Below are 72,089 nucleotides of genomic sequence, written 5' to 3'. Positions count from 1 at the left end.
ACTCAAATACAAGCACTTCAGAGGGATGTAGTGTGCAAGTACAGTTGGTGGCACAGGGTGAACATCACTACACCTGAGTGCAGGAGGAGGTATCAGAGTCAGGGACATCGGTGCATAGTCCCAGTCAGAGGTGAGGGGGAAAATCACGATGATGCTCCAGTGGGTAGGAACTTGGAGCTTTGAGAATCACCTTATGGGGCACAATTCTTGGATAATCAGCTGCAGATTTGTGGACATCGGGCAGAGTTCCCTGACACAGTGGGAGCTCTTAGACTGCGAATGGAAGAGTCCAATACAGTCACGAGCTCCGTTTTGTCCCAGGGGCTCTGACCATGACAGGTTGATCAATCTCATGGAGAGACATATGCAGCAGCACTCAAAGTGGATGCAAGAGCAGTGTCCCAGCCATGAGAGTTCAAGCCTCCCTCAGTAGCCTGGATCACTCCGCTCAGAGTATAAGCGCAGACATCAATGGAGCTGCTTACACTTAACAGGATGGTAACACTGTTGGCACTGCTGTGCACCAGCAGCCAGCCCCATCAATCCTACTTGAAGGCCAATCAATGGCTGTGAAGGTTACTGAGGAGGGTAAAGGTACCAACCAAAAACTCAACACCCTCATCTCCTTCCACCTCCCCAACCCCTCCACCAGAGCCCTCTTCTGCTGCACATGTGCCAGTGACCACGACTGCACATGCAGAGATGCAGAGGCCGCAGTCTGAAGGAAGGCCCCTATGGGTGCCTGCACAACAGGGCAGGCCATCATGTTCCTCACTGCAATTTGGACAGTGAAGTAAGCAGCCTGCATCCACCTGCTCCAAGGCAACACAGGGGGAGCTTTGTAAGAGTGTGTGAGAGTGAAGGGTGCAGTCTTGCTTAGAGTATTAATGGGTTCACCGTGGTTACACGTCTTTTCATTGTGTAGAGCATATTTAAGCACTTTAATATATTTACTTACACTTGTGCATGACTTGGTGTGTGTTTTCTTATGAACAGGAGAGATAGGTAAACTGAACTTCTTTCCTCTCACCAACTTCCTGCAAGCAGAAGGTGTTTTGAATTATTTTTTTAAAAATATGCTCTGGAGTATTGTCCTAAACCCTCAGTTTGTGTGATCCAATTTACCAATAACTTCTAGAAAACTCATGTTATGTTAATTCAATAGGTTAGTTTATTCACATTCAAAACCCAGAGGAGGAGTGTTCTCAACATCCCACTCCACCACAAACACACACAGACGCGCGCACACAACACACAAAGGGGGATATAAACAAGCAAAGTTTTACAATTATGGATAGTAACAGTAAAAAAACCAGAGAAATAAATATTAGTTCACATGATTATCAGCGTCCAGAGTCAGAGTCCAATGAGGAGTTCCTTCACGTAAGAGCTCATGTTCAGCTGGCTGAAGACCGGAGTTGTAAAGTTCTCTTTACAGTTGGTGCAGATACCGTAAGATGAAGTTGGTACACAGAGACTGGTTCAATTCTGCAGCGATGGTAGGAAATCTTCCAACAGGGACAGGCTTTGAGGAGCAGGCTGTTGTTCAGCCTGGAGTTCTGCTTCTTGGTGTTCACCGGTTGGATGTTAAACAGCAGACTGACGATTTCTCAGTTCTCAAAGGAATATAGAGATTTCAAAACGGTCACGAGTCATGTGACCTTCTTTCTCTACAATGACTGTAAAAGGGATGTTTATTCTGCTTCTGGAACTGGTTTTGATCTCAGGACTGATAATGTCCCAGCCATTAGCTTTTGAAAGAGTTAACATCCATATTGAGATTCTTGTGCCAGGAAGCTATAGTCTAGGCAGACCCTCTGACCCCGCTAGAGGGATAAGCTTATCAAGATGCAAATAACGTCAATTATCCCTCCAACAGTCCCCTTTTGAAATGGGCCTGGACAATCCCAGGTGTGATATGAGTCTGTTAACAGTTCAGCAGGCATAAAGAGTTTCGATCTGCGAGTCTCCTAGTTTTTTGATTACAACATCCTTACGACTAGGTGTGAGATTCCAAAATGATGAGAGTAGGACTATTTTGTTCTTGTAACTCCTGTCGGTAGCTTCCAAAACAAAAGGGCCAATCCTGTGGTCATGTGATGTGTAGCAGCCATCTTTTGTGGTTCAGCAGAAGTCCACTTTAAAATAGCAGAAAGAATAAAGTTTTGATATTTCCAGTTTTGGATTTCTTTTCATGTCATAATGACACAACAGTTTGTACACTAAAAGCTCACAAAGAATGGTAAAATTATGAAGACAATTCTTAGGTTTTCTGAGGGCAGCATACTGAGGTCTATCCTGATGTACCATTAACAGGATGAAGGTTGTCAGCTGATTTGTGATGCTTCGGATAACTTTTTCCTTTTCTGCTGTATCACAAGATTCCAGTGTTCAAAGGCTCAAGCATTGAGATGTTCCTTTCATCTTTCATTATCCATCCAAGCTTGACTTTAAGGTTGGCTCAATGATCAGACTTCATGAACAGATGCTGGACCGCAAGTGAATCTCAAGCATGTGTGCTGAGTGCAAGTGATCCATTTGCACATTGCCCTAGGCATAGGCATTGCAGCTTGGGAGGCCATGTATCATGCAAGTAATATTGGTCATCCGTTGTGCCCACTATTTTGGTTAAATTTGCAGTGCAGATGTCACAGGATGTACTTTGTGCAGTAAGCAGAGGTATACAGAAGACTGAAATGTGGCATGTGACACCCAGTTCAGAAATTGGACCTTTGCCCAGAATAGATGGTACACAAGTTCTTTTGAAAAGCTGTTGTTGCAGAGTTATCTGCTTTTCATGTGCGTGATGCCTTATCTGCATGTATGCTACAACATACAATCCTACCAGATGTATAGGGTTTGAATTCTAATGCTATCCCACTCTCAGCATTGTAGGCATGGTTCAATTATTGACAATTTAGGCCCCTCACTCACAGTCATTGGTGTCCATGTGAGAAGCCAGGCTGTGAATAACTTATTCCCAGTAATATTTAAAATATAATGAGGTCCATGGGTTATGATGATGATGGTTTCAGCTATATGAATGTGACTGAGTCCAACTCATTGATGTTTATTGTCTCTTTTGTGGGTAATCGTGCAGTCAATGTACAAAGTTCTTTAGGTGGAAGTATGTCAACAGGGACTGGCTGATGGCAACTGTGATTTCAGAGGACCTTATGGGAATCTATTTTGCAGAAGGATCTGTCTGCCGATGATCCCCTCCTGCAAAGAGTCGGTCCCGGCTACATGGCTATGCCTCCCAACTGCTCTGCCATTGCTGGCCTCCTCAGCCTTATCTGTTTCGGAATTTTCAGAATGGACAAGGGCTTCCTTCTCCTTCTCACCCTCCGAAGTTGGAGTTCTGCCCATGGCGTCATCGTCATCAATTTGTATGCCCCTCCACTGTGTAATGTTGAGCAGCATGCAGCACATCACTACTATTCTTGATACCCTTCCTGGGCATATTGCAGAGCTTCACCTGCGCAATCGAGGCACCTGAAACACATCTTTAAAATGCCAATTGCATGCTCGGTGGTACTCCTGGTGATGACATAGCTGCTGTTGTAGTTGTGCTTTGTCTCCATTAGTGGGCTGCTAAAGGAGGTCATTATCCAAATTCTTAAGGGGTAGCCCTCGTCTCCTAGAAGCCAACTATACATCTTCGTTGGTGGCTGAAATAGCTGAGGGAGTTAACAACTCTTTAGTATGAAAGAGTTATGGTAGCTGCCACGGAACCTTACACATACATGAAGGAAAGGAGCTATATATTGAGTGGAAGGACTGTAAGACCCCCTACCTGGTCTAAAAGTTCTTGCTTTCACTGGATATCAATGGCACACAACAACTTGAATATTGTACACCTTTATTAAACTACTAAGCAATCGAACATCCTTACAACACAGGTTGCTTAGTTTTCCTAGGAGCCAGGGTCCATCTTGGTGGCCAATTTGCTATCGAGCCCTCCGTGTGTGACTTCGGAGGGACTGACCAAATCGCTCTAATCCACTACAGCAAAGATGTTTCTGTGGGCTCTTTCTTAATACCTTTTTTTGCTATAGCCCTGTGCCATATAAGTAAAGCCTGCTTTTAATCCATTAAATTGGTTTTCAATTACATCACTGTCCATCTCAATGCTTTCGATAGATGTCTCCTGGTCACACTTGAGGTACCATAGCTAGCAAAGCTTTGTTGTCTCTAACACTATTGTTAATCTCCAAAGCTGGAAGAAGGAAGGAGGAGGCACAGTTATTGTCCCTTAACAAAACACAGTCTGTTTTATCTTCCCTTGTACGAACACTCTCACAGTTTTGCAGAACTTGCTAATTCTAGCAAGGCTTTGTCTTGGCTACATTAATTATCCTGCTTTATGTCTTCAAGCCCACAGTGCAGTTCAGTACAGTTCTTTAGATATCTTCGGTCTAGGTTCTCCTTTCGCCTCGACGTTCCATGTTATCACCTTGAGATTGACTACACAGAGTGTTACACCACAACCAGTCTACATTTATCAATATAAAAGAAGTAAAGAAACTATTACATGGTTAGAAAGTGATTGTACGTTAAAAAGATAAATGATACATTGTGACAGAAGTCCTGTAAACCAAAGGTGTCCACAATTTGAGTTGGGGCCGTTATGGCAAAATGGGTGCAATCAAAAACACCCTGCAACTGAGGGAAGCCTGCTAGTTGGGCAAAGGCCACTGCTGTCTACGTCTGAGATGTCAAATCTATAGGGAAATTAATGTGATCTCCCACACGAGCAAACAGAGCATTAGTTACAGCTTTGATACGGCTGTGTGCTGCTGACTGGGAAATACCAGACAGATCTCCTGATGATCCCTGGAAAGATCCCGAGGCAAAGAAGTTGACAGCAACAGTTATCATCACAGTCACTAGCAAACCACACATTGAGGGATTATGGCTCAAATTACTGCTGGATCATGTGACATATGTCTGTCACCACCTCATGGCTTAGCCTCAGTTGCCTTCATCACTGGTTCTCTGTCTTGTTGAGGTTGTGCTAGGTCTGTTTACACTTCCCACAGGGTAATACCTGGTTGCCCTCTGCCTCTCCAACTACTCCTGATTTGCATGCAGTCATCTGCCCCTCCTGGTCTTCTGCTCTCCCTCTGGCCTCCAGTTGCTCACAGTGACTGGCTCCTATGGCCTCTGTGTCCTAGAGTGCCATGTCCATCTTCTATGTTGCTCTGCATGAAACACTATCTGCCCTTCTCCAGCACAAATTCCTCCTGGCATCTGGGTGCATGAGTCAGTAGGGGCAAAAATAAGTGACCTGCAAGACCAGGAGCCCCACCCTCCTACTCCCTCGTGTTAAGGGAAGACAGTTGGAATTTGTTTTGTGCCACTTCTTGGGGCTGTGAATAGAATTTTAAGGCAAATTCCACAAGGGTACACTACCTCTCCAAAGGGGTCCCCTTGCTATCCAAAGAAAGACACCAAGTTCAGACTTGCTTCTAACAGGTCTTCTTTGCACACTCTGGGATCCACACTCCTCGGCTATCAAGATCAGATTAGAGTGGAGGCAGCTGCTGATTTACATGGCCAGCTGTTCCATAAAATGAACATGGATGAATCGCATCCCATCCCTATTTCTGCTCTCGCGAAACGGGAAGTGCCATGTTCAGGATTGGAGCTTACGATTTTTGGACAATTCCACTATTTTTCCACAACGGAGAGGCTCTCCATCATGGTGAAAATCTGGGCCTTTGAAATAGCACCGATCGTAGCAATATTGGTATAGAGTGCCCTCCTAACCAACAGAAGCACGGTGTAAGGTACCCTATTATATACATAGGATTAGGATTTGGCTTAATCTCATATGATTAATACTTTTCTTTTCTATTTCATTTAAGTGGCTTGTGGATTTGCGCTGTAGCCAGAAATAATAAAATGTCTGTTTGCTCATTCCAAGAATGCTTCAGGGTATGGGTGAACTTTGGCAAGAAAAATTTCTGTCAGCAAGCAGAGGTCTTTTGTTAGTAAGGAATGCTTAAACAAGGGGTCAATGGTCTTCCAGAAGTATATCACTGACATCACAATGAATCAACAGATTATTTAGAAAAAGCGAAAAATAGCTAAACTGTAAAATAACCCATATCATACATAATAAATCATCAAGTTTACAAGGGTGGCTGTTATGGTAAATGCTGAGCTGTTCAAATCCCAGAGGGAAACTTAAAACAACTGCCACAACTATTTTACAATTTGTATGTATTTCGAGAGGCATGCCTGGAATTCAGTAGTAATAAGACCACAGATGCTTATAGGTTTCTTACAAAACTAAATTAAACTTTTATTAATAAAAAAAAGTTTTTGAGCACATACATAGGTTTACAAAGTACTACTATGATAGCTCCTAGCTCCCCTAGTTAATCTAACTCCCAGTTATAGCTCCGTTAAAGCAGCAGTAAAACACAGATTTTAAAAGACCCAAGCAAAGTAACATGATACCCTGAACAGTCGAATTCAAAGTGTGTTTTCTTCACTTCAGTTTGTGTAGACAGCAACTTGGGGCTTTGAGGCTGGAGGCTTTTCACACTTGTTAGATCTTGGAATTCCTTCTTTCCTTATACATAACCTCATCTCCTTTATACATGTTTCTCCCTTTTTAATGTAAATCCCATTGTCTCAGTATGTCTTTTCAACTCTACTTTTCTAATAATAAAAATCTTTCATAGTACTAATTTTATCAGTAAGCTTTGGGAAAAATAAACACACTGGGTAGAATTTTACATTCGGCGTGCAGGTGGGCGCCCGACATGCCAGAACGTAAAATGACGTGCAATGATGTCGGGCATGCATCCTGACGTCATTCTAAACTCGCACGATATTTCGTTCAGTGGGTGCATGCCAGAGTCGGCTGCGTGGCCGCCGATAATTGAAAAGCCTAGTAAGGCATTAACAAGGTAATTAACTTGAATTTTACGCCAAGTGGCCTTTACGAGCGGGTTGAGGTTTCCTAAAGTATTACAAATTAAATAAAAACTTTCCTTTGAAATTAAAAACATGTCCCATCTCATGTGGCACAGCTCTGTGTCTCAGGGAGACTGAAGCGCTCTCTCGCTTGCATGCACGAACTGCATGTGAGGCCCGGCTCTCCCTCCTCCCATCGCCCGCACAGGTTGCGCTCAGCGCTACCGCTCACAATCCACACTGGGCAGGCCTTAATTGACCCGCCTGCAAGAAATCGCGCTGCGGAGCCGATCGCAGGTGGCAGTCGTCTCTGTGACAGCCCCTGTCCACTCCCGCCGAGCCAGCCTGATGACTGGAAAATCCTAGCCACTGTTTGGCTTCTTTTGGCTAATTGTGACATTTCACCCTCTCTTTGAAACTCACGACCACCCTGGTTTATCTTGAAATGCAAATTTTCCTTTTACACCTCACATCCTGCAACTTCAACCATGTTTACTTATTTAGCACTTCAAACCTAGCTTCCCTTCTGACAAAGTCTTCAGATCAGCTGTCTTTAATTCAGTTAAGTCCCATACACACACACACACACACACACACGACACACACTATTCCTACCTTACAATAAATTCCAATAACATTATGAAAATTATTATATTTTCCTGACAATGGCTATAAATGACTAGAAGCCCTATAAAATTCACAAGCTTTGTAAAGACAAGAGCAAAAGAATCATTAATGGTAACATTACTACCCAGAGCAAAAGCAGATAATTGTGTTTATTTTTCTACATGACTATTGCTTAAGGCTGCAAGTGTCTTAACACTCAGTCAAAAAGATGGTGTCAAGACCAAGAACCTTAAAACAGTTAATCACCAACAGCCTATATGTAACTGGTAGTAATAGGTGTAATTCAAGCAGATTCAATAGCAACTTTCAAAATGAAATTGGTTAAATACTTGAAGGAAAAACAAATTTGCAGGGGAAGTGAGACTTGTTGGATAGTTCTACCAAAGAACCGGCACAACTGGTAGTAATAGGTGTAATTCATTAATATCCTACTTCAGTGACCCTAGAATCATAGAATGATACGTCACAGAAGGAGTCCATTTGGCCAATGGTGCTTGTGCCAGTTCTTTGGTATAACTATCCAACAAGTCTCACTTCCCCTGCAAATTTGTTTTTCCTTCAAGTATTTAACCAATTTCACTTTGAAAGTTGCTATTGAATCTGCTTCCACTACACTTTCAGGCGAAGTATTCATAATCACAACTCACTGTGTAAAAACTGTTTCCTCAAGCAGAGCAGGGTGTGATTGGGGAACAGATGGTTTGCAAACTGAGTGCTAAAGTTCAGAATTTGTCTGAGGGAAGGAGATGCTGCTTTTTATGCTTTTTGTTTTACCACCAGTAACTGCTGAGTGTTCTTTTGTCTCCAAGCTTGGAGACTATAACTTACTATTATTTTAACTTACTACATTAGTAACTTATTAACTAATCAAATAAATAATTAAGGATAGACAGACATGGCAGGCATGTGAAGTGCTGTGACTGCAACAAGTGGGAGTTTGTGGAAAGTTTTGCAATCCCAGACAACCATATCTGCAGTCAGTGTCTGCGATTAGAAGAACTTTAGCTCAGACTTGCTGAGCTGGAGTCCAAACTACAGATATCACAGGGCACCAGAGAGGGAGAGAGTAAGTTGGACACTATATTCCAGGAGGCAGTCACATCATTAGGTTAAGTAGAGCTTTACAGTTGGTCAAGTCAGGAGTGGGAGAGAGTGATTGAGAGTCAGGTAGGTATAGGGATCCAGGATGCTGTGAAGGAGGAGCCTCAACCTTTGACTTTGAATGACGGGTGCAAGGTGCTCCCTACCTACATAGATGAGAACAATTACTGCAAGGTGGATATACAAACTGACCATAGCACATAGTGCAGGAGGCCATTTGGGGCTGGGGATGGGTGGTGAGGGAGGGCGTAAGGAGTGAATAGGAATGTGGTTGTGATAGGGGACAGTATAGTCAGGGAGATAGATACTTTCTCTGCAGCCATAATTTAAGAGTTCCAAAGGTTGCAATGCCTGCCCGGATCCAGGGTAAGAAACATCTCCTCATGGCTGTGGATGAACTTGGAGTGGGAGAGGGAGGATCTAGTTGTTGTGGTCCATGTCGTAATCAATGACAAAGGTAGAAGGAATGATATTCTGCTAGGAGAGTTTGAGGAGTTAACATCCAAATTAAAACATAGATCCTCAAAGATTATCATTTCTGGATTGCTACCTGAGCCACGTGGTAATTGGCATGGGGTAAAGAAGATTAGGGAATTCAATGTGTGGCTCAAAGAATGATGTGAGAAAAAGGGTTTTGATTCATGGTGCATCAGTATTAGAAAAAGAGGGAGCTGTTCCATTGCAATGTGCTCCACTTAAAAGGGGCTAGGACCAATAGCCTGGTGAATCATGCAACTATGGCAGTGGATAAGGCTTTAAATAAAAAGGTGGGGAGGGATTAGGTGCAGATTTCAAAATCTCAGCAGAAAAATCTGGCAATAGAGAGGTCTGACAATTTGAGTAATGACAAGCAGGGTGTGACAAGAAGGAACAGAGAGTTTAAATGCATCAGTGAAAAAGGTCAATGCAAAGAATATTCTAAAAAGATAAAATTAAAGGCTGTTTATCTGAATACATGAAGCATTCAAAATAATGCAGATGTTCTAGCAAAGAATAGTAGTAAAAAGATGGAATTAAAGGCTCTTTATCTGAATGTAGATAGGTAAACCAGGGAGACAAATAGAGATAAATTGTTTAGATCTAATTGCCATTAGAGAGACAAGGTTACAAGGTGACAGAGGTTGGAAAATAAATATTTCAGGGTACACATTTCAAAAAGACGGACAGACTATAGAAAAGGAGAAGGATAGCCTTGATAGTAAAATATGACATAAAGGACATAGTGAGAAAGGATCTTTGTTCAGAAGATCAGGAAGGGTGGAGATTAGAAATAACGAGGGTCAGAAAATGCTGGTGTGAGTAACTTATAGACCCCCCTAATGGTAATTTTACTGCTTGACAGAGCATTAAGCAAGAAACAGTTGGAACTTGTAGCAAAGGCAATGTAATAATCATGAAGGAATTTAATCTTTATATAGACTGGACTAATCAAATTGGCAAAGGTTGGCTGTAAAATGAATTTGTAGAATGCTTTTACAACAGTTTCCTGCAACAATATATACCAAAACCAACTAGGGACTAAAGCGGAAACAAAAACAAAAATACCTGGAAAAACTCAGCAGGTCTGACACCATCTGCAGAGAGGAACACAGTTAACGTTTCGAGTCCGTGTGACTTTTCAACAGAACTAAGGAAAAATAGAAAAGAGGTGAAATATAAGCTGGTTTGGGGGGGGTGGTGATGACTGAGACAGGTAGAGCTGGATAGAGGGCCAGTGATAGGTGGAGATAACCAAAAGGTGTCATAGACAAAAGGACAGAGGTGTTGAAGATATTATCTAAGGAATGAGATAATAAAGGTACAGATAGCCCGAGTGGGGGTGGGGTAAGGGGAAGGGATCGAAATAGGCTAAAAGGCAGAGATAAAACAATGGATGGAAATACATTTAAAAATAATGGAAATAGGTGGGAAAAGAAAAATCTATATAAATTATTGGGAAAAAGGGGGATCAGAAAGGGGATGGGGATGGAGGAGAGAATTCATGATCTAAATTTGTTGAATTCAATATTCAGTCCAGAAGGCTGTAAAGTGCCTAGGCGGAAGATGAGGTGCTGTTCCTCCAGTTTTGCATTGATCTTCACTGGAACAATGCAGCCGGCCAAGGATGAACATGTGGGCATGAGGGCAGGGTGGTGTGTTGAAATGGCGAGTGACAGGAAGGTCTGGGTCATGTTTGCGGACAGACCGAAGGTGTTCCGCAAAACGGTCACCCAGTCTGTGTTTGGTCTCTCCAATGTAGAGGAAACCACATTGGGAGCAGCGATTGCAGCAGACTATATTGAGGGAAGTACAAGTGAAATGCTGCTTCACTTGAAAGGAGTGTTTGGGCCCTTGGATGGTGAGGAAGGCGGAAGTAAAGGGGCAGGTGTTGCACCTTCTGCGGTTGCAATAGAAGGTGCTGTGGGAGAGGTTGAGGTGTAGGGGGTGATGAAGGAGTGGACCAGGGAGTCCCGGAGGGAACGATCCCTGCGGAATGCCGCTGGGGGGGGGGGGGTGTGAGAAGGGAAGATGTGTTTGGTGGTGGCATCATGCTGGAGTTGGCGGGAATGGCGGAGGATGATCCTTTGAATGCGGAGACTGGTGGGGTGATAAGTGAGGACAAGGGGGACCCTATCATGGTTCTGGGAGGGAGAGGAAGGTGAGGGCAGATGCGCGGGAGATGGGCCGGACACGGTTAAGGGCCCTGTCAACCATCATGGGTGGAAAACCTCAGTTATGGAAGAAGGAAGACATGTCAAAGGAACTGTTTTTGAAAGTAGCATCGTCAGAACAGATGCTACGGAGGTGAAGGAACTGAGAATGGGATGTAGTCCTTACAGGAAGCGGGGTGTGAGGAGCTGTATATAGACAATCCATCAATATTCATTACAAGCCTACCGACTCCCACAGCTACCTCGACCTGCTTCCTTGCTCTACTGGTGATGGAGATCACGGTGCTGTAGGTCAGACCTGCCTTTGGACAGAGAACTGTTGAACGCCCAGGGAACACTTTGGGCCAACTGCTTTGGCTTTTTCTAAAAAGCTGTGAATTCACATTGCACCTTAGTTCTAAGCTTTTCAAGTACAGTACTATCAGAGAAAAGTAACCTGTGCTTCCATAAGATAAATTCCAACCCTATCTCACACTAGTAGCACGTACATTTTGCTCCCTCCTTCTTTCTCCTCATCTGGAACTGCATTGCAGCAGTCTAATGTGATTCAAAAGAAACTTTTTCCCCCTACCCCCACTCTTCAATCACGTAGAGAAAGACTGTAAAAATTGTTCCTTATTACAACATTAACACATGCCTTTCATAAAAGAAAGCTGTGGAAAAACACAAGTCCTTCATTTATTTTTAATATCCTTTATTAACTCCAGAGTAAACAGTCACCTCAGCTTGTCACCCCTTCCACTTGCAGCCTTGCATATAATTTGATGGTGTTAAGAAATGCATATTGGTGAGTGTTTTTTCTGCTTCATTCATTTGAACTACACCAAAGATCATATTGCTCAAACTGGCAAGATCATAAACCCATATATTTCAAAGATTCCCTTCTATTCACTCTATGCCATCAAGTAAAAATACAAAGATCTTCCATTAAAGAATGCAATTCCAATTCAATCATTCTTTGGCTGTTTTTTTCGCCCTGTTCAGGATTCAGTGTCTCAGAAAACCATATTTTACTAAATGATGCAGAAGATACACCCTCATCTATAATGAGCACTGAGGCAATCATTTTCAAACAAGACAGGAAATGTCTCTGAAGTTAATTTGAAAGGGGGCCACTGGATTGTCTATTCACTGTACTTGATTAACTTTAACTATTTTAATGTGAACACAAAGTTGTCTAAATATAATTTTGCATTTACTTTAGAAAGTAAAATTGGTTTCCACTGAATTTGTTCTTATTTAATCCAGTTTACAACACAGAATCTTAAGATTTTAGCTAGTGACTTTTTCTGGACATTGCAGTAAAAATTTAAGTTGGTATGCAAAAAAGGGTGTACACACAAACAAGGAACAAATTAACATGCAGGTACAGTGAATACAAATGGTCCGTTAGCCTTTATTGAAAGGGGATAGGAATACAGAATAAGGAAGCTTGGCCTAAATAGCCAAGTGGTTATGGTACTGGGTTTATAACCCCAAGATCAATGGTTCAAATCTCACAATGGCAAACAATGTAACTTCATCTGAATAGGAACAGATGGAAACGTGTTTGTACTCGAAAGAATTACAGAATAAGGAAGACTTACTACCATTGTTTAGGAGTTTGGTGAGACAATACCTGGAGCACAATGCAGTTTTGGTTTCCATTTCTAAAGGAGGAAAGCCTTGCCTTGGAGGCTGTACAGCGAAGGTTCACTAGATTGGTTCCTGAGATGGGAGTATTGTGCTTTGACAACAGGCTCAGTAAATTGGGTCTAAGCGCTCCAAAACATAAAAGAATGGGAAGTGATGTCATTGAAACATACAAGATTCTGAAGAGGCTTGACAGAGTAGATAGTGAGAGGTTGCTTCCCATGACTTGAGGGTGAAATCCAGAACACAGGTGCACAGCCTCAGAATAAGGGGTTGATAATTTAGGATTGAGATAAGGAGAAATTTCTTCAGAGCATTGTGAATTGTTGGATCTGCCAACCCCAGAAAGCTTTGGATGCTCCATGGTTGGGTATATTCAAGATAGATTTTTAATCTCTCAGGGAATCAAGGGAAATGGGGAGTGGGCTGGAAAACGGAGTTGAGGCAGATCAGTCATGATCATGTTGAATTGCAGTGCAGGCTCTAGAGGCTGAATAGTCTACTTCTGTTCCTATTGATGTTGCCTGATCTTTTGACAGTCACAAGTATGTGTCTTCAAATTCCCAGACCTTCATCCATTGGAAAATTTCTCCGTATTTACTCTATCAAAACATTATGATGTTGAACATATCTATCAAATCTCCTCTGAACCTTCCTTAATGTCAGGAGAACAACTTCAGTTTCTACAGTTGCTCCACATTACTGAAGCCCCTTAGCTCTGATATCATTTTCGTAAAACTCTTCTGAACTTTCTCCAAGGCCTTGCTATCTATCCTAAAATATAGTGCCAAAAATTGAATATTACTCTAACTAAGGCCTCACCAATGCCTTATAGAAGTTTAGCATAACTTTATTTTTTAGTACTCCATGTCAATAGTAATAAAGCCAAGGATACCATATGCTTTTGTAACAGCATTCTCAACTTACCTTGCTATCTTCAAAGATGTATGCATATACACCCCCTGTTTTTCTGTTCCTGCACCTTGTTTAAAATTATATAATTTAGTTTATATTGCTTCTTCTCATTCTTCTAGCAAAATGCAACACTTCAAATTCCATGTTAAATTTCATCTGCCAAGTTTTTTGTCCATTTCATTAGCCTATGTTCTCTTGATCTGCCTAGTGGTCAAACAGACTGGTCATAAACAGAGTACATTATAAAGATTGTAAAAGTTGAGCATTTAGTAAGAGTGGGAATTTGGATTGGGAGGAAGGAGGTACTGTTTTTTGCCTGAAATTCTTACTGTGGTTCACGTAACCTTCAGGCAGTATTTAAAATTTTTGTCTTGTGTTTTGATGCTTAATGGAAGCTAGCATATAGAAAAGGAAAGAAGTTTACAACAAACCAAAAAGTAGATAGTCGCTTGATAGTACAGAACTTGAGTCTTGCTGATGAGATATGCTGTCGAAGCTTTTTGTCTGGCACTCATCAGGACCAATGCGTAAGAATACCAAATCTCAAAGGGATTATTATACAGCATCAGAAGAGGGTGCCGAGTGGTTGGCAAATGGACTCTGATTGGTAGAGGTATTGCTATGGAGAATGCATCAGGGAACCGTTAATTGCCAAACTTCTATTTAAATTCAAACCAGGCAGGTCAACTCTGATTGGTCAAGGCACTGCCATGAGGAATGAACCAGGGAATGACTGTCCCCCAAGCTTTTTTTAAGTTTGAAATAGCATCATGAGTGGGTATGTTCATTCTGCTGGCAAAGGACAGGGCCCTGTGTGTGAATATGTGTGTGCGTGTATATGTATATTATGTGAATATCCCCTGTGGGATAATGGCTACACTGATCAGATCATTGCTTGCTGTACAACGTGCAAGCCTAAGGCCGCCATTTTAGGGCCTGAAAAGAGTTACTTCAGATTATTCTGGTACAGTAAACTGTCCCAAAAATTTGAGCAGAGTGTTGAAAGAAGTGGCTACAGAGACAGTAGATTGCATTGGTGGTCATCTTTCAAAATTCTATTGACTTTGGAATGCTGTCTACAGATTGGAAGGTGGCAAATGTAACCCCGCTATTTAAGAAAGGAGAGAGGGGAAAAAAGGGTTCAATGGACCTGTTAGCCTGGCATCAGTAGTAGGGAAGATGCTAGAGTCTGTAATAAAAGGATATGATAACAGGACACTTATAAAATAATGATAGGATTGGGCAGTCAACATGAAAGGGAAATAACGTTTAACAAACCTGGAGTTTTTTGAGAATGTAACTAGCATAATAGATAACGGGGAACAGGTGGTTGTGGTGTATTTAGATTTTCAGAAAGATTTTGATAAGGTCTCATACAAGAGGTTAGTAAACAAAATTAGAGCACGTGGGATTGGGTCATGGATTGAGAACCAGTTAACGGACAGAAAACAGAATAGGAATAAATGGGTCATTTTCTGTTGGCAGGCTATGACTCGTGGGCTACCACAAGGGTCAGTGCTTGGGCTCCAGCTATTCACAATCTACATCACTGATTTGGATGTGGGGATTAATGTAATATTTTCAAGCTTGCAAATGACATAAAATTAGGTGGAAGTGAGAGTTATGAGGAGGATGCAAAGATGTTTCAAGAGTTGGAAAGGCTAAGCAAGTGGACAAAAATTTGGCAGATGGAATACAATATGGAGATGTGCGAGGTTATCCACTTTGGTAGGAAAAACAGAAATACCGAGTATTCCTTAAATGGTGAGAGACTGGGAAGTGTTGAACTTCAAAGGGACTTGGGTGTTCTTATTCATGAGTCACTGAAAGCTAACATGCAGATACACAAGGCAATTAAGGCAAATGGTATGTTGGCCTTTACTCTGGGCCAGATGGTTACCCTAAAGAATTCCTGCAGTGATGTCCTACAGCTGAGATGACTGACCTCCAACAACAACAACCATATTGCTTTGTGCTAGGTATGACTCCAACCAGCAGAGAGTTTTCCCCCTGGTTCCCATTGACTCGTTTTGCTAGGGATCCTTGATGCCATATTCTGTCAAATGCTGCCCTGATGTCAAGGGCAGTCACTCTCACCTCACCTCGGGAGTTCAGCTCTTTTGTCCATGTTTGAACCAAGGATGTAATGAGGTTAAAAGCTGAGTGGCCCTGTCAGAACCCAAACCGGGCATCAGTGAGCAGGTTATTGCTCAGCAAGTGCCTCTTGATAGCACTGCCAATGACCCCTGCCCATTACTTTACGGATGTTCAAGTGTAGACTGATGGGGCAGTAATTGGCTGGGTTGGATTTGTCCTTTTTGTCTACAGGACGTACGTGGGCAATTTTCCACAAAGCCGGGTAGATGCCAGTGTTGTAGCTGTACTGGAACAGATTGGCTAGGGGCATGGCAAATTCTGGGGCACAAATCTTCTGTACTATTGCCGGAATATTGTCAGAGCCCATAACCTTTGCACTCTGCAGTGCTTTCAGCCGTTTCTTGATATCACATGGAGTGAATTGAATTGGCTGAAGACTGGCATCTGTGATGCTGGGGTCCTCCGGAGGAGGCCGAAACAAATCATCCACTCGGCACTTCTGGCTGAAGAGCCGTTGCAAATGCTTCAGTCTTATCTTTTGCACTGATGTGCTCGGCTCCTCCATCATTGAGGATGGGGATATTTGTGGAACCTCCTCCTCCTCCAGTGAGTTGTTGAATTGTCCACCACCATTCACAACTAGATGTGGCAGGACTGCAGAACTTAGATCTGATATGTTGGTTGTGGGATCGCTTAGCCCTGTCTATCATTTACTGCTTATGCTGTTTGGCACACAAGTAGTCCTGTGTTATAGCTTCACCAGGTTGACACCTCATTTTTGGATATGCCTAGTGCTGCTCCTGGCATGCCCTCCTGCACTCTTCGTTGAACCAGGGTTGATCGCCTGGCTTGATGGTAAATATAGAGTGGGAGGTATGCCGGGCCATGAGATTACAGGTTGTGCTCGAGTACAATTCTGCTGCTGCTGATGGCCCACAGCGCCTCATGGATGCTCAGTCTCGAGTTGTTAGATCTGTTCAAAATCTATCCCATTTAGCACGGTGGTAGCGCCACACACATGATGGAGGGTATCCTCAATGTGAAGCCAGGACTTCGTCTTCATAATGACTGTGTGGTGGTCACTCCTACTGACACTGTCATGGACAGATGCATCTGCATCAGGTAGGCTGGTGAGAGTGAGGTCAAGTATGTTTTTCCCTCTTGTTGGTTCCCTCACCACCTGCCGCAGACCCAGTCTAGCAGCTATGTCATTTAGGACTCGGCCAGCTCAGTCAGTCGTGGTGCTACCAAGCCACTCTTGGTGGTGGACAAAGAAGGCCCCCGCCCTGAATACATTCTGTGCCCTTGTCACCCTCAGTGCTTCCTCCAAGTGGTGTGCAACATGGAGGAGCACTGATTTAGCAGCTGAGGGAGGGCGGTACATGGTAATCAGCAGGAGGTTTCCTTGCCCATGTTTGACCTGATGCCATGAGACTTCATGAGGTCCTGAGTTGAGGCTGAGGACTCCTAGGGAAACTCCCTCCCAACTGTATACCACTGCGCCACCACCTCTGCTGGGTGTGTCCTGCCAGTGGGACAGGACATACTGAGGGATGATGGTGGTGGTGTCTGGACCATTATCTGTAAGGTATAATTCCATGAGGATGACTATGTCAGGCTGCTGCTTGACTCATCTGTAAGCCAGCTCTCCCAATTCCCAATTTTGGCACCCCCCACCCCCACCCCCCCACACACACGATGTAAGGAGGACTTTGCAGGGATTGCTGTTGTCCTTTCATCGCCTAGGTCAATGCAGGTGGTCCATCAGGTTTCATTTGTTTTTTGTGACATCGTAGCAGATTGTTACAATTAAGTGGCTTGCTAAGGCATCTCAGAGAGCATTTAAGAGTCATTGTTGTTGGTCTGGAGTCACGTGTAGGCCAGACCAGGTAAGGACAACAAATTTCCTTTTCTAAAGGATATTAGTGAACCAGATGGGTTTTTAACAACAGTCGAAAATGGTTTCATGGTCCTCATTAGACTTCCAATTCCAGATTTTTTATTGAATTAAAATTCCACCATATGCCGTGGTGGGATTCGAACCCTGGTCCCCAGAACATTCCCCTGGGTCTCTGGATCACTAGTCCTGTGGCAATACCAAACGCCATCACCTCCCCTTATGTGCAGTTTTGGTCTCCTTACCAAAGGAAAAATATACTTGCCATTGGGATGTGCAAAAAAGGTTCACGAAATTAAATCCTGGGATGGAGGGACTATACTATACTATGAGGAAAGATTAAATAGACTGGGCCTTTATTCTCTGGAGTTGAGAAGAATGAGAAGTGATCTCTTTCAGAGATACAAAATTCTTAAAGGGCTCAACAAGGTAGATACAGGAAGGATGCTTCCCTTAGCTTGGTGGGGTGGGGGGGGGGTGGCGGCGTCTAGAACCAGGGGTCACAGTCTCAGAATAGAAGGCAGACCATTTAGGGCTGAGATAAGGAGGAATTTCTTCAAAGGGTGGTGAATCTTTGGGATTCTCTGCCCCAGGGGCTGTCGAGGCTCAGTTATTGAATATGTTCAAATTAATAGATTTCTACAAATTAAAAACATCGAGGGATACAGGGATAATGCAAGAAAATGGTGTTGAGGTAGATCAGCCATGATCTCATTGAATGGTGGAGCAGGCTCAAAGAGCTGAATGGCCTTCTCCTGTTCCCTTTCTTATGTAACTGGTGAAGCTAGCCATTCCACGCTGCTACAATGCAGTAGCCACGAGTGATATTCCCCACTAACAGGATTCTGCCATCAAGCCAAAAAAGTGTTCTGCCTACCACACAAATGAGTAATGCGGTATATGAATTTCAGTGCCGGTGTGATGCCAGGTATGTAGGCCATATGTCCCATCGACTGATAACTTGTATCAAACAGCACGCCCCTTCAGCTGTTTGCAATAGGCAAAGTACTGACCATACTCAACCACCCTGTGCTTCCAAAACTCAAAACAGTGTCCAACATGAGATGCGATTCCACAATTGGACAATACTTGCTAAACAATCGATTTATCAGTCAGGTTCACAGTGTGGCTCCCTTACATGTGCTGGAAGCTACACATATCCACACTCAGGGCCCTGTCCTTTGCAAACAGGAAGAACATGTCCACACATTGCACCTTTTTCAGCTTGGGGGACAGCCATTCCCTGGTTCATTCTCCATGGCAGTGCCTTGACCAGTCAACCTGCCTGGTTTGAATTTAAACAAAAGTTCAGCAGTTAACTGTTCCCAGATATGCCCTCCGTGGCAACACTTCTACCAAAGCCCACTTGTCAACCAATCAGCACACTCTTCGCATGCAGTATAAATTGTTGTTCCCTTTCAGATTTGGTAATCTAGGCTAAGATTGGGAGAGCAGGTTGCAAGTCTGGAAGTAAATGGGAACTTATGGAAAGCAAGATTGTCCCAAGTGAACAGATGGGAAGTAGATGAGTTCATCTTGAATATCTCCAGCTGAGTCATTGAGCTTAAGTGAAAATTGGAGACACTGACAGATTGGGTTGGTGGTGGGGGGGGGAATGCGCAGAAATGAGGCAAGTATCTAGATGGGTTCCACCTGAACCAGGCTGGGACCAAGGACAAAGTGGAAAGCACAAAAACGGTGATCATGAGGATTATAAACTAGCAAGTGCGAGGTGGAGGCAGGTGCAAACAGTGGCATAAATAATAATTTGAAAATAAACCAAAGATAAGAGAGTAGAGTAACAGTCAAATATTGTAGCACTTAAAGTTGTAAGGTACTTAAGCCAGTTGAGAGAAATAAGAAATGAGTAAATGAATATCTAAGTAAAGCATTACAGCACAAGGACAGGTTAGAGTGTACAGTCCAAATAAACATTCTTTATACAAACACATAGGGTCTAAGAAACATGTTGAACGAATTGCAGGCACAAACTCAATTCGGAAGCTATGGCCTGCAGCCATGTCTCCATAGTGGTTATTAAGATAGTCAGGACTAGGAACTAAATATATCAGGTTTTAAGGTTGACAGGAAAAATGATAGAGTACCACCTTCAGAGATTAAGAATGAAATCACTTCAAGGCACGAATAAAACAGATATAACAAGAGGTAAGCAGGCAGCGGAAATTTTATAGGTAGAATTAAGAAACAGAAAAGGGTTTAAGACTGTAGTCAGTTGTATATAGGCTCCCTGCTAGCAGTTGTGAAGTTGCACCACGTCTTATATGTAGTGAGTTTCTGGAGTGTGTTCAAGTTATTGTTCCGCAGGAATATGTCCTAGAGCCAACAAGGAGACAAGGCCATGTTAAATTTACTAATAATTAATGAGCTGGATTTAGTTAACAGCCTACCAGTGTGTGAAAATGTAGCTAATAGCGATCATATGATTGAATTCAACTTAGGTGTTTGAAAGGGGAAAGTGTGGAACAGCTAAGATTCGAGATTTAAATAAGGCTGACTTCAATGAGATGAAACAGAGACTTTCCAAATTGCACAAATTTGCTAATGGATGAAAAAGACATCAGTAGGTGTTGAAGAAAGAATTTGTGATACAAAACCAGTTTATACCTCTGAAGGGCAAAAGCTCTACCTACCAAAAATCATAAAAGGCATGGGCAACTAAAGATTTAAGAGAAAACTTAAAACTGAAATAAAAAGCATACAAAAATGTGTAAAATAAAGCAGGTCCTGGTGAATGGAAGGGATACAAAGAACAGCAAAGGGTTACAAATAGACGGTAAGAGCTGCAAAAAGGGATTAAGAAAATAAACTTGCAAGGAACATCAAAATCAGTACAAAAGGTCTCAAATATATGAGGGAAAAAAGGGTGGTCAAGAGCAACGTGTACTGCTGGTCAGGAAGAGATATTAATGTATATAATGTTATTGAAAGTTATTTTTTCTTAAATAGAAGTTTAGTCTGTGTGAATTGGATTAAAACCAGCTAGTCTGAGTGCTTTGATGTATAGTAGTTTTGAGATATAAACAGTAGGTAGAGGGGACATTTACATTTTGTTGAATAGAGTATTCAAGAATGAGTGCGAAATCTTGCACGTAGCTAGGAGACACCATGCAATAGGTTTATATTACTAATAAAATTGGTACTATGAAAGGGGTTTTATTGTTAGAAAAGGTAGAGTTCAAAGGGCCTGGCGATACAATGAGAATTTGCATTCAAAGGGAAGGATAGATATAACGTGAGAGGAGTTTGTGTATGCAGGTCAGAGGCATGTAAAATCTAAACCTGTGAGCCTACAACTGTCCGCAAAAGGAACCAAATTGAAAGCAGCCCCATTTTGAATTGGTACAGTGAAAATGCTTGCCTGGTGTCTGGTTAAGTTTATTGGTTATTGTTGCCTTGGTGGAGGTTAATTTGGGAATTTGTTAAGAGTTATAGTATGATAGTAGTAATTTGTAGCCATGGGTATGTGTTTAATTTGTTGTAACTTAATAAATGTTTCATTTAGTTTTGTATAAAAAAGCTCTAGCAAACTGGTGGCCTTATTCCTGCATTTAGAAGCTGCAACTCAAAACATACCAATTGAAAAAAATATAGGTTATGACAGTTGTTTAAAGTTTCCCTCTGGGAATTTAAATAACTCAGCCTTTACAAACTGCTGTGTCACAACACGCTTGTAAACTGATAACAGTAATGCCAATAAAAATAAGAAAACTTGGACACTACTCCTAGACTTCTATCCAAATCATTGATGTATACAGTGGACAATTTAAAATTTTGCTTTTTCAACATACCTGTATGGAACTGTTGTCTCTGTGAATTCAGTACCATCATTCCAATAGTAATGAATATCCTGGTTTTGAATGTCACTGGATCAAAATTCTGGAACTCCCTCAGTTAACAGCACTGTGGGTATACCTACATCACATGGACTGCAGCAGTTCAAGAAGGCAGCTCACCATCACTTTCTCATAAGACTTAGGAGGAGGACACCATTCAGTCCTTCATGCATGCTCCACTATTCAATAAGATCATGACTGATTTGGGTGTGTTCTCAACTCCACTTTGCCATCTACCCCCCATAACCCTTGAATCCCTTATCTATCAAAAATCTGTCCAACTCTGCCTTGAATAAATTCAATGACCCAGCCTCCACTGCTTTCTGGGAAGAGAATTTCCACATACCAAAGACCCTTTGAGAGAAAAAAATTCTCACCTCCATCTTAAAACCGTAGACCTCTTATTCTTAAGCGGTGTCCCCGGTTCTAGTCTCTCCCGCAAGAGGAAATATCCTTCCGGTATCTACCCTATCAAATCCCCTCAGGGTCTGATGTTTCAATAAGATCACCTCTCATTCTTCTAAACTCCAATGGGTATAGGCCCAACCTGTTCAACCTTTCCTCATAAAGATAAGGTCCTCATCTTATGAATGAGTCAAGTGAACCTTCTCTGATCTGCTTCTGATGAAATTATATCTTTTCTCAAATGAGACCAAAATTGTACACAGCACTTCGAATATGGCCCTCTACACCTACAGTAAAACTTCTCTACATTTATATTCTATTACCCTTGCAATAAATTCCAACATTCCAATTGCCTTCTAATCACTTGCTATACTTGCACTAACCTTTTGTGATTTGTGCACCAGAACACCCAGATCCCTCTGTTCCACTGAGGTCTGCAATCTCTTTCCATTTAAATAAGATACTGCTTTTCTATTCTTCCCGCCAAAGTGGACAAGTTCGGAACACAGAAACAGAAGTAAGCCATTTGGCCTGTTGAGCCTGCTCCGCCATTCAATTAGATCATGGCTGATCATCTACCTCAATGCCACTTTCCCGCGCTACCTCCAAATCCCTTGATGTCATTAGTCTCTAGAAATCTGTCGATTGAGCTTCCACAGCCCTCTGGGGTAGAGAATTCCAAAGATTCACCATCCTTTGAGTGGAGAAATTCCTCCTATCTCAGTCCTAATTGGCCTATCTCTTATCATGAGATTATGTCCCCTCATTTTAGACTCACCAGCTAGGGGAAGCATCTTACCTACATCCAACCTGTCATGCCCTGTAAGAATTTTGTAAGTTTCAATGAGGTCACCCCTCATTCATCGAAACTCCAAAGAATACAGACCTAGTCTCCTCATTCTCTCCTCACAAGACAATCCTGCCATCCCAGGGATTAATCTGGTGAACCTCTGTTGCACTCCCTCTATGGCAAGTATGTTCTTCCTTAAATAAGGAGACCAAAACTGTGCACAATACTCCAGGTCTCACCAAGGCTCCATATAATTGCAACAAGACATCCTTTTTCCTGGATACAAATCCCCTCACTATGAAAGCCAACATACCATTTGCTTTCCTAATTGCTTGCTGCACCCACATGCTAACTTCTAGTGACTCGTGAACAAGGATAACTAGGTCCCTATGGACACCTAGATTTCCCAACCTCTCACCCTTTTAGAAATACTTTGCTTTTGTTTTTTCTACCAGAGTGAATAACTTGACATTTATTTACACTATATTCTACCTGCCATGCTCTCGCCCATTCACTTAGACTGTCCAAGTCCGCTTCAAGACTCCATGCATCTTCCTCACAACTTCCATTCCCACTCAGTTTGATGTCATCAGCAAATTAGGATAAATTGCAATTGGTCCCCACATCCAAATAATTTATAAAGAATGCGAACAGCTGTGGACCTAGCACTGATCCTTGCAGTATCCTGAGAATGATCCATTTATTCCTACTCTCTGCCAAAGTTCATATTTTCCTACATCATACTCCATTTGCCAAGGTTTGACCCACTACCTTAACCTGTCTATATCCCTGTGCAGATTCTCTACCTCCTCTTGACAACTTAGTTTCCTACCTATCTTGGTATCGACAAATTTAGCTATCATACATACAGTCCGTCCATACAAATCATTGACATAGTTGAGGCCCCAGCATTGCTCCCTGTGGCACTCCACTAGTTGCAGCTTACCAACCTGAAAAAGACCCATTTATTCCTACGCAGTGCTTCCTGTTAGCTAACCAATTGTTTATCCATGCTAATGTAAGCGCACCCCCCCCCCCGCCCCCAATCACGTATTCTTATCTTGTGTAGAAATCTTTTATATGGCACCTTATCAAATACTTTCTGGAAATCCAGTACACCACATCCACAGGTCCCCCTTTATCCACCTTGCTGTTGCTTCCCCTAAAATACTAATAAATTAGTTAAACATGAATTTCCTTTCACAAACCCATGTTGACTGCCTGAACAAATTATGATTGTCTAAGTATCCTACTATAACCTCCATGATAACGGATTCTAGCAGTTTCCCTATGGCAGATGTTAGACTAATTGGCTGTAGTTTCCTGCTTGCCATCTCCCTCCTTCCTTCAATAAAGTTGTTACATTAGCTATTTTCCAATCTAATGGGACCCTTCCAGAATCGAAGGTATTTTGGGAGATTATAACCAATGCATCTATTATCTTTGCAACCACTTCTTTTAAGACATCCAGGAGCTGGGGGGGGGGGGGGGTTGTCAGCCTTTAAATATAATAGTTTTCCCAGCATTGTTTCCCCAGTGATGGCAATTGTTTTAAGTTCCTCCGTCCCATTCACCTCTTGATTTTCAAATATCTTTGGGAAGTTAAATCTTCTATTGTGAAGACAGACAAAACACTTGTTCAATACCTCTGCTGTTTGCTTTGCACTATTTCCCAGCTCTCTAGAGAACAAACTCTAGCTTTAGTTACTTTTCTCCTATTCAAACTATTTGTTTTTATATTACTATCTTTCTCTCATACTCTGCTTTTTGCCTGTTTATTATCTTTTTAGTCATTCTTTGCTGGTTTTTAAAGTCAGTCTAGTACTCTGACCCACCACCAATCTTTACAGATTTGTATAGTGTTTCTTTCAATTTAACACTATCCTTAACTTCCTATTTAGACATGGATGATGCATCCTTCTCAAAGAACCTTTCTTTCTCACTGGGATAAATCTGTGCTGAGAGTTATTAAATATCTTCTTAAAAGCCTGCCACTGCAACTCTACTGTCCTACCATATAACCTAGTTTCCCATAGCCACCTTAGCTTCCCTCTTAGTTACCTTTATGTAGGTTTAAAACACTAGTCATAGACCCGCTTTCAAACTGAACATGACATTCCATGCTGTGGTCGCTGTCACTTAGAGGTTCCTTTATCATGAGATTATTGATTAATTCTGTCTCATTGTACATTACCAGGTTTAAGATAGGCTGCTCCCTGGTCGACCCAAGAAAGTACTGCTCATAAAAGTTATTCCAAAATCACTCAGGAACTAATTTTCCAGGTTACCTTTGCCAATCTGATTTGCCCAATTTACCTGTAAAGTCACTAATGATTGTTGCAGTACCTTTCTTACATGCCTCATTTATTAGTTCTTGTATGCTCTATCCTACAGTGTAACGACAGTTAGGGGGCCTATGAACAACTCCCACAAGTGACCTCTTACCTTTACTATTTCTTATCATCATGGAGGGGTAAGTTACTTGAATACCTTGTTCCTTAATTAACAGAGCTACCCCACCACTTCTGCACTCCTGCCTTCTGGGTCCACTTACCCATCTCGCTTGCAATCACACCCTCTGTACCTGACCACTGACCAATTCAGAAGACCTCATCCTAAGGGGCGAGACCACCTCCTGGTACAAAGTATTCAGGTAACTTGTCCTGTTCCTGATGTATTGCAGTGTCTGTAGGTCAGCCTCCAGCTGCATAAACTTACTGCAGACATGTTTGTCAGATCACACAGGCATCCAGAAGCTCCCCCTGGATTCTGCACTTGGAACACATTATCTGCCCTGCCATCCTTACTGTGTTTCAATTAAATAATCATTTAATTTTATTTAGTTATTTTCCTTTTATTTCATTTAGTGCCTCTCCTTACCACCAACTACTGTACTAATTTAAACTTTAGTAATAGAATAGACCGTTACCACTTTAGATATCTTAAAAAGGTAAGCTTTTTCTAATCTATATCAATTTACACACTAGTGTACAGTAACTACAGTTACTCACCAGCCAAAAAACTACTGGTTCTCCCCTCGGTGTGTCCAGCACAGAAACTCCCAGCTCTCCCCTCGCTACATCCAGCGCCGAATCTCTCAGCTCTCTCCTCACTGCGTCCAGTGCTGAAGTGTCCTTCTCAAGGGTAATTATTGATTGACATCAAATTCTGGCTTTGCCAGTGACAACCAAGAGTGAATAAGGCAAATCCATCCAGCATCTAGATATCTTATGATGCAGTCTGCTGTATTTTATGCCACCCACAGCAGCAATTTTTTTTAAAGTTACAATTCCACCCCTGCTTTCCCCCTTTTGTTTTGGATTTAATAAAGGTGTAAAAAAAAATTTATTCGTTCATGGGATGTGGGCATCACTGGCTAGGCCATCATTTACTGCCCATGCCCAATTGCCCTTGTTCAACCACATTGCTGTGGGTCTGCAGTCACATGTGGCAAGGCCAAGTGTTATGATCTATGCAGTTGGAAAAGCAGTTATTTAAAATTCCCAGAAGGAAACTTTAAACAACTGTCATAACCTATACTTTTAATTGTTGTGTTTGAGATGTGACTCTAAATTCAGGAATCAGACCCCCAGTTCTCGAGGCTTTACATTAAACTAATTGAAACATTTTATTAATTTACACAAGTTAAAAATATATATACATGGCTACAAATTACTACTATAACTTTTAACAAATTCCCAAACTAATCTCCATTAAGGCAATAGAAAACCATAGACTTAACCAAACATCAGACAAAGCATTTTCACCTTACGAATTCAAAATGAGGTTCTTTTCAGTGTGGAGCCAGTGGCTTGTAGCTGCCTTTTAATCTTACATTGTCTCTGCTCTGCACACCAGAAAACGACTGTAGTTATACCTACTATCACTGATTGAATTCAAATTCTCATTGTCCCACCAGTCTCTTTGAACTTCATCTTTTAACAATGAAACCCCATTAATTGTACCAAATTTCAATAGTAAGATAAACATATCGCTTGGTAGCTGCTTGAAAGGCATCAGGTTTTCACTCCATTTCTTGAATGCTTTATTTAAAAAAGGCAAATGCACTCTACCTCTCTGTTTACATCTCAAACTAGTACATATCAAAGCACCCAGACTGGCTGACTTTACACTAATTAAGACACACCCGCAGACTAAACCTCTATTTTAAAAGAGGGATGTTTTCCAAAATATTATATACATTAATGGCTTCATGACACAGGTAAGGATGGCAGATTTCCTTCCCTGAAAGGACATTAGTGACTGAGCAAAGGATTCATGACCATCATCAGACTTTTAATTCCAAATTTTTATTAAATTCAAATTTCACCATCTGCCCTGGTCCCCATAGCATTACCATGGGTCTCTGGAATACTCATCCAGTGATAATGCCACTATGGCACCATCTCCCCTAATTCTAGCTCAAACTGTTAAAATTTAATTGAAAGAAATAACCAGAAATCCTTTTCCCCACAAGAATGGAGACATGGAACAAAATCCCAGTTAATCCTGTGAATAAATGCACGTGGACTACAGCGGTTCAAGGAGGCAGCTCACCACCACCTTCTCAAGGGCAACTAGGGATGGGCAATAAATACTGGCCCAGCCAGCAAAGCCTACTTCCTGTGAATGAATTTTTAAAAACTACTCAATATTTGAATGGGCGTGGCTAGATTGATACTGAGGTTGCACTTGATTACTTTTCATGTCAGTGAGAAACTTTGAACACCTTTCCTTAAGAAATGCAGCAGGTAGAGATCATTACAAGAGAAAGTGTTATGGAAGAACAGATTTCATACACTGAGCAACTGTTCCGTATTTCATGTTCTTGCATAAATCAGAACCCCATCAATTTGTATTTGGATTGCATCTAGATTTAAACAAATAAAACTTTGGAATTTGTGTTACATTTCATATTCAGCTATTTACTGCTCATTAACATTCATTCATGTTATAACTTTACTGTTAGGAGGGCTTACCAATAATCATCTGTAATTGTGTTCTGCAGGCCAACAGTTCAGTAATTAAGACTGGAATCAATTTATTATTAGATGATAGCTAACTAAGCAGTTCAGAGACAATTATCCATTTATGCAATGACAGTATTACTAAATGCAATAACTAATACATCAGGTGGTGATGCATTATACATTGTAGTGAATAACCAACTACATATAAACAGGGAGTCTGACCTGTTCCTTTAATATCTAAAAATATATCTAAAGTGCACTAAATGAGATATCACCTGCTGGCTCTTACAATCGAAAGAATTCAGTTTACGTTTTGATGGAACAATTAATACATCAATACATTAGTAGATCATTTTCCTAATTAGGTAGGCATGTAGCTGTACATGCTGGTTGCACTAATTTGGCAGTTGTGATACAATATGGACCAGTGTTCCTGTAGTCCATACATTTGGACCATATTGTTCAGTATTGAGAGATCAATCCTAACTTGAGTAAATTGCTAAGATATACGAGAACACATCAATCTTGGCTGCTTTTGCCCACTTCTCGGTAGGCTACAATCATTCTTAAATTGACAAGATTTCCCACATATTCAGGCAAGAATGGTGTATGGTAGAAAGTGATGGCATAAATATTTGCTTCAGTTTTCCAGAACAGAATTTCTCATTCCAATAAATTAATTGGTAGTCAATAGGATCTACCTTTATATTGGCTGGTTGTTTAGTGTCACTGTAAATTTAAATTAGCCTATTACTAATCAAAATGAACTCCTCCATTTTGGAATGGTTCTATCAAAATTAAGAGTGATTGTGGTAAATAAACTGGAAGAACGAACTCAATTTTGGTGCAGCTGTCCTCTTGCTTTGAACTAATCTGCCTTTTACATACCATTTCCTAAACACACCTATATAACCAGGACAATTACAAGACAACTTTGTTATTAAAACTACATGGGAACCAGATGACATTATGGATTGGCATATTGTCTTTTTGACTTTATAATCTGAGTTTTAGCCCAACTCACATTAATGGGTGACTGTCCCTACCAAGCGTGCCAAGGATGCCCAAGAATTTGGGCATCCTCGATTCAGTTGCTAAAGGCTGCACATGTAGCATAAAAATACAATTCAGTATAAATTAGTAATTTTACTCAAAAATAAGGATGAAAAAGTGACACTCATAGAAGACAATCATATGTATAGCAGTGTACTCTGCATTCACTAGATGCTGAGCCAGAGATATAACCTTGTATGTTCTGCACCAATGTCCTTTTACTGGGTCAAATCACAGAATCTCAGTGCAGAAGTGGCCCTTTGGCCCATCGAGTCTGCACTGACACGTGAGAAACATCTGACCTACCTGCCTAATCCCATTTACCAGCACTTGGCCCATAGCCTTGAATGTTATGACGTGCCAATTGCTCATCCAGGTACTTCTTAAAGGATGTGAGGCACCACCCTCCCAGGCAGCGCATTCCAGGCCGTCACCACCCTCTGGGTAAAAAAGTTTTTCCTCACATCCCCCCTAAACCTCCTGCCCCTCACCCTGAACTTATGTCCCCCCGTGACTGACCCTTCAACTAAGGGAAACAGCTGCTCCCTATCCACCCTGTCCATGCCCCTCAATCTTGTACACCTCGATCAGGTCGCCCCTCAGTATTTGCTCAGGTATTTGTTGATTGTATTACTGTATTACCACTGTAGTGTTGGATAAGAGTAAAATGGCTGCAATACTTAGTGCCATGGCGATCCAGTTTCTTAATTTGTGGGAATGTAGGCAAAAGAGGACCAAGTAGAAATTGGGGTTTCAAATAGCATTGGCACTCAATGAAAATCCAGCCACATTATTCTAATAATCTAGCATACAATTCAGTAAAGGAGGATGGAAGAGGTAGCAGAGGAAACAAAGTATAAAACTTATTTTTAAGCAAGAGGATCTGCTTGACTAATAGTGTAAAACAGTATAGCAATATAAAATAGAGAAGCAAGGAAAGCAGAATAGATAATATGACAATTTGTGATAGGGATGCTGAGCCCATTTAACATTACCTAACAGTAGTAATTTCAATTTGAGATTTAAAAATAAAACTCAATTCGATTATAAATACCAGGTATTTATGATATTGGGTCTTAATTAGATATTTTAAAAATACTGGATATAGTTCTTATGCAAAATCTAAATTTTAGCATATAGGCCACACTTCAAGCAAAACCAACTCTGCAAAGGCAGAGGAAAAATGGTAAAAAATTATTGAAAAATTATGCTTCTGGAAAAGTCTAAATGCTTGCCAGTGGGACCAAATTTCAAAGGTAAATTAATGGTACTGTTGCTTGCAGAAACCTTAGTTCTTTACTATTTTAAGGCATCACTCTTACTACTTTTGATGAAACTTATAACGATGATAGATCGTGAAGGATCAGATTTAATCTCCCTCTTTTGCTTCAGAAATGCCCTGTTGAAATAAGGTATGCGACTGCACTTTAAAAGCTTTCTTACCTGTGCATCTCTATTGATTCATGAAGTTGAGAGGGAGAGAATAAAGTATTTACATGTTAATAATTTTTGGAATAATTTTACTAATTTTCAATTTATGCAGGTCCAATCCTCAATGTAATTAATCTGTATTTGATATTTGATGAGTTTACAAAAGAGATCCTCTTGTCATCCTGCCAAAAGATGGGAACTGTTTTGAAAGCTTTTCAACTTACATGGAAACCGAATTAAATGATGTCGGCAACCCCTTTGGGGAAACATTAAGTTTCTGATTCTAAGATAGCAATTAGTTGACACTATTAGCATTAAGTGCTGCCTATCCTTTCTATGGACTGCATACATTTTTCTTTTCCAGTGTCTGACTAGGGCTGCATTGCTCCACGTAAATGATAAAATTAATGGCATGTAAATACTTCATTCTCTCTCTTAACTTCACAAATCAATAGAGATGCACCGGTAAGGAAGCTTTTTATTGTGCAGTGCACACTTTATTTCAACTGGGCATTTCTGAAGCAAAAGAGGGAGATTAAATCTGATCCTTCACGATCTATCATCGTTATAAGTTTCATCAAAAATAGTACAACTTAGCCATTTTCAGTTTCACCAATGCATTCTGAATGCTTAGTTTTCCCTCAATTTTTTGTCTTGCATTTTTCCCTTCCCAATCTTCTCTTCAACATTTACTGTAATCACTTTGCCTTGGAGGAGGTTCCTGATATATACAATGGTATCAAGAAAGGCAGGTAATTTTCTATTTTAGTGCTCATCTGCCTACTCCCGTCTAGTTAAGATTCAGCATTTCATTCAATAAAATATCCTGGGGTTACTTTAAAAACCACTATTAGTTACATTAAATGGCTTGTGATGGACACCATTTACTAACCACTCATTTACATCCATATTCTACTTGAGGCAGTTTATCAATACATTACTTCAGGTCAGGCAGCAACTTTGGAGAGAATATCTTAGTTCTGATGAAAAGTTATTGACCTGAAATGTTAACTCTGTTTTTCTCTCCAGAGATGCTATATGACTTGATGAATATTTCCAGCAATTTTTGTTCTTATTTCAGATTTCCAGCATCTTCAGTATTTGTTTTTGAATTGGGACTACATTGCTATGCTTTAAAATACTTATTTTTGATGCTGACGTAAGATGAGTACAGATAGTATATATCATTCCTCTACACGGTGTAACCACTATAACTGCCTGCAGTCCAATTTTTCAGTTCACTATCTTCTGGAACTTCAGTCAGATCTTAAAACAAGATAACCATCACAGAAAGCACACTGTAGTGTTATGTACATTTCTATATTGACTTCTCAGTTCCATATAGTACTTAAAATGTAAGCTAACTTAAAGCAGTATTTGTAAAGACAAAAGGCCCCTCTTCATAAAGTAGATTTCATGACTATACTGATGGTAGAAAGAAAAAAGATGCAAGAGGAGAATAGAGGACATCTTAGGCACGATAGGAGGAAAAGTATGCATAACTTCAAAAAGATTCACCTTGAACAGGATTCCCCATAATATTTTCCCCCTAGATGACTGCCAACCCATTCATGGCACATGGGGTATAATGAAGTTTCACAACATAATACAAGCTGCTAAACATTCTTAGGTGCTCAATTCCAATTTATCATCCATTTTAAGAGTGAAAATAAAACTGGCAATTCAGACATGATTAAAAAGATTGTTACTATCCATTGTAACAAGTGTGATGGGTGTCAGAAGCAAGATATTCCAAAATAATTTTCAAACCAGCTTGATTACTATGAAAAGCATCATGTATTCAAACCATATTGCAGAAAAGAAAAGGATTTGCAAAGATCAGTTTATACAGATTGAACACTGTTGCTTGTAACAATTATCTTCTGTAGAATATAGTTTATGATTTCCAAAAATTTGGATTTTGCGACAATCTTCTGTGAAAATTCTCATACCTGAGGGATGGAAAACAAGAGAAAAAGCACACATGGATTAGCAGCATAATTATCTCTGCAATATAAACATTAAAATAATGAAGACATTCGTTTTCTTGGTGAATCTACAGAAATTAGTATGCATTAATAATTTCTGATCCCCTTTTGATCAATCTCTTTCCTTTTAGATCCATTAAATGCAAAAAAATATTCAAAATATATTGTACTTTTTGAGATAAGATGGATGGGGGAGATGGAAGAGGGAAAAGAGAACCTTATTTTTGGTATCTCTTTCCCAGGAAAGTGAAATCAAGTTTCTGTAGGAAGCATTTGCTCAGAAATATTAAGGAATAGAATCAGCTCAACTCCAAAGAAAAAAGATATTGCACTTTCAAAGCAGGCACCTGGGAAAATTAGGTCACAAGCAGCTGCAGTTCTGCGTCTTGTAAAATAAATCCAAAGGAATATATACTATATTTCAAACCTTTATTTCATAAAAAGATAAATGTGAAGAGGAGATGGGCCAAGTGGTATTTTTCCCCAGAGATGAGTTACTAAAGATCCAAAGGCTAATAAAATAACCGAAGTGTTAGATAGCAATGTATCCAATAAGCCATCAAAATCTCCATTTAGTACTATGGCTAGTATCAATGTGAATCAGCAGAAAATAATAGCAAATATACATATTACAGTGACCCAGTCAACATCTAAACTATGGAATGGTTTTAAAATTTTGAGTTGGGTTGTAGCAAACAAATGGATTAAGGCGGGAAAAGGAAAACGTATTGATAAAAAATAAATGCATACCAATTTAAATAAATAAACCCTTGAAAACTTCATAAGATCGATGCTTAAAGGGCTTCATCTCTTTATTGAAGCAAGTGACTAAAACGAAATGACATCCCAAGCCAAAACCTTCAGCTGCTGCTTCTTCATGAATTTAAAATTTAAATCACAGTATAATTACACAATATGGCAGAATAAAGAACCCATATTCTGGTAAAATTGAAATTAATAAGACTGATAGTCCAACTGGTAAGTGAGCAGCTGATCTAAGAAGGTCCTGTTTCCCAGAGAAATCAAGAAATGACATGGTAGCACCACAAGGGCATGCGACCATAACATGTTTCCTACAAATATTTATGGAACACAAATATATTGAATAACTATACCTTAAAGCTTTGGTCTTGTTTTGTGCTGACCAGCACCTCACCCTTTCCGGGCATGAGGACAGCTAATAATCAGACATATCCAAACTAAAATCAATATGAAATTCACATGGCAATCATTTCCAGATTAACAGGCAAGCAATCTCATGCTTCATCCACCGGTCACCATAAGCTTCCAGCAACCTGATGTCGATTGCCACTCTGGCATTTACTAAAGCTCTAAACACAAGTAAGCATATCTGCTCAGCAATCCAACACATCTTAGATTTGTTGATGGTTGATTTACCTAAGCCCAAGAGCAGAACCACCAAACAGTCCTCTGACCTATTCTCCCTACACACCAGGTGACTGAAAACAACATGACTAGCAAGAAATGTTACAATAATTTAAAAGGCAGCAGATAACAAACAGGAACAGCAAACTCTGACATGGAAAATATGCTTAGAAGGTGTCAGACTAGCTACAATACACAACCAGAGCCTCCAAAAAGCAGCATAAATATTCACTAAACAGTGCCATGCAACTCTCTCTGACTCAGGGATGGGGAGAATCCTGAAATACAGTGCCTTCCAATGTATTAGTTGACTTTGACAACCTGGTTGAATCCTCCACCAAGATATCCTGGCAGAAGGTGAAGTGAGAAATGTGGATGTAGGTACAGCAAAAATTATTACAGGAGTTCTCTCCTTGTAGAGTGCAACTACATTCTAGTGCTTTCAACAGAGCTCTCAAGTCAGGAGACTTTTAGGGCAACTCAGCAGTGAGAATTACCTGGAAAAACTCAGCAGGTCTGGCAGCATCGGCGGAGAAGAAAAGAGTTGACGTTTCGAGTCCTCATGACCCTTCAACAGAATCTGTTGAAGGGTCATGAGGACTCGAAACGTCAACTCTTTTCTTCTCCGCCGATGCTGCCAGACCTGCTGAGTTTTTCCAGGTAATTCTGTTTTTGTTTTGGATTTCCAGCATCCGCAGTTTTTTGTTTTTATCTCAGCAGTGAGAATCTCATTGAGAATGGGTAGCTACACCTCTTTCCTTAATTATGGAAACAGCAGAAGCAACATTTCAAGGCATGAAACTACTTCCATCTGTAGCAGTACAAAGAATGACGAAAGCTAATTAGCCTGGCATTGTCAACCGTCACTGATACAGAACTTCAGCTCCAGGACAACCTTCCAATTCATTAGAAAAGGTTTAAATGAGAAAAAATGCAAGTTCTCTTTCTGTTTAAAAAATTGCCCATCCAAAGAGCAAACATATTGAAATCATAAAGCATAAATGGGAGTAGAGTTTCTCTTTTAAAGATTGGAATTCTGGCAAAAATTAAATTAATGGGACTGCCTAATGGCTCAGTTTATATAAAAAAAAGTGAACTCAGTCATATAGACAATAAAGGTTCTGGATAAGGAATGAGTGTAAAAGTCCCAGATAAAGAATGCTTGAGGAAAGGATCAATCTGGATGCACAAAATAATTAATGGAAAGCACAATGTTGTGAGAATGGATGTTATGTTTTAAAATATTTTTGAGGAATATTGTGTTATTCTGTGAAGAAGGCGGTATGTCTGTGAGTGGGGGCAAATGATTTGATTAAGCTGGGGAAAAGTCACTAGAGACAGGTTTGTGAGGTTTAAGACATTAAAGGACAGAAGCATTGGGTATGCATTTGTGAGGAGATATTATGGTGGTTTTGAGGTACAAGTAAATAGGTTGGATCTAACATTTGCATTTTCAGATAAGTTGAGAGTTTGTCTGAATATCAAAGGGAAGTCAGAGGTAACAAGAAAGATTTTTGTATCTTACAGGAGTATAGGATATATTACATTTTACTGGCCCGAAAGCAGAGACAAAAATAGAAACATGAAGGATTTTATATTTGGAAGGATTTGAGTTTTAGAGGTGTGAGGACGATGGAGCTTGAGACGAAAGGGGGAAAAAGGTATTTTCGAGGTACTGTGGGCATATGGTTGTTGGCTGTGAGGAAGATCTCCTGGAAACAGCTCTAGGCTGGGAGAAGATGCAGTTTGAATCAGGCATTCAGGCAAGCCAGAAAAGTCTTGGTCTGCAGTCTTCTTCTGGAGGAGGAGAGTTAGAGGTCATGTGGTATGCCTTTATTAAAGCTACAACAGTTTGCCTTGGGTAATATTACTGGATTTTTATAGTTAAACATCTATGAGAGTGGTAAAAGCAAGAAAACTGCAGATGCTGGAAATCCAAAACAAAAATAAAAATAAAAATACCTGGAAAAACTCAGCAGGTCTGGCAGCATCTGCGGAGAGGAACACAGTTAATGTTTCGAGCCCGTATGACTCTTCAACAGAACTAAGTAAAAATAGATATTTCATCTCTCTATTTTTACTTAGTTCTGTTGAAGGGTCATACGGTCTCAAAACGTTAATCGTGTTCCTCTCTGCAGATGCTGCCAGACCTGCTGAGTTTTTCCAGATATTATTATTTATAAGAGAATGGTGTCTGGAAGATGTTTACCTGTGGGTCTGACCAAGTAAGCAGTCTTTTGGGGAAATGTTTTATAAGACTAACTTTAACTGTGTAACTGTAATTGTGTGTGCTTGTTTTCTTTTCTTCTTGTTAATAAGGCTTTTACTTTTAATTTTTAAAATCCCAAAAGTATTCCTGGACTTTTTGCTGTTAAGATCAGTATGTTTTCTTCTCGTTTCTAAAATACAAAGGAACCGGTATGCCCCGTAAGCCAATTTTCCCTCTGGGATTTGGTTTACTCAGCAATTAACATCTGCTGTGGTCATAATGTACAGTCGATAAATTTAGTTTTTCTATTCTTTTAACACTTTGTTTTAGGGATATAAACTAGGGTGGCTGTAGACGCAGTGAGGCCATTATAAAAGGAATTTTTCCAAGATGAAGGTCGATCGCATATATGACAACCTCCAGTTATTCACTGATAGTGTTCTGTGAAACGAATAGGAGAGTGAAATATTAAGCTCCATAGCTGTTTGGAAATAAAGACCAAGGCCAAGACTGGATTCTTCAAAGAGAGTTTTTTTGGTGCATAAAACTACAAAAAGAACTTGCCTCACCTGTTTATCCTTTCACACATCCAAATGGGTACTTAGGTTAACTTATAATTAGCAACTGAATTCCTTGTGAGTTAACTGTTTCCTTCCCCATCAGATTCTCCTCTTCTTAAGCAAAGTAACCTTCAAGTATATATAATCACCGAAAAAAATCTTCACTTCCATGACACAAACATCAATATATACTTTTTTCCATTCAATAAATCCACCTTATTCCCCCTTAAAAAAAACATGTATAGAAATGTCCACACAAAAGGAATATTTCTTTTTGTCTTCTCTAAGGAAGAGACCAGCCTCTTTGAGGATCTCCAGTAACTTTTTGGAGCTCGCTGCTCTTTTCGTGAAGCAGTCAAATAATTGGTAACTGCTTTCAATCCATTTGAACTTAGCAACCTCCTTATTCTCTAGGACCTGTTTTAAGCTTGCAATGTCAATTCACAATCTCTTTTCGTTAATGTACTTCATAGAGTGAACATTTTCCCATAGTAACTTATTGTGCATAAGACATTCGATAGGTACTGTTCCTGAATAACCTTTTCCATTTAAAATTTCTGCCAGCATCTTTGATATAAAGAATGTCATATCTACCACCTCAACAAGGGCAAGAGTCTCCGCCGCCAATACACTTTTAACAACTCTTCGTATCCTTTTAGATTCCTATGCCAAAAGGCAACATTTACCTTTATCCCGTCCCCCCCATGAGAAATATCATAAATCCTCCCGCACTCAAAAATCCATCACATAGAACTGCTAAGCTGCATCACTAAACACAATCAGTTTCATTTTTGTAAGATCACACAAAGATGGGAATTTCAAAACACACTGTTCCATTTTTAATTTTGTCAATGTTGTTTGCTCGGATGACTTCTTCAACCTTAGGGTTGTTCATTTTAGTGCTCAATTCCAAAACGTCAAAACTGATGCCCAGCCTTGTTTGTTCCTCTAGCCAACTGAGTTGCCCAATTAGACTTCTGAGCTTCTCTTTTTCCGTTTCAGAAGCAGCTGTATCTTTCTAGGAGGCCCTACCACGACTAATTGCAATGGAGTTGACATCCTCCAAGTAGGATTGCTGGTGTAAAATGATGGGTGATTCCTCTGCCTGATTTCTAATCCAATGTATTTAAATGCACCAGGAGCCTGACTCCCAATTTTGAACTCCGCTCTGAGCCAATAATGACAACCATTCCAAATTCACTATTACCTCCCAACAAAAAATCATCTACATGCATCATAAAGATGCCTGAAAGTTTCCTTCCGTGGTGCCAATAAAATATTGCCGATCTGCTTCCAACTGAAGATAAGTCCAACTTTAACAAAACTGACCTCATTGAGAAATACCAAACTCTGGAGACATCATTTAAAGCGCACACACATTTATTTAGCTTCCAGAGTGTCTCTTCTGTGTTTGGCGTCTCTTTCGATGGATGGAGAAAAACTTCCCTTTGCAGTTGGTGTCCTTGCAAAAAGGCAGCTTTAATAATTTGGAGTTATATTCCCAAGCATTTGTAGCTAACAGAGACAAAAGAACTTCAGAATAACTTTTCCTGCTGCAGGTGAATCTACTCTTATATCCTGGTCACCCAATTTTTCTTCAAACCCTTGTGCCACTACTCTGGCTTTAGCTTTTAATTCCCATCAGGGAGCACCTTTTCCATACACATCCATCTATGAGACAGAACTGGATGTTCCCTATATGGCACCTCTGTGCATATCCCAAACTCTTTCCAACTGTGTAGTTCTTGCTGTTTGGCATCTTTTATTACATTACCGTCTAATTTGTTTGAAGCTATTAAGACTTCTCGATCACATGGGCTTCTGCTCCTTGTAGCATTACCAGTCTGTGCCATGTTCCTTGCCCTTGTTAAGCTACACTCGCTACCGTGCGCTCTATGATGCTCTGATCCTGTTACTGTTTGATGATTTTCTCCCATTTATAGATGGTCTTTCAACAGTTCACGATCTCTTCCTAGATCTAGATGTTCACTCCCAGACCCACTGTCTGAACTGATACTACATTTCCGTTTTTTCTATTTTTGTACTTCATGTTCCCAATCTAGAGGCCTAACCTCCTGTCCTTTATCTCGTACATTTAACCAATTGTTATATTTTCCAGGGGCCTTCCCTCCTCTACCTACAATCATCGCATCCCTCCATTGGCTAGCCCCTTCTGGCAAGTATATAACTTTAGTGCCAGCTTTTGGCAGTTGTCCTCTGGGACAAACCACCTCATCTTGTTCGTCCAAATTACTGTGTCCGTCTTCAGATACTCTGCCAACTTCAGCCAACTGGTCCTCACAATCATGCAACATATGGGTATGAGAAATACATGGTCCCTCATCATTTCCTATAATTCTTTCTGGACCCGCAAATTTGTAATCTGCACCAATTAACTTCGATGAGTGTACCCGAATAGTCTGGTTCCCATGCTGTAAAATGGCTGTTTTACCATCTTTACCTATAACTTTTCCTGGGCCTTTCCACTCACTAAGTCCTTCTCTTTTATAGTATACCATGCCTCCCTGATTGAAAATAATTTCCGATGGTCGTACATTGTACTTAAGGCTTACCAAATTCTTTCTGAAACTTTGGCTTTAAGGAGTGCTCTTCTGCCTGCATGCAATGCATTTAAATGCTCAGAACAAGTAGTTAATTGTAATTCCCTCCCAAGCTGGGGGGGGGGTCACTCAGGACTGAAGGAACTTTTGGATTTCTACCAAAAACCAACTGAATGGACCATAGCCTCTGACCATCTGCAATCAATTCTAGGCATAGACAGCCCATGCTATAGCAGATGCTAATTTACAGCTTGGTCTATCTGCTAAAATCCTACAAAGCATCTCATCTATCTCCACACGATTCCTTCCACAAGCTCCATTACTAAAAGGGCTTTCTGCTGCTGTTATCATAACTATTACATTCATGTTTTCGCACATGTCCTGAAACTCATCATTAGCAAATCCCACCCATCATCAGTGAGGAATTTTGCCGGTGGTCCCAATCCGGTCTCTATCCACTTTCCCATAATCTGATGCACAATTATTTCCTTTTCTTTACTGTATATGATTGTTGACTGGCTAAACCTTGGTGCCAAATATATGAAATGTAAAACAAAAATGTGTTTTTTTTATCCCACACCTTTAAATCCATCGCCACAACTTCATTGGAATTCCTTACCAAGGGTAGACTCACTATCAGCTGTGACAGTGTCCTTACATATATCGCTTATCTCCTCTGTAAGTTTAGTGTACTCTCCATCCTTTAGCAAAATTTTTAATCTTTGGGAAGGGGCTGGGCAAACTGCCGATGAAATTTTAACACAATTAGCTTTTTGTCCTGTAAATTCTTATCCCCTAATGCTAATAGCACTTCTTTAATTCCTTACTAGAAAAATTAAGTTTCATTAAAGAAATAAAATAGTGTCCAGATTGTGTAAATCATAAATCCAGAGGTTTTCCAAATACAATGGACTTGTCATTTTCCATGTCCAGCTTCATTTGTGCTTTCTTCATCGATGGCCAGCTCAACAGTAACTGTACTTCGCTAGGCACTACATCCATGTTGATGAAATGGTTGACTCCAGCTATTTTACAGGGAATCACTGTCCTTTTTAAAGGTTTTAGAGTATTATCTCCAAATCTAAAACTAGTGGAACTCTCAAATTCCTTAACCTTATTTTGATCCTTGTCATTTATTGAGTCCAGGTAGCATTTCAACCAGTCTACCCCACACACAGTAGACATGCATCCTTACAATCTAGCACTACACAACTGAAGGACTCTGCAACCAAGACATTCATCACCGGTCTGAAACTTTTCATAACTAATACAAAGCCCTCTCTTTGGTCAATATCTCCATCATCTTCTATCTCATGTTTAATTTCCAACACATTATATCGTTTAAGACAGTTCATTGCATAAAGGTATTTTGAATTGCATCTAAAACGCTGATTATCCACACCCTGGGCATTTCTGGGGTTCCTCAATTTTTTTCTCCTGCCATAATTAGCAAAGGTGCTTCTGTCCTCACCATTTCTAGTTACAAATCTCCTTTCGTACTGATGCCTGCAGCCTGTTCATAGATGATCTCATCATCCTGTTAACACTGTATCCTCCATTTTCTATCTTACCGCTGAATAACTCATTTGTGCCATGAACGCTGCAGGATATGAATGATTTCCAAGAAATTTTCTTTTAGAGCTTCTGACATCTGATCTAGCAGTGTGTTGACTCCAGCTACCTTTCCACAAATTTAACTCCCATCAAAGCTACGTCTGTCCATATGCGATACTCTGGCAGTCTAGTAACTTAAATGCCAGCACTGATTGGGGAATTTCTAGACGGAATTTTTGCAATCTTGCTAAATTTGTCAAAAGTGCTCATGAATCGTGATCAGATTAAGTTATCCTTCTGGTAGACCTTATCCATAAAATCTAATAATGTTTCCAAACTTTCTTCTGTGTTCAGATACTCAGGGTTCAACTCTGAAAATACTTTGCGTTTAATTTTGTTTTTGTTTGGTAACAAAAGTGCCAAGGCCATTCCTTGTTTTTTCTTCGGCAAGGATGTAACCAGTGTCCACGCAGTTACTTAATTCTTCCATTACTCATAGGATTCAATCTCAGAAAACATTGGTGGGTAATCATACCCCAAAACTCTACATTTTGATTCAGCCATTCTCAAAAGTTACTCCAAATCACAGTTCTCAAAGTTAATTCCAAATACAGTCTTTTGTCTAAAGCAAGTTTAGTTTCCAATCTTTCACTTACATGCAGTAATCATTCGCTCCCTACAACTGTTAAGCTCCAATAGCTGTTTGGCAATAAAGACTGAGACCAAGACTGGCTTCTTCAGAATTTTATTTTTGGTGCATAAAACTCTACAGAGAATTGCCTCACCTGTTTTCCCTTTTATACATCCAAATGGGTACTTAGGTTGTTAACTGATAATTAGCAATTGAATTCCTTGTGAGTTAACTGTTTCCTTCCCCAACACGAAAGAACAATTTTCTAAATACTTCATTTTAAGCGAGTTCCTTTCATCTAATGAATGTGCAACCCCTCATGGAGGCATCAAAATTTCTAACATGCCACTATATTTTCCAGTTCCTCCCAGCACATCAAACATTTCTCCTACCCTAAAGGAGTAGGCCAGACTTTTATTTCTATAGGGTGAGATGGATTTAAATTCAAACTTTAGGTAGATAGCTAGCTGCTTCCCGCATTACAGAAAATGTAAAGTTTTTAAAAAATAACCAACAATGAACATTGAAAATTTTTATATATACATGCATATGGCATCAAGAGATCTGAGAGCTTTTCGAGAACTAAGTTCATAAAAACATAAGAACTAGGAGGAGTAGGCAAATCAGCCCCTCGAGCCTGCCCTGCCATTCAATATGGTCATGGCTAATCTCATTTCGGTCTCAACTCCAATTTCCCGCCCTCTCCCCATAACCTTTCAATCCATTACTAATTAAAAATCTGTCTATCTCCTCCTTAAATTTATTCAGCGTCCCAGCATCCACTACATTCTGAGCTAGTGAATTCCACAGACTCACGATTCTTTGAGAAAAGTGATTCTTCCTCATCTCTGATTTAAATCTACCACCCCTTAGCCTAAAACTATGGCCTCTCGTTTTAGAATGCCCCACAAGGGGAAACATCCACTTCATGTCTACTTTGCCTAATCCCTTTAGCATCTTAATTACTTCAATTAGATCTCCTCTCGTCCTTCTAAACTCTAAACTAAGTGAGTATAGGTCTAAACTGCTCAATCTCTCCTCATAAGACAAGCCCCGCATCTCTGGAATCAATCTAGTGAGCCTCCTCTGAACCACCTTCAATGCAACTGCATCCTTCCTCAAGCAAGGGGACCAAAACTGTCCACAGTACTCCAGGTGCGGTCTCACCAATGCCTTGTACAGTTGCAACAACACTTCCTTATTTTTATACTCTATTCCTTTAGCAATAAATGCCAAAAATTCCATTTGCCTTCCTTATTGCCTGCTGTACCTTTATACTAGCTTTCAGCAATTCATGCATGAGGACACCCAGATCCCTCTGCACTGAAGCATTCTGAAGTTTCTCTCCATTTAAATAATGTCACTTTTTTATTCTTCCAAGCAAAATGGATAACTTCACTCTAATCCACGCTAACCTCCATCTGCCAAATTTTGTACCATTCACCTAACCCGTCCGTACCCATTTGCAAATTTCTTATTTCTTCATTGCAACTTACTTTCCCAGCTATTTTGGTGTCATCTGCAAATTTAGCTATAGTAACTTCTATCCCTAATCCAAGTCATTAATATACATTGTAAATAGTTGGGGCCCAAGTACCGGACCCTGTGGTACCACACTAGTTACAGCTTGCCATCCAGGAAAAGACCCATTTATCCCAATTCTCTGCTTTCTGTTGGTTAGCCAATCCTCTATCCAAGCTAACATATTACCCCTAACTCCGTGTGATCTTATCTTGTGTATTAATCGAGGTGTGTACACCAAGAGAAAAGTAACCATGTTTCTACTTGCTGTTGTATATAGATATACAATAGAGATTTATATTTACCATTTCAATACAATACTTGCTGGGATAAACATCTCAGAGGGATTTGGGATCATCTGAGCCTGGGTCAGTGCAAATGATGTTGAAAAATTATAGAAATTGTCTAGCATCTTCTGTGTAAACTGAAAGTATAAGAAATTTATAATTAGTTATAGGGTATACAAGTAAAATACCAGAAACAAGAAAATAATGAAGTGCAGCAGCCCAGGGGTAAGACGAATGTTCAAACTTGGCTGCTGATTAAAATGTTAGTTTCTAGAAAAACTTCCATAGTAGAAAACAGACACTTTAGTAAGCCATGAACTTCTATGATTGCACATTCTAGCAGATTTTCACAGGAGCATTTGCATTACACTACAGAAAATCTCTTTAGGATTATTTCACAGAAAGATCTTGGATATCAGCTATTTTAAGACATGCTTTATTGTAAAACCATATAGAAAAGGGTTTAGCTTTTCAAAAAAGCTCCATGCTGGGCTTTAGAACAGTAGACAAACTAATGATAACTACACATGGAGAAGGAATGTTGTTTTTCCTTAGAAAACCAAACAAACAATAATTCAAAACCTGGCCAATATTTAGTCCCCAATCAACATCATGAAAGCAGATTATCTGGTCGTTATCACGTCGTTGCTTGTGGGAGTTTGTTGTGAGCAAATCAGATGCTGCAATTCTTACATTACAACAGAGATTACATTTCAAAAGGTAAAACACTTCAGGATGTCCTGATGTTGTGAAAGGCACTTTAAAAAAAATAAAAGAATGACTTGCATTTATAAATGTCTGGCTATTCAGTAAGACCTTTTTTAACTGGTGAAACCCGTTTTTTTTGTGGCAGCTACGAGAGAATGTACAGAATGTCCCAGACTATCACCACCCCAGGGTATCAACAACAGGATAGATCCACCAGGGGTGGCAGCACCGTAGCATTCAGTCAGGAGGGAGTTGCCCTGGGAGTCCTCATCAGTGACTCCAGACCCCATGAAGTCTCATGACATTAGGTCAAACATGGGCAAGGAAAGCTCCTGCTGGTCACCACCTACTGCCACAGCCCACATCCCCCCGCCCTCAATGCTCCTGCATGTTTAACACCACTTAGAAGAAGCACGGAGGGTAGCAAGGTCACAGAATGAAGTTGTCCATCACCAAGAGTAGCTCAGTAGCACCACTACTGACTGAGCCCTAAAGGACATAACTGCTAGACTGGGTCGGTGGCAGGTGGTGAGGGGGCCAACAAGAGGGAAAAACCTACTTGACCTCGTCCTCACCAATCTATCTGTTGCATATGCATGTGAGCATGACAGTATTGGTTGGAGTGACCACCGCACAGTCCTCATGGAGGCGAAGACCCACCTTCACATTGAGGATATCCTCCATCATGTTTCTGGCTGAAGATGGTTGCAAATACTTCAGCTTTGTCCTTGCGCTGATGATGTGCTGGGCTCCCCCATCATTGCCGGCGGGGGGGGGATGACGTTATTTGTGGAGCTGCCTCCTCCAGTTAGTTCTTTAATTGTCCACTACCATTCACGACTGGATGTGGCAGGACTGCTGAGCTTGGATCTGATCTGTTGGTTGTGGAATTGCTTAGCTCTGTCTGTTACATGCTGCTTACACTGTTTGGCATGCAGGTAGTCCTGTGCTGTAGCTTCACCAGGTTGACATCTCATTTTTAAGTACGCCTACTGCTCCTTGCATGCTCTTCTGCACTACCACTGTGCTAAATGTGATAGATTTCAAACTGATCTAGTGACTTAAAACTGGGCATCCATGACACGCTGTGGGCCATAAAGAGCACAATCACAACTTGCAACCTCATGGCCCAGCATATCCCCCATTCTACCATTACCATCAAGCCGGGATCAACCCTGGTTTAATGAAGAGTGTGGAAGAGCATGCCAGGAGCAGTAGGCATACCTAAAAATGAGATGCCAACCTGGTGAATCTACACACAGGACTACCTGCATGCCAAACAGCATAAGCAGCATGTAACAGACAGAGCTAAACAATTCCACAACCAACAGATCAGATCCAAGCTCAGCAGTCCTGCCACATCCAGTCGTGAATGGTAATGGACAATTAAAGAACTAACTGGAGGAGACAGCTCCACAAATATCCGCATCCTCCCCCGCAATGATGGGGGAGCCCAGCACATCATCAGTGCAAGGACAAAGCTGAAGTATTTGCAACCAACTTCAGCCAGAAATGCTGAGTGGATGATTTATTTCGGCCTCCTCCTAAGGACCCCAGCATCATGGATACCAATCTTCAGCCAATATGATTCACTCCACATGATATCAAGGAATGCCTGAAGGCACCAGATACTGCAAAGACTATGAGCTGTAACAACACTCGCAGCATGGCACTTGGATGGCAAATCTAGCTGTGTCACTGGGTATGCACCCTTCCAAATTCTTTACAGAGTCATACTGTCTCCTATCCACTTCCTACCTTTGTACACTTAGAGATATTTAAATGTCACTTTGCCAGAGATGCCCATTTCCCTTGAATGTAATAAAGGCACCCATTGAGTTAATAGCTATACAGGCTTTAACAGATGTTTCTAGGCACTTCACAGGCCACCACTTCAATGGACAATGATAATACTCCAAAAGATGCATAACAAAATCTGCTCAGTCCTCTGAATATCTCTATTGTAACTGATATTAGCTCTACTTAAGCAATTTTCTCACATTATAAATATCCTGCCCTGCCAGAAGACAGCAGATTAAGATTTTTAAAATGTTAATGCATTAGAGATGACAAATGTGAAGCTTCAAGCTTACAAATGTGATGTTATGATTTGTAACTTTAGACTATACACTACAGCAAGCTTGTTAAATTATAATGCAGAATCAGCATCCCAGAATACAAGTTACAAATCAACAATACCAGCAACCACAACCCTCTGGCAGGAGAAATCCTGATCTGATATTTTCAAAATGATGCACTACAGGCTATGGAATTACTGGTAAAATTCAAGTTCAAAAAAATTTTTTTTTTTAAAAAGGCTATTACAGTGTAGCCTAAATATCTTAGCTACTGTACTTACCAGTGTAAATGAATCAATTGTTGATACAGCTGCACTTGCTACTGGAGTTTGCTGTGTCAAGAGCTCCACAGGTTCCACAGAGATCCCTATTTGGGCAACAGATTGAGTTTGGGCAATATTCATCATTCCAAAAGGATTCTGGCCAACTTCCTCTGCAAGGAGATTTACAATTGTATTAAGGTGTAATTTTTATAAAAAAGCCCAGATCAATACAACATAAACTCTGCCAAACAAATGTAATACCAGAGAAACAGAACTGTAACATAACAAAGCAGCTTAAAGCTAAACTGAAAAAAAAGAATTAACACATTGCTTTTATATCACAGTGCAAAATTTGCACGATGATGTCAATTTGTTTAAAAAGTGCAGTACAGACATTTGATCTTTGATATTAAGCTATAGGAAAAAAATGAATACTCTCAGCAGCAGAATCTTATGGGGGAATTATTTGTAAAAGCATTTTTACACATGGCAGCTGATGCCAAAGTTGAATTCTATACATCCCAGATAAATTTGACAACATATGGATATACTTAATTTAAATCATTATTAAATCAGAGGATCACAACATTTCTGATTTCTAACATTGATTTATATCTATTAGTCAATCTTATATATGGCCTTACATTTTACTTGCTTCAGTACACACCACAAATTTTGGACCTTAAGGAATACTATGAGAGCATCAAGGGGAGGCCCAGTAAGAAATACAACAGTGAGCAATCAAAGTAACCCAAGCTGTTTGGCAAGCATTTTCAGTAGGTAGGTGCGCAGAAACATGTATTACAGTCCATCTGTCCATCCACATATAATATTTCTGCTTAGCCAGTGTTGATATGAGTAAGATTACACGTTTGAATTGGTAGATTATTGGAGGACAAATTCTAATGTTAGCAATTCCACCATCAATTAAATTATGCATTTGTTTTTTAAAATGAGTAAAGTCAAAGTTCAATAAAAGTTTTACTTTTATGTAAAAGTGAACTAATGCACAGTACAATTTTTGGTGGTCCAGTTGGTAAAGACAATTTGCCTGTGTAGAAATAAATCATACAGATCCAGAAGGTTCCAGGTCTGTGCCAAGATAGCAGATCTCAGTTGGGAGTGGATCCTTTAATTCATCGCAGGGTCCTTGTTGGTGTGGAAGCAGTGTGGGGAGAATGAAAAAAAAACAATATTTGAAAATAGAACCCTGACTATCAAGCAACTACCTCCCCTCAACTTGAAATTGGCTGTCCACCATCAAAACAGCCCAATGCCACTCATTATCTAAACTCATTCCAGAAGAATAGACATCTGAGCAAGGTGCTGGAGGAAGGCTGGTGCCCATGGTGCTACAACCCAGCAGTCAGTAACTTTAGAAGAAAAAATGTAAAAGGGAAAATCCTATAGTGGCAAAAGGAGGTTATGATGTCAGAGGCCAGTCATCACATTTTTTTTATTCGTACATGAAATGTGGACGGCACTGGCTAGGCCAACATTTATTGCCCATCCCTAATTGTCCTTGGGAAGTAGAAAGGGCTTTAAACTAATCAAGAGAGGTGAGGGATAAAGCTTGGGTAGAGGTAGCAATTCAAGGTGTAGAGCCAAGACAGGAGAGCAAAATAGTTATATGAGAAATGAGGCTCAGAGAATGGCAGGAAGGGACAGAAAGAAAAAGCCTAAGAATACATCAACCCTCAAGACTAAATGTTACAAAGGTAGCAAAAAGACAAAACCGAAGGCTCTCTACCTGAATGCACGTAGCATTCATAATACAGTAAATGAATTGATGGCCCACATTGAAGTTAATAAATATGATCTAATAGTAATTACAGAGACGTGGCTGCAGGATGACAAAGATTGGTTCCTTAATATTGAGGGGTACATGACATTCAAGAAAAATAGGAAGCTAGGTAAAGGTGGAAGGGTAGCACTGTTAATCAAAGAGGGCATTGGTGCAATAGTTTTAGAGGTGACCTTGTTTCAGGAGATCAGGATATAGAATCGGTTTGGATGGAGATGAGGAATAGTAGAGGAAAAAAGTCATTAGTGGGAGTGGTCTACAGGCCCCTTAACAGTAGCCAAAGTGTAGGCAAAGTGTTCAAGAGAAAATATTGTATGCTCGTGATAAAGGGGCAGTAATAATCATGGGTGGTTTTAATCTGTACAAACTGGAAAAATCACTGGCAGTAGTAACCTGGATGAGGAGTTTGCAGAATGCTTTCGAGATAGTTTCTTAGAGCAGCATGTTCTGGAACCAACCAGAGAGCAGGTTATATTAGACTTGGTATTGTGCAACGTGACATGACCTCAGAGTAAAGGCACCCGTAAGTAGCAGCGATCACAATGTGATTGAATTTTACATCCAGTTTGAAAGAGAGAAGAGTGGGTCTAAGACTAGTATCTTAAACTTAAATAAAGGCAACTATGTAGGATGAAAGCTGAGCTAGCTGAAGAGAACTGGGAAACTGGCAAGAGGACAGATCAATAGAAAAGCAGTGGCAGACACTTAAGGGAATATTTCAGAATATTCAGAATAAGTACATTCCTACTATAAAGAAAAATTCTAAGGGGACGACCCAACATCTGTGGTTTACTAAAGTAGTTAAGGAAAGCATCAGACTTATGGAAAAAGCATACAACTCTGCAAAGGTGAGTGGCAGGACTGATGACTGGACAAATACAAAGAACAGCAGAGAATAACCAAAAGGTTAATCAGGAGAAAGAAATTAGAGTAAGAAAGGAAGCTAACTAGAAATGTGAAAATGGATAGCAAGAGTTTCTACAAGTAATTGAAAAGGAAAGGAGTAAGTAAGGTGAGTGTTGGTCCTCTAGAGAGTGACAGTGGGGAGTTAATAGTAGATAATAAGGAAATAGCGGAAGAGATGAACAAAAATTTTGCTTCTGTGTTCACTATAGAGGGTACAAAAAACATTCCAGTAATAGCTGCAAATCAGGCGAACAGGAGAAAGGAACTTGGTGAAATTGAAATCACTAGGGAACCAGTACTGAGCAAATTGATGGAGCTGTGGGCTGGCAACTCTCCTGGTCCCGATGGACTACATCCTAGGAAGAGGTAGCTAATGAGGTAGTCGATGAGCTGGTGTTAATTTTCCAAAATTCGCTAGATTCTGGAAAAGTTCCATCAGATTGGAAAATAGCAAATATAATCCCTCTATTCAAGAAGGGAGGGAGGCAGAAAGCAGGAAACTATAGGCCAGTTAGTTTGTTGTCTGTTTTGGAAGAGTTATTGGAATTGATCATTTAAGGAGGTTACAGGTGGGGCATTTAGAAGAGCTCAAGACAATCGGGAAGAGTCAGCATAATTATGTGAAAGGAAAACCATGCTTAACCAATTTATTGGAGTTTTTAGTAGAAGTAACATGCGCAGTGGATAACGGGAAGCCTGCAGACGTACTGTATTTGGATTTCCAGAAGGCATTTGATAAGATGCCACATCAAAAATTATTACGGAAAATAAAAGGGCATGGTGTAAGGGGTAACATCTTAGCCTGAATAGAAGATTAACTGGCTGGCAGAAAGCAGAGATCATGCATAAATGGTTCTTTTTCTGATTGGCAGGATGTGACGAATAGAGTCCCACAGGGGTCTGTTCTGCGGCCTCAACTTTTTATGATTTACATCAATGACTAAGATGAGGGGCGTGAAGGCATGGTAGCTAAATTAGCAGATGACACAAAGAAAGGTAGGAAAGTATGTTGTGAAAGGGACAAGAGTAGCTTGAAGATGGATATAGTTAGATCTGGCAAATGGAGTTTAGTGTGGGAAAAAGGTGAAGTTGTTCACTTTGGCAAAGATCTGGCAAATGGAGTTTAGTGTGGGAAAATGTGAAGTTGTTCACTTTGGCAGGAAGAACAAAAAAGCAAAAACAAAACAAAAAATTACTTAAATGAAGAACAGCTGCATAATTCTGAGGTGCACAGGGATCTAGGTGTTCTAGTATATACATGAGTCACAAAAAGTTAGTATGCAGGTACAGCAAGTAATTAAGGTGGCTAATGGAATGCTATTTTTTATTACGAGAGGGATTAACCATAAAAGTCAGGATGTTATACTTCAGTTATACAGGGCATTGTTGAGACCGCACCTCGAATATTGTGTGCTGTTTTGGTCTCCTTATTTAAGGAAGGATGTAAATGCATTGGAGGCGATTCAAAGGAGGTTTACTAGATTGATACCTGGAATGAGTGGGTTGTCTTATGAGGAAAGGTCGGACAGACTAGGCTTGTTTCCACGGGAGTTTAGAAGAGTAAGGGGCGATTTAATTGAAGTATACAAGATCCTGAACGGCCTTGACAAGGCAGACGTCAAAAGTATGTTTCCTCTTATGAATGAGTCCAGAACTAGGGGGCACTGTTTTAAAATTAGGGGGTGCCCTTTTAGGACAGAGATGAGAACTTTTTTCTCTGAGGGCTGTGCGAATTTGGAACACTCTGCCACAGAAGGTGGAGGAGGCTGGGTCATTGAATACTTTTAAGGTAGAGGGAGATAAATTCTTGTTAGGCAAGGGAATCAAAGGTTATCGGGGTTAGATGTGAATGTGGAAATCGAAACACAAGAAAATCAGCCATGATCTTATTGAATGGCAGAGCAGGCTCAAGGGGCCGAATGGTCTACTCCTGTTCCTATTTCTTATGTCCTTGTTGTTCTTGTTCAGAGGGCAGTTAAGAGTCAACCACATTGCTGTGGGTCTGGAGTCACATGTTGGCCAGGCCAGGTAAGGATAGCAGATTTCTTTCCCTAAAGGACATTAGTGAACCAGACAGGTTTTTATGACAATCAGCAATGGTTTTATGGTCATCATCAGACTGTTAATTCCAGATTTTTACTGAATTCAAATTTCACCATCTGCCATGGTGGGATTCAAATCCGGGACCCCAGAGCATTATCCTGGGTCTCTGGAGTACTAGACCAGTGACAATACCATTATGCCATCACCTCCCCTATTGTTCAGTTCCATTCACATTTCCTCCAATTAGGAATTAGGTCATGCCAACCCACAGGACTTGGATAATGTGCAGGTTTGGGCTTACAAGTGGGAGGTAATAGTCAAGCATGCAAATTCCAGATTACGACCATCACCAATAATAGAAAGCCCAGCAATGTCTCCCTGCATTTCAGTGACACTAACAAAAGTCTCAGGGTCACCAGAAGGTGAACTAGGCCAGCCATATTAACACCATAGTTACCAAAGCATGTACCCTGCAACAAGTGGCTCACCTCCTGATATATCAAAACCCCTCCACCATCTAAGACTCAAGCCAAAAATGTAACAAACTGCTGACCGCTCACCTGGATGACTACAGTTTCAGCAAGTCAAGAAGCTAGACAGCATCCAAGGTGGGGCAATTCAATCAACTGGTGCTTCTACCACTGAGCTCAATAAACACCCACCACTGCACTGTGGCTATTCATGCAATCCACAAGATGCACGTATCAACTGACTAAGGTTACTTTGGCAGTTCCTCCATTGTGATCTCTAGCACCAAGAAGGACAAGAGCAGCAATGTTCTGGAATCACAATCATCTCCAACGTTGCCTCCAAGTTGTATATGGGCTGGTCAGAATACTGGAATTTCCTACCCAACACCATTATCAAAAGGACTACAATGGTTCAAGAAGGTCCACCATTACCTTCTAAGCAAAACAAAGGTAAGGCAACAAATATGGCCTTGCCAGCGTCATTCACATCCCGAGAACAAATAAATATATTTTTAAACAACTGAAGTGTCCCTAGGGAAGGGAGAAAACCCAAGAGTTAAATAATTCCAATAACTAAAGCAAAACTAAAAAGGGTTGAAGGATAATAAAAGCAGATAGATAAACTATTTTATTATCCATTTCTACCGAACCTGCCAGATTTATAAGAAAAGGTTCAATAAATATGAATGCAAGTGCTTTCATAATGTATGCTTAAACATCTGGTGGTGACCTTTGATCTAGTTAGGGCATTGATAGCTTATCAAGGGGTGTCACCTGGTAGTGCACTCCATTACCATTTTTGAGAAACAGGAAGGAAGGTAGAGCATGACCACATTGGCTGAATATGATGATAAAATATAAAACTAAAAGGCCCAACAGAAAAATATGCTGGAAGATACAAATAATAGGACTGGGCAAGTTTTATTTTTGCATTTGGCATAGCGATCTAGGAAACAATGATTAACTTTTCTGAAGACATTCCAAATGAAATCTGAGGTAGAGATGAATCTCAGTAACTTTGGCAATTCATGATGCTCAAATTATGTCAGTTAAGAAGCAGACATCGAGGTATATCATTCTATTAATAAGCATTAAGAAACTATTAAAACTGTTGCACTTTTTGTCACAGCATCACGAGTTCTTGAATACCCTTTACACAGGTTTACTAGCATTTTGAATAATAAGGAAGTGCAGTCAATGTAACATGTATTTGATCCTCTGAGCAAATAGCCCATGCAGTAAGGGTTTGCTGCGCAGACCCAATGGGTTGAATGTCTCTTTGTGCTGTATGGTTCTTCAATGACTTAAAAAGGCATTAGATTTTTACGGCAGTTGAACGGAAATCTAAACCAAGGTGTACTATCAAACTATTCCTTTGAAGATCTCATTTTTAGAAGAAGAAAGAAATGGAATCTTCGCCCTCCAACTTCTCTGCAACTGTTAACTACAATAAAATATACTTTTCTGAAACAGTGATGGGGCAGTTGGGTGGCTTCTGATCATAGCATCCATCTCTCACTGAAGGAGGAAAGACAATTTTAATTATCACATTTTCAATCACAATTGGCCAGTCAGCACTAGTTTAACAGATTTTTCCAAAATTGGGAGAACGCTGGATTTTTAAGTAGTGAATTTAAAATAATGCACTCGTGATAAGCAAAGTGTCAGCTAAACTCAGTGGCTGCATTCTTACTAGAGTCAAAAGGTTGTGGGTTCAAGCCCACACTGCCTGAGTACAAAATCTAGCCTGACTTTTCAGAGCAGTACTAAGGAAATACTGATACCTTTGAGATGATTTGTTAAATCAAGGCCTTCTCTGTCTTCTCAAGTGGAAATGAAAAGATCCATGACACTACTAGGAAAGGAGCAGGGGAGTCCAGCTGTATCAGGGCAAACATTTACCAGTGTCCATCTGCCTACAGCACCAAAGCTGTTTACTGGATTTGCTGTGTGCAAAATGTGTTGCATTTGCCTACATAACAGAAACTACATTTCAAAAATAATTAATTGGCTGTGTAGTACTTTCAGGTGTACTAAGAATATCTATATAGATGTATGTTCTTTTTCTACCTCTGTTATTAAGTCACCCCATTGAAAGGCCACCTTCTACTTACCTGTCTTTAACCGTGATATTTTGAAGATTGCACTAGGTTTTTCATTAGTTATGAATCCCAGCAACTGCCAAACTGGCATTCCACTCTTGTCAGGATATGAGAAATACACAGATCCTCCTGTTCCTACAGGGAATGGTGTTGTCCCCAGCATAAAGACCACCACGTGATTGACATTCTCATAATCAGGAAGGTTAAATACAAATTTCCCCTCTGCAACTTGTTGTGCATCTGTCTGCACCTGGGCAAGGGAGAAAAACCCTATTAGTGGACACAGATTACAAGAAATAGAAGCCCAAGATATATTCCAACATTTTCACAACAACAGCTGGAAAAGAAAATAGCATTAAAAAGATGGGAAACACACAAAGAATTACAGAAAAACAGATAAAAGTTTTCTTTTCCATTTCGTCCAAAAACAAAGCCATGAGAGATCAACTAATAGACACTCAGTTTGGGCGGTCTCTATTTTGCTGGAAAAAAAGTGCCTCTAAGGGATGATAGTAAGTAAGCCAACACATTTCTAATATGCTCAGTAATGGTCTGTTACATAGTATTATACATTACAAATACCACAGAAACAGGTTATTTAGCACAACAGGCGTATGCCAGTTTTTATGCTCCACACGAGCCCCCTATCAATATATCCTTCTTTGTTTCTCCCCATCATGTGCTTAACCACCTTTCACTTTAATGCATCTATGCTATCTCAACTAATCTACATGATAGCAAGTTCCACATTATAACTACTCTATAAGACGTTTCTCCTGTATTTCTTATTGGATTTATTGGTGACTATCTTATATAAATGTTGTTTTGGGCTCCACCACAAATCTTCTCCACATCTACTCTATCAAACCCCTTCATAATTAAAAAAAAAAATTCTAGCTTGTTCTTTGATACTTAATTCACACAATTCTGGTATCAACCTAGTAAACCCTTTTTGTACTTTCTCCTGTCTCTCTGTATCCTTTTTAAACTGAGCATAGTAGTAAGGGGAGTCAGTGGCATAGTGGTGATGCCACTGAACTAATAATTCAGAGGCCCAGGTAATGCTCTGGGGACAGGGGCTCAAATTCCTGGTGGAATTTAATTAATAAATCTGGAATTAAAAGCTAGCCCCAGTAATGGTGACCATGAAACTATCAGCGATTGTCGTAAAAGCCCATCTGGCTCACTAATGTCCTTTGGGCAAGGAAATCTGTCATCCTTACCTGATCTGTCCTACATGTGACTTCAGACCCGCAGACACTCAGTTGCACCAAATAGGTTTTGAAAATAGTTGCTGAAAAGTCAGAAGGGAATGAAACCAGATGGACCATCCAACACCGACCTAGGCACCAGAAGCAACAATAGCCCTGTCGACCCTGCAAAGTCGTCCTTACTAACATCTGGGGCTTGTACCAAAATCTGTCAAGCAATGGCCTGACACAGTCAACTCATCCAATCATACCATACAGACAATGCCCCAGACACCACCATCACCATCCTTGGGCATGACCCAGCAGGACAGATCCATCTGAGTGCTGGCACAGTGGTATACAGTCGGGAGGAAGTCGCTCTGGGAGTCCACAATGTTGACTTCGGGCCCCATGAATTCTCATGTCATCAGGTCAAACTCGGGCAAGGAAAACTACTGCTGATTACCACTTATCGCCCCCCTCATCCCGTGCCCTGCAGCTGATGATTCGGTACTCCACCATGCTGAACACCAACTGGAAGAAGCAATGATGGTGGCAGAGGCAGAGAACATACTCTGGGTGGCGGACTTCAATGTCCATCGTAAGGCATAGCTCATTAATGCCACTAGTGACCAAGCTAGCCAAGTCCTAAAGTACATAGCTTCTAGACTGGGCCTGGTGATGAGGGAACCAACAAGAGGGAAAAACCTACTTAACCTCAACCTCACCAGTCTACCTATCACAGATGTATCTGTCCATGACAGTACTGGTAGGGGTGGCCACTGTACAGTCCTAGTGGAGACAACGTCCCGCCTTCAGATTGAACATGCATCCATTGTGTTGTGTGGCACTACCATCATGATAGATGAGATAGACTCAGAACAGATTTAGCAGCGCAGAACTGAGCATTCACATGGCACTGTGGGCCATCAGCAGCTGCAAAACTTTATTCAACCTTAAACTGTAACCTCATGGCCGGCATATCCCCCACTTTATCATTACCATTAAGTCAAGGGATCAACCCTGGTGCAATGAAGGGTGCAGGAGGGCATGCCAATATTTACATGCCAAACAGCAGAAGCAGCATGCAACAGACAGAGCTAAGTGATCCCGCAGCCAACAGATCAGATCTGCAGTCCTGCCACATCCAGTCACGAATGGTGATAGACAGTTAAACAACTACCCAGAGGTGGAGGCTCCACAAATATCTCCATCCTCAATGATAGGGGAGCCCAGTACATCAGGGAAAGGCGATGGCACAGTGGTATTATCGCTGGACTAGTAATCCAGAGACCCTAGGGTAGTGTTCTGGGGACCTGTTGGGACAATGGGGAAAAATGCCAGGTATGTGCTGTACACATAAAAGCAGGACAAAGTCCAACCCAGCCAATTACTGTCCCATCATCAGCAGAGTGATGGAAGGTGTCGTCAACAGTGCTATCAAGCAGCACTTACACAGCATAACCCTCTCACTGACGCTCAGTTTGGGTTCTGTCAAGGCCACTGAGCTCCTAACCTCGTTACAGTCTTGGTTCAAACATGGAAAAAAGTTGAACTGAAGAGATGAGGCAAGAGTGGCTGCCCTTGACATCAAGGTAGCATTTGACCGAACGTGGCATCAAAGGAGCCCTAGCAAAACTGGACAATGAGAATCAGGGGCGAAATTCTCCACTGGCTGGAGTCATTCCTAGCACAAATGTAGATGGTCGTGGTTGTCAGAGGTCAATCATCTCAGTCCCAGGACATCACTGCAGGAGTTCCTCAGGGTAATGTCGCAGGTCAGAAGTGGGATATTCGCTGATGATTGCACAATGTTCAGTACCATTTGCAACCCTTCAGATGCTGAAGACGTCTGTGTCATGTGCAGCAAGAATGGACAACATTCAGGCTTGGACTGATAAGTGGCAACTAACATTCGCACTACTCAAGAGCCAGGCAGTGACCATGCCCTACAAGAGAGAATCTAATCATTTTCCCTTGACATTTGATGGCATTACCATCACTGAAAAGCCCACTATCACCATCCTGGGGTTACTATTCACCAGAAACTGAACTGGAGCTGCGATATAAATACTGCGGCTACAAGAGAAGGTCAGAGGTTGAGAATTCTGCAGCAAGTAACACACCTCCTAACTTCCTAAAGCCTATCATCTACAAGATAAGTCAGGAGTGTGATGGGTTACTCTCCACTTGCCTGGATGAGTGCAGCTCCAACAACAGTCAAGAAGCTTGACACCATCCAGGACAAAGCAGCTCGCTTGTTTGTCACCCCATTCATCATCTCCAATATCGACTCCCTTTCACCACCAACGCATCGTGGCAGCAGTGTGTACCATATTCAAGATGCACTGCAGCAACTTGTCAAGCCTCCTACAACAGCACCTTCCAAACCCATGACCTCTACCAACTAGAAGAAGGGAAGCAGGCGCATGAGAACACCACCTGCAAGTTCTCTCCAAGCCAGGCATCTTTCTGACCTGGAAAGATTTCATCGTTCCTTCACTGTTGCTAGAACTAAATCTTGGAACTCCCTTCCTAACAACATTGTAGGTATATCTATACCATGTTCTGCATCGGTTCCAGAAGGCAACTCACCACCACCTTGTCAAGGTCAATTAGGGATGGACAACATATGCTGCTCTAGCCAGCACCACCCACATCCTATGAAAGAATAAATAATAAAAAGCATGGTTTAACCAAGATTGTAAATAAGTTTACCATAGCTTTTCTGTTTTTGAATTTTATTCCCTAGAATTGAACCCCAATGATTTATTTGCATTTATGTCACGTCTGTGTTGACCTGCATGTTCATTATTAATAATTTATGAATTGGTACCCCAGGTCCCTTTACTCATCTACCACATCTGGGCTCTTATTTTCCAAAGAGGAGATGGCCTCCTTAGTCCTTCCACCAAAATGCACCACCTTGCACTTAGCTATATTGAAACTGATTTACTATTTACATAACAAATCCAAGTTTGCTAATGTCTCATATTTGTCAGTCTTCCTCAGCACTAACTATACACCGCAGCCCCACCAATTTGGTGGCATCCGCAATATTTTGATGTTGCATTATTTCCAAGTTCCATGTCCAAATCATTTATGTTACGTGATGCACAATAGCAGCCCCAATTCTTGTGGAACACCATTTCTAATCTTCTGCCAAAAAACTGCGATCAACCCAGGAAACAATATTAGTTATTAGAGCATTCTAATCCAAAGATAATACTTAAATAGGAAGGAAAAAAATCCTGCAGATGTTAGCAGTTGATTTTATGCATTTTCTTACCTGCATAATCCTAAGGAACTTCAAAATGATTACAGCAAAACTCAATCACCATATGCCCTCTGAAACCACTGGGATGCATCAATGTTGTCTCTACAGATTTCCAAAAGACAATAAAAAGGCATGGCACTCAAGGTGACCTTAAGGGTTAGAAATCAATTGGAATACAGGAGACAGAAAGTAGAGGTAAACTAGGGGGAACAGCCTCAGAATAAAGGGCAGGGCTTTTAGGGCAGAGATGAGGAGGAATTTCTTCACTCAGAGGGTGGTGAATCTTTGGAATTCTCTGCCCCAGTGGGTCATAAAGGCTTAGTCGTTAAGTAGGTTCAAGACTGAGATCAATAGATTCTTACATATTAAAAACATCAAGAGATACGGGAATAGTGCAGGAAAATGGTGTTGAAGTAGATCAGCCATGATCTCACTGAATGATGGAATGGGCTTGAAGGCCTGAATGGCCTAATCATGCTCATATTTCTTAAGTTCTTATAAAGAGAATGAACTTGGATTGGCAGTTTGTGACAAGTGGTGTTCCCAAGAGATCTGTACTGAGCCTCAGTTTCACCAAATATTTCAAGGATTTGGATAAGGAATAGAAAGTTGTCTATCCAAATTCCCACATGACAAACTTAGGAGACATAGTCCATGGATGGGAGCAGAAAATTACAAGGGCCATAAAAAGATTAAGTGGGAAAGACTGTGCCAGCTGGAACTCGATGTGACTAAGTATAAGATTACCTGGAAAAACTCAGCAGGTCTGGCAGCATCGGCGGAGAAGAAAAGAGTTGACGTTTTGAGTCCTCGAAAGGACTCGAAACGTCAACTCTTTTCTTCTCCGCCGATGCTGCCAGACCTGCTGAGTTTTTCCAGGTAATTCTGTTTTTGTTTTGGATTTCCAGCATCCGCAGTTTTTTTGTTTTTATCTAAGTATAAGATTGTCTATTTTGGATGCAAGAAAGACAAATTGGATTTTTTTCCTTTATGGTGAGGAGAAACTTTAGGAAACTTGAGGTGTCTATGTACAAATCACTCAATGTTAGTGCTCAGCTAACAAAAGCAATCGAAGTGTCTAATGGAATGTTATCCCTTATCTCAAGTGGCTTGTAATAGGTAAGTAAGAAAGCTACGTTCCAATTGCTCAATTGATGAGGCTTCATCTGGAGTACCGCATTGAGTTTTGGGCACCGCACTTCAAGGAAGAAATACTGGCCTTGGAGGGTGGGCAACACATTATGAAACAATAGGTTATAAAGGATAGGTTCCATAAACATGGCTTGGATGCCTTGAGTTTAGAAGGTTGAGGGCTGATCCAGTGTTAAAATGATTCAATAGAGTAGATAAAGAAACATTCTCTCCTTTGATGGAGGAATCCAGAACTTGGAGGCAACCCCTGCCTCCATCCTAGTAACTAAATGTGGGTGTGTTGTAATGTTAAAGGGATTATATAAATGCAAGTTGTAGCTGTCCAATATTTGAATTGTGTAATTGGTGGCGTTCTTTATAGACTTTTTGAAATCTCTACCTTGTGAAAATGATTTTAACATGAAAACATAACTTATGTCCAGTAGTAATAAATGGTATTTTTGTCTAACCATAGAAAATCTTTTTCAAGAAGTATTTGAAAAAAACAAGTAGTATTTGAAAAAAAACAGATTACACTGAAATTTCCATTTGTTTCGTGAATAGTAGTGCACTGAACTAAATGTTACAAACTCAGTAAAGCTATTTTAGAGAATTTTAGGAAATCATTAAGGTTGATACATCTGCTAATACTCAGGCAAGAAAGCTGTAAAACCAGAGTAAAAAGTGAAAATTGGTTTAAAAAAATCTGAAAGCAATGTAGCCTGCACTTCATATTATACAACACCAACTTGATTTCATAGACTCAACTTGCATTCACATAGCACCTTTAAAATTGAAAAAAAAATCCAAAGGCACATCACTGAAGCATAACCAAAACAAAAATTGAAACAAGCCAAAGAAGGATAATCAGAGTAAAGTCTTGGTTAAAGGTAGGTTTTAAGGAGTTTGTTAAAGAAAAAGAGAGGTGGAGAGGCAAAGAGATTTGGGGAAGGGAATTCCAGAACTAGGCCTAGGTGGTTGAAGACACATTTACCAAGGGGAGGCGAAAGAAATTGGCGATGCACAAGAGCTCCTCCAATACTGGCCTCCCATGCATCCCAAATTTTAATCACTCCACCGATGCTACCTCTTTGACCAAGCTTTTTATCACCTGTTCTAATATATGGCTCAGTGTCAATTATATTTATAACATTATTTAATAATGTTTCTGAGAAGCACATAGGGACATTTTACTTTGTTGCGGACACTTATAAAAATATAAGCTGCTGTTGTTGAGATAAACCTCATGGGCAGGTTGAGCTTGGAGAGTGAGGGGGAGATAGGAAAGAAGCTAAGATAAGATCTTTGCACAGGTAAGAGGAAGAGAGACTGTAGCAGAGATGATTGAAGAGACTGTTTCACTCTTAGTAACAAAGAAGTCCATGGGCTCCTTAAACTTTTTGCAGAGAATGAAGGAGACACAGAAGAGGACATTCAATGGTACCATTGCTGAATCCCCCACTATCATGATCCTGGGGGGTACCGTTGCCAGAAACTGAACTGGACTAGCCATATAAATACTGTGGCTACAAGAGAAGGTCAGAGGCTAAGAATCCAGCAGCAAGTAACTCACCTCCTGATTCCCCAAAGCCTGTCCACCATTTACAAGGCACAAGTCAAGAGTGTGATGTAACACTCTCCACTTTTCTGGATGATTGCAGCTCCAACAACACTCAAGAAGCTCAGCACCATCCAGGACAAAGCAGCCCGCTTGACTGGCACCCCATCCACAAACATTCACTCCCTCCACCACTGACATAGAGTGGCAGCAGCAAGATGCAATGCAGGAGTTCACCAAGACAACTGAAACAACACCTTCCAAACCCATGAGCCCAACATCTAGAAGGACAACAGCAACAGGCAGATGGGAACACCACCACCACCACCTGGAAGTTCCTCTCCACGCCGCACACCATCCTAACTTGGAAACACATAGCCTTCACTGTTGCTGGTCAAAATCCTGGAATTACCTCCCTAACAGTACTGTGGATGTACCCACATGGACTGCAGCAGTTCACGTTAGCTCACCATCACCTTCTCGAGGGCAATTAGGGATGGGCAATAAATGCTGGCCTGGCCACCAACACCCATATCCCATGAATGAATAAAAAAGGAGTTTGTGAGAATGTTTGTGGTGGAGAAAAGAAGGTGGGTGTTATTTTTGCATTGTGGTGGAGAAAAGGTGGGTGTTATTTTTGCATTGTGGTGGAGAAAAGAAGGTGGGTGTTATTTTTGAATTGTGGTGGAGAAAAGAAGGTGGGTGTTATTTTTGAATTGTGGTGGAGAAAAGAAGGTGGGTGTTATTTTTGAATTGTGGTGGAGAAAAGAAGGTGCGTGTTATTTTTGCATTGTGGTGGAGAAAAGAAGGTGGGTGTTATTTTTGCATTCCAGTATGATTCTGAGTGGGTGGTATCGAAAGAGGAGAGTAAGATGCAATAGTGCTTGATGTAGTATAGGCAGATTTGTCCATGTGGATAGCAAAACTAGACACATTCAAATCTGCACCACTTGGGCTTGGGACCACAAAGATGGGAACCATAAGAGACTCAATACAACAAATAGGTGATTTTAAACACACAAAATCTACATGTTTTAAAAATAATACCTCGTTGCCTTAAATCTACAGGTAATTTAGTAGATAAAAATAAGCACTCCACAACTACCATAGTCAAACATTTCCGAAAAAGTCAGAGTAGAACAGAATTGAAGTCAATTACAAAAGCTAAATAGTGCGGATGCTGCAAATCTGATATAAAGCAGAAATTGCTGGAAATACTCAGCAAGTAGGTGAATAGTCAGATCCGCAGAATGTTTCCAACATTTTTGCTTTTTGTAAGTCAATTGATCAGTTTTTTTCCCCAAAACAAAACTTTCACTCAATGCTCCTTCTCATGAGTACTCGAAACGTCAACTGTGCTCTTCTCCACCGATGCTGCCAGACTTGCTGAGTTTTTCCAGGTATTTCTGTTTCTGTTTTTGTTTCAGCACCCATATTTGTTTAAAGGAAACTATTAAATCCCGATTGTGCAGATAAGGTGCACAAGTGGTGAATCAAAATAAACTTACCAATCGACCCGCAACCAGGCATCCGAACATTGTCTCACTAAATACACCTCCCGTCTCTGATCAGAATCCAGCTCTCGCCAATGTTTGACATGTCACTGTCTCTCCGCCGCCGCCCCTCACCGAGCCGGCCAGAAACTTCTGGAACCCTCAATGCGCCGCCGCCACAGGGCCCGCCCTCCGACCTTTCACCTGGAACAAGTTTGCAGACCTCGGTACTCTAGGAAACCACATATACCGGAGATTTAGGATTCTGACCTGGAGGCGTACCCACCGCTCATTTACCTTTACACTGATTACATTTTTCACATCCGCTGCATTTACATTACAGCAACTTTAATTCATTCCTTTTTATTTCATTGACGACAGACTGCTGGTGAAATTTGATTTTATTAATGATTCGCCAGCTAAACATGCTGCCGTCTATAAATATCACAAAGAATACTCTCCTTAAATGAAATATAGTTCAGTGCATGGTGTTTTGGAAAGCTTCCTGTGTCGCGATCGGAAACAAGAGGCTTTTGGTTCTAAAATGTAAAACATTTCCAACTGCGCCTGCGTGACTTGGGGTCACCAAGCTCCTCCCACTTTGCAGCTTTTGTTCCATTGGCCTGTAGGTTACGGCCTATTCTTCTAGAGGCATTCCATGTGCTTTGTAAGTTAGACGAGAAATTTATAAGAATGTATTAAAGGTACTGCCTGTACCCACCTTTCAGAGTCGTAGTTGTGGTCTTTAGAATGAAATGTTAAAATGAGGCGGCACCTGCCGGATCCAGTGGATGTAAAAGAGCCCATGGCACTATTTCGAAGAAGAGTAGGGGTGTTATTCCTGGCATTCTAACTAATATTTATGCCTCATTCAACATCTAAAAAAAAACAGATTATCTAGTCATTATCATTCTTATTGTTTATGGAAGTTTGTTGTGTGCAAATTGACTGCTGCAATTCCTACACTATAACATTATTTCCGACACTTTGTAAGTGCTTAATTGGCAAAACACTTTGAGATGTCCAGTGGTTGTGAAAGGCAATATATAAATGCAAGTTTTTATTTTCATTCAAACTGATAGCAGTTCCTGAAGACTGCAGCCAAAGAATAACATGGAAATCCAGGAGTAATTCTACAATTCCACAGGGGTGTGTTGGGGTGCTCCCTTCCACCCTACAATCAATGAGAAATCAATTAAATGAATGAGAAATCAACTAAATTAATGAGAATGACCACTCTTAAATGATTGGCCTTGCTGCAAAAATCCATGGAAATTTAGATCACCTCTCATTCTTCTAAACTCCAATGGATGCAGGTCTAACCTGCCCAACCTTCCCTCGCAAGAGAACACCTTCAAACCAGGATTCAGTTGATTGAACCTTCACTGAACTGTTTAGAATTCAGTTATATCCTTTCTTAAGTAAGGAGACCAAAACTGTACCGTACTCCAGATGTGGTCTTCACCAACTGTACAACAATAACAAAACTTCCCTTCTGCCCAACACAAGCTGGAGGAACAGCACCTCATCTTCTGATTAGGCACTTTACAGCCTTCTGGACTTAACATTGAGTTCAATACTTCAGGCAATGAACTCTATCCTCTATTTTGATCTTTTTAAAGTTTTTTCCTAAACCCCTTCCCCCACAGGACCATTTGTAATTAGTTCTTATGTTTTGCTTTCACAGAACGCTGACTATTGTTCTGCTATTAACACATTCTGCTATTTTACCTTTATGCCACTATTAGCATCTTCTTTCGTCTTGAACATACCATTAACACTCCTTTTGTCTTGTGTCTATGACATCTTTGTCAAATCTCTCCTGAGCTCCCACTTATCGATGGTCTCCTATTTTGCTCCAACTGCTCCACCCCCAACAGCCCCTCCTTCAACAGTATAAAATCCATCATATTTCTACCTCTCTTCAGCTCTGAAGAAGTCATATGGATTCAAAATGTTAACTCTGTTTCCCTCTCCACAGAAGCTGCCAGACCTGCTGAGTTTTTCAAGCATTTTCCGTTTTTATTTCAGGTTTCCAGCATCCACTCTATTTTGGTTTTATTTTAGTGTTTAATTCACTGCCTCTTCTCTTGCCTACCTTGAAGATGTTCTGCTCTTCTCTCCAACAGGATTTCCATTTGTCTCTTTCATCATGTTCGCCTTCGTTGCTTTCCATTTCCCCCCTGGTGTTTGATAAGATTTTTACCAAAACTCGTTTTCACAGCCATATTTCCTTCCTCAGCAATTGTCTCTGTCTCCAGCTTACCCAACTTGGATTCCAACTGAAGTTCCATTCTTCATGTTTCGAATCCACCCAGGATTACAGGTATCTCCGGGACATACATTGATCCTTGGACTGCTGTTCTCACCGCATCCTGAGGTCCACACTCTATCATGCATTGTCATATGTACACACTCGACCTCTCTCTCCAACAACACTGACTCATCCTATCTCAAAGCTGTCCTTGTCCCAGTTCCATTTCATTCTTTGTCTCATCCAAAGCCTGAACAAACTTTTTCTCTTCATTTCAGGTGCTAAGGAACACAAGCCCCAACAACTTATGGACATCAATGCCCATCCGGGACCCTCCACCCCGTCCTGACCCTCTGACCCCACCCCTTCTTCTAATCCCAGCTCTTGCCGTGTATTCACTATACCCACTGACCTTCCCTTCTCTGTTGCTGAATGTTTTGTGCTCTGCAAAGGACTCAGTTTCATTCCCTTATACCCTCACCTCAATGAATTTTGGGCTCAGCATGACCGCTGAACTCTTCCTCCATCGCCTTCGCCTCAGTGCTCACTTCTTTGGGTAGCCGTCCACCCCCCGTTCAACAGATCCTGTTAGCCGCCTCCAGTATTCTCCCTCTATCTGGACCCCTCCCTGTGGCCTCTTACCTGCTCTTGATCTTTTCATTGAGAACCGTCGACGTGACATGGCCATCTTAATTTCTCTGCCCTCTCACCCTCTCCAGCCAGTCTCCTTCTGAACATGCTGCACTCTGTTCTCTCAGGTCCAACCCTGACTTTGTTATCAAACCTGCTGACAAGGGTGGTGCTGTTGTTGTCTGATGTATTGACCTCCACTCTTAGACACTTCTTCCTCCCACCTCCTGGACCATGATCCCACTGCCGAACATCAAGTCCCTGTTTTCAGCACTGTCCACTACCTCACCTCCTCTGGAGATCTTTCCTCTACAGCTTCCAACCTCATAGTCTACCAACCCCGCACAACCCGCTTCTACCTCCTACCCAAAATCCACAAACAGGACTGTCCTGGTAGACCCATTGTGTTAGCCTGTTCCTGCCAAACGGAGTTCATTTCTTCCTATCTTGACTCCATTCTCTTACTCCTTGTCCAGTCTCTTCCTACCTACATTCGTGATTCCTCTGATGCCCTATGTCATTTCAACTATTTCCAGTTTCCTGGTCCTAATTACCTCCTCTTCACAATAGACATCTAATTCCTCTATATCTCCATCCCCACCAGGATGGCCTGAGGGCTCTCTGCTTCTTCCTTGAACAGAGGCTTGAATAATCTCCATCCACCACCACTCTCCTCTGCTTGGCTGAACTCGTTCTCTCATTGAACAATTTCAACTTTAACTTGTCTTACTTCCTCTGTTAGAATCATATCTCTTTAAGTTGGATATTTCTTTTTGAAACATGGAAAGACATTGCATTATTTGGACATCGAGGCTACCCGAGAGTTTTTTTTAGAAGGGTCATAAGTTCACCTTTGAGCTGTCAACAAGCAGGCTTCTTCCAAGAAATCACCTGAGCTATATGGTACTTGTGAAGGAGTTTGTTTGTTTTGAACTGCAAAGCTCGTTAATTAATGAAACTGGAAAACAAAAAGGCAATCACATGGTAGAGACAAACCTTAAGTTTGAATCTGTGGTTTTGCTTTCAATCTTGTTGGGGAAAGGCTGAGAACAGAAGGCTACCCTGACTAACTCTCTCTCCCTCTGTGCTTCGTGAAACTGTGTAGTTCTTGACCTGTAGCCAAATAATCCTCACCTGAGTGTAGTTGTCTGCATAATTTTGGACTTGCTAGCCGAGAGAGGAAGAATTGGTCCGGCTATACTCTCCTCCACGCTGAAGTATCATTGGTGAACTTCCTGACATCTACTGGGTCTTCACCCGAGGGAATTTCAGACCAACAGCATCAAACCTCCATGAGCTTTAATTTTCTTTTTTTTCTTTCCAAGGAAGTATTCTTTCTCCCAATTCTGCAGAGATTACCTGTGTGTCTTTGGATTGTCTGTGCATATGTTTTACTTTGGGCTGGGGAAGTTTAAAGGGTTTAGTTAGGTATACTTCCAGATTACAACTGTGTGTCAACCAGTTCTTGCAACTTGTTTAAAAGGAGTTTTGTTTTATAATAACTCAATCATTCTGAGTTTTTTGAAAGAAGCCTGGTCAGAGTCTCTTCTCTTCTGGGTGTTAGAAGTATAGGTAAACAATTGGCCATTTCAGAGAGAAAATTAAACAATTAAATTAACAGTACGGCCTGCAGAGTAGTGGGGCTTGATAATCTGCGGACTCCTCCCATTCCAATCATAACATCTCCAGATAAAAAGTATAGCTATGGGTACCTGCATGGGCCACAGTTACACCTGTCTTTTTGTGGGGTATTTGGTTCATTTCTTGTTCCAATCCTACTCAGGCCCCCTCCCACAACTCTTCTTTCGGTACAACAAAGTCTGTATCAGTATCACTTGGCGCTCTTGTCTGGATCTGGAAAAATTTATTAACTTTGTTTCCAACTTCCATCCCTCTCTCACATTCACATGGTCCATCTTCAACACTTTCTTTCCCCTTCCTTGACTTCACTATCTCCATTTCTGGTGATAGGCTGTCTACTATTCATTACAAGCCAACCGACTCCCACAGTTACCTCGACTACAGCTCTTCAAACCCTGCTGCCTGTAAGGACTGCTTCCCACTCTCCCAGTTCCTCTGCCTTGATCGCATCTATTCCAATGATGCTACCTTCCAAAATGGTGCTTCTGACATGTTTTCCTTTTTCTTGAGATGAGGGATCCCCCCACTGTGGTTGACAGGGCCCTTAGTCTGATCCATCTCCTGCATCTCTACCCTCATCCCTTCCCTTCCCTCCCAGAGACTTACCGCAGACTGGCTGACTGCTTTGTGGAACACCTTCGCTCAATCCACAAGCATGATCCCAATCTTCCTGTCACTTGTCATGTCAATTCACCATTTCCACCCTTGCCCACATTTCTATCCTTGGCCTGCTACAATGTTCCAGTGAAGCCCAATGCAAACTGGAGGAACAGCACCTCATCTTCCGATTAAGCACTTGACAGCCTTCTGGACTTAACATTGAGTTCAACAACTTCAGACCATGAACTCTGTGTCCTCCATTTAGATCTTTTTCTAACTTTCTTTTCCCAACCCCACAGGGCCATCTGCAACTAGTTCTTATGTTTTGCTTTCACAGAGCGCTAACCCTTGTTCTGCTATGAATACATTCTGCTATCTTACCTTTATGCCACTGTTAGCACCTTCTTTCATCTTTAACACTACCATTAACACTCCCTTTGCCTTGTGTCCATGACATCTTTGTCAAATCTCTCCTGAACTCCCTCCTATCCCTCACCTTCTATTTGCTCCACTCCCCCTTCAAAAGTATAAAATCCATCACATTTCTACCTCTCTTCAGCTCTGAAGAAAAGTCATATAGACTAAAAATATTAACTCTGTTTCTCTCTCCAGAGATGCTGCCAGACCTGCAGTTTTTTTTCCAGCGTTTTCAGTTTTTATTTCAGATTTCCACCATCCACGGCATTTTGCTTTTATTGCCTCTATTTATATTCCATTCCCCTTGCAATGAACGACAACATTTCATTGGCCTTCCTAATCACTTGCTGTACCTGCATACTAATTTTCTGTAATACCTAGAACCCTCTGCGCCACAAAGTTCTGCAATCTCTCTCAGTTTAAATAATATACTGCTTTACTATACTTCCTGCCAAAGTGGACAAGTTCATATTTTTCCACACTATATTTAACCTGCCAAATTTTTTCCACTCACTTCACCTATCTATATCCATTTGTTCTTAATGCTTCACCATTATTAACCACCATAATTAATGCTTCCACATTAACACCATAGAAGTAGAAAAAATGTTTTTTATTTAAAAATCAAAACTTAGTTGTGTTGAGTTTATGCTTTACAGTAGGCTTGTCCAGCCCATGGCCCGCAAGTTGACCCTGTGAAGTCCCTCAATGTGGCCCCGGAGCGATTGTTGAAAATGCCAGGAAAGACAGGTCAGTGAGTTTGAAGATTTCTGCAGGGGGATCGAGGCAGAGGAACTGGGACAATGAGAAGGATTCCTTACAGGAAGCAGGGTTTGAAGAGTTGTAGTCACGGTATCTGTGGGAGTTGGTTGGCTTGTAATGAATTATAGACAGCCTATCACCAGAAATGGAGACAGAGAAGTCAAGGAAGGGGAAGGGAAGGGAAGCCCATAAGCAGCAAACATGGGAGAGATACAGGTTATGATTGAACGAGCAGTGAACACTGGCAACTGCGAGTATGTGGAGATAGAGACACACACTCTGGAGCATGTAGGGCTTCCACTCACCACTGTTTTGTGTGGCTCCGATGCTTTCTCCAGGTTCCTGGTGCTTTGGTCTAGCACTGGCCGCTTTCCCCTTGTTCTCCCAGTGTTCCCCCAGCTCTCCCTGCGTTCCCTTAGCTCTCATTGCATTCCCTCAGTTATCGGCCCTCTCATCAGCAGACACCCACATTCAGGCACCACCAGGCCTTAGGCCTCACTCCAGGTCTCTCTTCCCCACTCATCGCACATACCCCTGCTACTCCTCAGCTGGTTTTGTGAGTGGGGGTGAGTTACTGAGGGTGAGGGTGTGTGATTACATGAGGGTGAGTTTGGGTGAGTGCGTGAGTGTTAGGGCAGGCGAGTGAGGGTGAAAGTGGATAAGTGAATGAGTGTCTGGGCGGATGAGTGAGGGTGGGTGTCAGAGGGTGAGGGTGACTAAGTGAACATGGGTGGATGAGTGAGGGTATGTGGTTTACACACAGACAATGTCTCTGAACCATGCAGCAAGTGGATTTTCGTGGCAAACTCGAGCATTGAAAACCTATCCACATGGATTACTGGCATCATTTTTACTGTAAATATCCAGCCAGATACCTGACTGACCTAACTTTTACTGTTATTCCCCATCCAAATTCAGGACTGACCATTCTTATAGTGTTAATGGTGTATGTGCGTGTGGCAAGTGTGTGGAGTGAGTGCGTGTATGAGAGAGCGGGGTGAGAGGGAGGGGAGAGATGTGTCTGGCTCACTCGCAGCTTCAGAGTTCTCATTCACCCTCATCCCCACACACCAACAGGCACACTCACCCACTTTCACAGTGGGTGAGGGTGAGTGAGTGAGCACCCTGAGACCTGGAGTGAGCTGGACACACACAATCTCACCCGTTCCCACTCTAATCATCATCTTTATTTATTATTCTTTTTTTAATCATCAATTCATTATTGTGACATTTTATGTGCTCAGCAAATTGTTCATTTTCGGATGTTTTTTTGAAATTCATGTTTAATTTTGTGCCAAACTTTAACTTGCCAAAATTTGCTCATCCACCCACATCTCCCGCCACCCCATCCCACGAGAAAAGGTTGGACAAGCCTACTCTACGGATTTCAAAGCTAGAAAATTGATTACGTTCTCCTTTCAAGCACTATATATCAGTATCTAGCAACCTCAGGTCAGTTATGAACAGTTAATGCAATGTAAAGTTCCTTCTGCTCTGTTCCAATAAGCTGCTTTTTACAGAACTCATAATCACAGAAACAGAAAGTTTTTACAGCGCAGAAGGAGGCCAGTTAGCCCATCACATCTTCACCGGCTCTCAGAATGAACAATTTCTCCCTGTAACCTTACACATTGCTCCTTTTCAAATAACAGCCTGGTTCCTTTTTGAATGCCTTGATTGAACCTGCCTCCTCCAACACACTCTCAGGCAGTCATTCTAGACCTTAATCATTAGTGTGTGAAGAAGTTTTTCTCATATTGCTTTTGCTTCTTTTGCAAATTACTTTAAATCTGTGCCTCTCATTCTTGATCCTTTCATGAGTGGGAAGTTTCTCACTACCTACTCTGGCCAGGCCCTCATGATTTTGAATACCTCCATCAAATCTTTTCTTTTCTGTTGGGTGGTACTGTATCAGATGCCTTTTGTAAGTCCATGTATACCACATCAACGACAACACCCTCATTAACACTCGCTGTCATCTCTTCAACAGGGACAAGCCTGCTCTATTAACTCTTGCCCTTCTCTGCCTGTAACACTACTAAGATCCCAGTCTATATTTGGGTAATTACAGTCCCCCTTATAACTATTCCATAACTCTTGCAGCTCTCTGTAATTTCCTTGCAAATTTGTTCGTCTATATCTTTCCCACTATTTGGTGGCCAATAGACTGCATGGAGTAATCACAGCTTTTTGTTCCAAGCCAAATAGATTATGTCCTTGAACCCTTTGGACATCCTCTTTCTCCAGCACTGCAATGCTCTCTTTAATCAAAACCACCACCTCTCCCCCTTTTCTTCCTTTCCTTCTTTCCTGAACATCTTGCACCCAGTAATTTTTAAACACCCAGTCCTGCCCTTTTTTGAGCCAGGTCTCCGTTACCACATCATCATAAAAATTTCCACATATCAATCTGTACCTGTAACTCACCAACCTTTTTAACCACACTCTGTGCATTCACATACATGCACTGTAATCCTGATTTAGACATTACTACTTTTGCTCTTACTCTGACCCCACCTATTAACTTACTATTCAATATTCTACTGCCGTCTCCCAACATACTATGCGTGCTGGTATTCCTCTCTGATATTACCTTCTGATTCCCACACTCCTGCCAAGTTAGTTTAAATCCTCCCCAATGTTACTGGCAAAACATCCCGCAAGGAACTCAGTCCTAGCTCTATTCAGGTGCAACCTCTGCTGTCTGTACAGGCACCATCTCCCCCAGAGCAAGTCCCAATGTTCCAAGAATCTAAAGCCTTCTGGATGTCTTTATTACCTTCAGACTTGACTACTTCAAGTTTTATTTACATTGATCAGCAGAATGACTTACATTTATATAGTGCACTTAATGTGGTACGGATTAGAATTCTCCCTTGGCTGGCCTTCCATCTTCCACCTGTCTTAAACTTAAACTGATCTAAAACTCTACATGCATTTCCTAACTTACATCAAGTCCCACTCACCCATCCCTGTGCTCACTGACCTTGATTTTAAATTCTTATTCTTGTTTTCAAATCCCTCCATGCCCAACCCTTTACCTACCTCTGTATCTTCCTCCTCAGCCGGCCAAGAAAAGGGCTCAGAAAAAACAGTGGCAGTGCATCATGCATCTTCTCAACCATAGGCAATGCTTAACACAGAATTCACCACTTTGGTGCAGACCATTGTCTCACCAGACGGAAGGCTGTCAATGAACAAGATCCTCCATTCTTATAACCATCTGTGATCTGTGCGCTCCTTCACTTCTGGCCTCTTATGCATCCCTAATTTATTTTCTCTAACATTGACATCCGTGCCTTCAGCTGTCCAGGTCCGATGTTCTCTGATTCCCGCCCAAAACCAGTCCACCTCTGAAAGTTAAGGTGCTTCTTAAAACCTACCTCTTCGACCAAGTTTTTGGTCATTTGTCACAGAATCTTAACGGCACAGGAGGACGACATTCAGCCCATCATGTCTGCACCAGCTCTCCAAGTGAGCATTATGACATAGTGCCATTGCCCTGCCTTTTCCCCGTATCCTTAAACGTTGTTTCTATTCAAATAATCATCTAATGCCCTCTTGAATGCCTCATTGAGCCTTCCTCCACTATACTTCCAGGCATTCCAAACCCAAAACGCTCATGTGAAGAAGTTTTTTCTCACATCACACTTGCTTCTTTTGCAAATCACTAAATCTGTGCCCTCTTGCTCTTGATCCTTTTATGAGTGGG

The 72,089-nt window shown here is 41.0% G+C and overlaps 1 protein-coding gene across 2 annotated transcripts; it reads right to left on the bottom strand.

Annotated features, from left to right (window-relative positions):
- Positions 1-31,979: 31,979 nt before the first annotated feature.
- hikeshi (heat shock protein nuclear import factor hikeshi) lies at positions 31,980-62,270 on the bottom strand. 2 transcript variants are annotated; one of them, XM_041199891.1, is made up of 6 exons: positions 62,089-62,244; positions 57,904-57,993; positions 53,437-53,674; positions 46,118-46,269; positions 43,069-43,187; positions 31,980-32,305 (listed from the first exon to the last, which is right to left on the bottom strand). In XM_041199891.1, exons 2-6 carry the CDS (start codon positions 57,907-57,909, stop codon positions 32,251-32,253), a joined length of 570 nt encoding a protein of 189 aa, XP_041055825.1. In that variant the 5' UTR covers positions 57,910-57,993; positions 62,089-62,244; the 3' UTR covers positions 31,980-32,250. The 2 variants fall into 2 exon arrangements, with proteins under 2 accessions (XP_041055825.1, XP_041055824.1); XM_041199890.1 differs by lacking the exon at positions 57,904-57,993 and having other exon boundaries at positions 62,089-62,270.
- Positions 62,271-72,089: the final 9,819 nt, after the last annotated feature.

The sequence above is a fragment of the Carcharodon carcharias genome, chromosome 11 (assembly GCF_017639515.1).
Source record: "Carcharodon carcharias isolate sCarCar2 chromosome 11, sCarCar2.pri, whole genome shotgun sequence".
Taxonomy (NCBI): Eukaryota; Metazoa; Chordata; class Chondrichthyes; order Lamniformes; family Lamnidae; genus Carcharodon; species Carcharodon carcharias.
The sequence above is the reverse complement of the archived record's forward strand: the minus strand, read 5'-3'. Positions and strand labels throughout refer to the sequence as shown.

What these genes read in the sequence shown, in the direction of transcription:
- hikeshi (XM_041199890.1), bottom strand. Translation starts at nt 62,118, where the DNA reads ATGTTCGGATGCCTGGTTGCGGGTCGATTG. An exon ending in GCCTGGTTGCGGGTCGATTG is followed by an intron (nt 53,675 to 62,088) that starts GTAAGTTTATTT and finishes TCCCTTGCCCAG; the next exon opens with GTGCAGACAGATGCACAACA. An exon ending in AATATCACGGTTAAAGACAG is followed by an intron (nt 46,270 to 53,436) that starts GTAAGTAGAAGG and finishes ATCTCCTTGCAG; the next exon opens with AGGAAGTTGGCCAGAATCCT.